At 41.6% G+C, this 72089-nt stretch overlaps 2 protein-coding genes across 3 annotated transcripts in view; one reads left to right on the top strand and one right to left on the bottom strand.

Moving 5' to 3' along the window:
* LOC119247033 (killer cell lectin-like receptor subfamily B member 1) overlaps nucleotides 1-7923 on the bottom strand; it is a 9686-nt gene extending 1763 nt beyond the window's left edge. Inside the window, exons 1-5 of one of the 2 annotated variants that reach the window (XM_054696822.1) lie at nucleotides 7825-7923; nucleotides 3045-3143; nucleotides 2252-2338; nucleotides 526-683; nucleotides 47-162 (exon numbers count right to left, since the gene is read on the bottom strand). In XM_054696822.1, coding sequence (XP_054552797.1) covers nucleotides 47-162; nucleotides 526-683; nucleotides 2252-2338; nucleotides 3045-3143; nucleotides 7825-7909 — 545 coding nt within the window. In that variant the 5' untranslated portion in view covers nucleotides 7910-7923. The remainder of the gene's footprint in view (nucleotides 1-46; nucleotides 163-525; nucleotides 684-2251; nucleotides 2339-3044; nucleotides 3144-7824) is intronic. The other variant, XM_037513258.2, reaches the window with a different exon arrangement.
* A 19417-nt stretch (nucleotides 7924-27340) lies between these two features.
* Nucleotides 27341-60583, top strand: LOC119247726 (C-type lectin domain family 2 member D-like). Its single transcript, XM_037514370.2, has 6 exons — nucleotides 27341-27864; nucleotides 49895-50006; nucleotides 53819-53908; nucleotides 56118-56287; nucleotides 56903-57009; nucleotides 57894-60583. Exons 1-6 carry the CDS (start codon nucleotides 27835-27837, stop codon nucleotides 58024-58026), a joined length of 642 nt encoding a protein of 213 aa, XP_037370267.1. The 5' UTR covers nucleotides 27341-27834; the 3' UTR covers nucleotides 58027-60583.
* Nucleotides 60584-72089: the final 11506 nt, after the last annotated feature.

Raw genomic sequence — 72089 nt, 5'->3', positions numbered from 1 at the left:
AAACCTGACGTAACGTGAATATTCAAATAGCCTGTCTCATACTCACATATTAGAATTTAAAAATGAGCCATTTACCCACTTCCATTTCTTCTCTGATAATGTAAAATTCAATCCAATCCAAAAATTAAGTCCTTTATCAGGTAGCTGGTGTTGTATGAGTGTCTATAAATGGAACAGAAGAGATGATTGAATATTGAATGTTTTTCTGTTCGTGGCTTGCACTCCCCTTCAGTTCACCCGCTAAAGCCCAGTTCATGTATCACTTCCTCTGTGAAACCTCTCCCTGCCTCCCCCTTAGACTTAATTATCCCTTTGTGATTTTTCTCTCTGGCTATTTAGATTTGTATTGTATTCATCCAATTGCCCTCTATTTTTTGCTTGTCTGCTTAGTCTCTCAGATGGTGAGCTTCTTAAAGTAAAAGTTAGTACTTCCATTATCCTGGAATCTTTAAGCTAAAGCTCCAAGACCTTGCTGTGGCAGAAGAAACTGCTAAGTTCTACTCAATGTTTTATGTAATTATTTACCAATTCTTCCTGATCTTGAATAAGCACCAAACTGGCTTCTTTTGTTAAGCAGTCAGCTAAACTGTGAGTCCAATGTTGGGGAGAACTAGAAATAAAAACCAAGCATTTCTCTCTGAGCAGAATCCAATCTTTGGGGCACTTCAACAGACTTGGCCTTTCTACAATAAGAAAAAGAAAAAATAGAAGTGTTATATTTCTAACCAGCCTCCATCCCACCACAACTTATCACACATGCACAGGTATCGTGAATGTGATAGGGGGAAAGGAAGTCCTAAAGCTAATCCCACAGAGGCTTTGTGGACTCCACCCCCATTCCAGACCAAAGCCATCAGGACATTGGGAAAGACAAATCCCATCACCACCAAAGGGAAAGTTGCTGGAACCTGAGGGTGGGGTTAAGCAGCCAGGTTTGGTATAAAACCAGACAGGTGGGCTTTGAGGGGTTCCTTTTTTTGGCTCTCCGCCAGCTCGTGGCTCTTGGCCAGCTCTCAGCGTGCCATTGGGTTTCCAGGCCGGCAGATCGGGTAGGACGTATTTAAGACTTTATTTCCCTGTTTTCTCCCTGAGTTGTACATTTCCTCATTTCTCTTTCCCCTGTAAATAAACCTTTTATTAACCTTTTGTGTGTGCCTGTAGTGGAGTATTAATAAGTGCCTTTTAAGCACGCGGGTGGGGACCCACAGCCAGGCAACCCGTTTTATATCAGGGCTGCCCTGTAACAAATGTACTGAAGTTTTTGTAAGTAATACTCATGATTTCATTATATTCGCGAGGAAATTGAAACTGCTGTCTATTCTGGTATCACGAATAAGGAACTAGTGAGCAGTTACACTGGGCATGAATTGAATTAAGAAATATTAGAACAGGAAAAGGCTTTCAGAGTAACTTAAGCAGCCACATCTTACATTCTAAGTTTCTGACACACAGAACAATCGTTCAAATCCACATAATCCAATGATGGTAGAGTCAAAATGTTTCAGAGTTTGCTTAAATTTGCTGCCAGTCCATACATGGACAACATATGCAAATGACCCAAAAATATTTACTTTAACAGCTTGCATAAAGCAAAGCAAACAATAATTCCTTTCCTAAATTAGAGTCAAACATCACGGAGAAAAAGTCTTAAGAAACATTCTAATTGCCAAGTTACATATTTTCTAATTAATGTGACCTATGGCATAACAATTTGCAGAGTATTTTTCAGATATCCTACAATTTCTGTTCTGTTATAATATGTACAATAAATTTCACATTCTGGTACATTCAACAATAGACTATCAAAACACACTACTTATTGGAACATAATATCTTCATGATTAATACAATAAATATTTAATATTCACTTTATGTTTGAGTGTGATTAACATCAGTCTAATGTATTCATTAAATTAAAATATCCCACTTACATGCATATTTTACTTTTCCCCTTAGAACCTGGTTACTGATTATTGACTATCTGAGCATCAGTTCCTCATGTGGGATTTGCTCTGATGATTAGGATCATCACAGACTTTGAGGAGAGACTCCTAAAGTACTATCTGGTCACCAGGGACTAGTCGTATGACCCCATGTGAGCTGTTCATCTTTTCATGCCTTAGTTTGTCAAACGTAGAATAAGTGATTATAGCATATTAATATATGCACTGTTATGAGCCTTAAGGAAGGTAATCCATGGTATCTATCAAATACCAGCGGTTACTCTTAGACATTTAAACCACAAGATCACCTGTAGTTTCATTTCTGTTCTTTTGAACATCTTGAACATCCCCAGTACAATTGTTTGTTGATGATGATGTCAGTTTCAAGGATATCACTAGTAAAAAAGCATTAAGGAAGTTAAAATAATCAAATGGACAATAAAATGAAAATATTTATCTCTTCAGGGAACTAAATGATCTCAACAAGCTTGAATACGAACAGAAAATAAAAGAACAGAGGTGCAGTAACAAAGTGTTTAGTTTGGCAACTACAATGACTACATAATAAGCAAATAAGAATATCCACAAAACAAGGGAACTCACTTGGACATTGAGTTGCCTGTTTTCTACTAGGTAAGTCAATATAAAGGTGCTAAATTCTTAAAGTGCTTACACTTCTCTCTGAAACTTTTCCTCTTCAGATTGAGTATAATTATATTTACCCCATGAGAGAGATTGTTATTGCATTCTGGAATTTTTTTGATACTTAAGAAACTGTAAATGAGTAGCAACTTAAAATTTCTTCATTGTTGCATATTTTTCTCATAATTGTAATCTTCTTTTAAGTTTTTGTAAACTCCTTTTAAGTTCATACATGTGAAATCCCTATGGAGACTTAGCAGAAAATTCAGAAAGAAAAAATAAAATGCTGTAATTGCAAAGTGGATATGGGCTGAGCATTATTAAAAGTATTGTTTTGTTATTGTTTTTATTTCACTGGTCTTTTACTATATCTGGGTGGTCAAATTATGTTAAGATACTCTAATATTTATGAGAGCAGTTGAGTAAATGTTCTGAAGCAAATGGTCTTGAATCACTTACCTGAAACACTCAACCCAATCACAGCCAAGGAGAGAAGAATAAGCCCAGCACAGCCAACTTTCAGAGCAAGTTGATGCCAGGATGGACACTGACAGACACCTGAGAAGGTAAGAAAATACATGCATTTAATTCCCTTGAGTTCACTGGTACAATAAGCACAGGTAGTTTTTTTTTTAATATTTATTTTTATTTATTTATGCAAATAAGAACTGGGGCACAGGCCAGTGGTGCAGGGGGTAAGAGGATTCACCAGAGACCATGTGGAGCAGAACAGGAAGATACACTGAAATACACTGCTGAGGGGAGCAGCAGGTGAGATAGAAAATGTCTACTGTGCCATGTGGGTCATTTTCCTGGCTGGGAACCCAACTTATAGTCACAGTGGCTGGCAATAGGATGACAGTGATGAGACTTTATCCCCTGTGCCATAGGGAGACTAGCACATGCAATTTTGATCACATTTGGATAACTGGGGACAGAAAAGAACATTTATCAGACTTCTTAATGTAGAATCCCGCAAAATTAATTCTCTATCACATTTACCTGGAAGTTAACTCAGTGATAAAAGCTGAAATATTTATGCTGTCTTATGTACAAAAGATTGGTTTACAAATTATCAAGTGAGATAGACATAAGATATTTTGAAAATTGCCAAGTGTTATAAGAAAATAAAACATCTGTCCTATTCCAGAGAGTATGTCAAATTATTTTGTCAAAAAAGGATCACCTTCACTCATTGAAGATATATTTTGTGAGGTTCTATTTGTGACAAACACCATTTTAGTCACTATGATATATAAAATTCTGTTTGTGGACATGGATTTCTCTGCTTTTTGTTGTCCAGAAAAATCATCTCCAATTAAGACCAAGTGCATTGCAATCAAGGAAGAGTATTTTGTCAGTCTGCTAATTATGTTAGTGAGCATAATGTCACATGAACTGATGCCTACATTGCATAGTTTAAACAAATATCAAATATCTTTGCTTTTCTCCAACATATCGAGTACAATAAACTGTCTCATGTTTATCAGAAGTTTTGGTTAATTAGCTAATTAATGAAAGTGAATGATAAATTAATCATAACTTTACCAATGTATTTTGTTACTGGACATCTTTAAAATGGATTTCATAGGGAAAATTTTAAAAAAAGAATTTATTAAATTTTGGGAGATCATATAATCTAACATTATATAATGCCATAACATTGATTAGATGTAGAATTAGATTAGAATTAGATGTAGAATAAGCATTTTGACATTTTCTCATTGATTCATTTTGTTTAATATAACATTATGTAACAGTATATAGCAATATAATATAATGTTGTAGTGCAATGTTACTTAAATAAAAAAAAAATCTTGGGAAACACTGGGCTATAACTCCAAACATTAAATTAGCTGTAACTTTATTGTGCTAATTCACACTAAACTATCTTTATACAATATAACTCTCATATCTCTTATTTAAGGATAAGAAATATTTGCTCCCGGGCCTCCCCGGTGGCGCAGCGGTTGAGCGCTGGGTTGCGAAGCTGCGCGCGGCCTCTGGAGGAGGGTCCCACATGGCGCGCGGACCTCTCCTGCCGCCCGCTGCTCCCCTCAGCAGTGTGCTTCGGTCCTTCTGCCTGCTCTGCTCCCCGCTCTGGCTCTGGTGAATTCTCTCGCCCTCCCGCGCTTCTGACTGTACCCAGTGCATGTATAGACAAAACAAACAAACAAACCAGCAAACAAATAAATAAAGCATGCCTCTATAAAAAAAAAAATAAAAAAAAAAAAAAAGAAATATTTGCTCCCATTTGTTTTGTAGAATACTAGATATATTACAATTACAAATTCTGTTTATTTTATTTTATATTTTTTAAAGATTTATTTATTTATGCATACAAGAGCTGGGGTACAGGCCAGAGGTGTGGGCAGTGAGAGGATTCACCAGAGACAGAGTGAGGAGCAGAACAGGCAGAGCCCCTGAATACAACATTGAGGGGAGCAGCCGGCAAGACAGGAGAGGTCTGCTGCGCCATGTGGGTTGCTCCCTGGCCGGCCAGCGGAACAAACTCATGCTGCAGAGGCTGCGGATAGCTTCATAGGTTGCGTCTTAACCCCTTGCGCCAACAGGGAGGCCCTGCAAATTCTTTTTTAAATCATATTAGAATCAAGGGTCTTCACAAGTAAAAGTTTTCTAATTTATCTACAGTTATTGATTTATTCATGTTATTTATACTTTTTTATATTTTTCTATTATTTCTCAATATAAATGATTACCTGCCTTGAGTTACTTATTAAAAACTTGAATCAGACATGCTAAAATGTTGCCTTTTACTCTCAATATATGTTCCAAAGTGACTTTCAAGTCCAGCTAAACTTTGTTTCTCTACATGCTCCTAACAATTGACCTATGCTCATCACATTATAGACAACTGCAGTGGTCTCATCTGTTGTTGTGCTGACAATCACATAGGAGCTTGTTCTTATGAATGTCCTTAGGGAAATGGAATTAGGGTAACTAAATGTGATAAGGAAGGAAGTAGATTAGATTCAAGGTAGTGACATGTGGACTACCAACAGGAGGTGGCAGGTGTGAGTTGATCCCAGAGGACACTCCAAGCCTCTGGGCATCCATCTGAATAGGAGAAAACTAAATGAGATATTGATAGACTATCAATGAGCGCCAGCATGACACAAGTGGCTACATTCAGCCCATGAACCTAAGACAAACCCTAGGTTCTCACTCCTGGCTCTTCTGAATCACTTTTCTGCTGCTCTAAGAGGTTGGAATGAATGGATTTACAGAAGCAAATGGGAAAGAAAGGTAAATCTAACTCTGTGGGTTAACCCATTCACTGCATGTACACAGTCTATGAAGTCATCTCACTCTGTTGTTCTGTACCATTTAATGGTTTTCTATCAAGAAACATAAACATCTATAAACATAATCTCTATAAAGGGATTTACACATCCCTATTCATCCTGGTGTCCCGCTGCATCTCTAACTTCATCTCCTGTGTGCTGCCTTTCACTCTAACTCACATCTCCTCCTACAGCAAGACAGGCAAGACCTCCTCTCAGAACTTTGCAACTGCGGGACCTTTTTCCAAAAGAACATGTCTCTGTCCTGCATTTCTTCCAGGTCTTGATTTAAATGTCAAACCATCATGGAGGCCTTCTACGATGTTCTGTGCCCTCCCACAAACCTAAATTCCAGTTCCCTTTGTTATTTTGGTCAAGTGCATTCATTATCAACTGCTCCTTTCATAAATACTTAGCTATTGGCTTATTTGCATGTCTCCATAAAACAAAGAAGAAGGTTTTCCCCTCTGTTTTACTTGTGACTGTAGACTCTGCCTGAGGTGCAAAGGAGGCACGTAGTAAGTGCCGACTTTTGAATAAATTCTAAAGGTTCATTGCCAATACCTGTTCTAGAAGACTGAGCCTAGCCCACAGCTAAATAGGTCATATATCTCTCCAGTTGTACTGACAGCCCATGATACAATCACTATCGTACATGTTACCACAACCTGACCATTTGGTCAGAGACTCAACAGTGGTTTCCTGATGCTGTGATACTAGAGCAGTAACTATAATCTCATGTTTTGTTTTAAATTTATTCTATTACCTCCCCCCTGAGATTTACCTTCAAGATTATATTTTCTGGACAATGAATGTATCAGAGTAGGTAAATTTTCTGAACCCATTTATATGGGGTCATAGAGAGTAGCTTCTGAAGAAAAACATCTCACTATCTTTCTGACAGCCCTTATTACAATTCCATCCACCCTCCCCTCCATTGGTATAGCACCTGAATAAGGAAAAAGAAAATCTTGTTCGTACAATCAAGAAATAACAGCCTTGACGAAACCCTAATGCTGTTATCAGAATTCTGTTTCCCTTAATTCCCATATGAAGAGTATATTAAAACATATTCGATTATCCTGACTTTGCCCCACAACATGAACATTGATTAATAGCTTCAAATCTATATGCAACCATTGAGGAAGGGGACATCCAAATGTTTAGCATAATCAGGTTAAATAAAAATTTCAATATTATTGATGTTAGTAAATTTGGCTAGGTTTCAGATGGCCCTGATATTCATGCTCAGTTTCATCTAGTTTCTGGGATTTGTTTCATGAACTCCAGGTCATATGTCAGTCACCTTTTACCTGGGGTTAGAGCTCCATTTCTTTCTGCAGAATACTCCTCCTTTGGCAACGAGAAATGTGTGGCTTTTAACAGACATTCAAATTGGTTCCCTAGCGATACTTTTTCAAGTTTCAGAGTAAGAAGTTATCAGATTGTAATTATATTCAAGTCTTTGCTCCTGAATATGACTTTCTTCCAGAAAGATTTCCTCTTCTCTTCTGAGAGTGAAGAATGTCCATCAGTAAGGCTACACTTTGTATTCTGAAAGGCATGGTATGGATGCAAATACATTGGGCTTGATCTTAGTATTTTGTAGAGCATTTGAATGAGGTGGGGTACTACTGCATAAAGGTAGCAATATTTCCCTAAAAATCCTTTGTTTATACATGTAAAATACTTCTTCAGGGTCTTTTAACCAAGGTACAGTAATAGATATGATTTTCATTTTTACCACACATACTTTAATAAAAATAAATCTGTAGGATGTGCTTTTCCTCACAATTGGGATTACCTATAATCAGGCTTAATATTAATCTGGGACTGCTACTCATTCAAAGCAATGATTTAATACCACATATTTATCAAGAAAAACTAACTATGGAATATAAACAAATGCCAAAAGGAAAATCAAAGTCACTTACCCTGAGGAACAGATGGGGGTGATGAACTTTTAAGGCCCGATTTCCTGGATACATTTAATTCAGCGTACATCACTTGTCCATCCATAGCAAAGAGGAGACAGTGGCACTAACTTTGCGTGAGGGAAAACTCTAGGTCCTCTGATGCAAGATCAGCAAAAGGAAGTGCCTAGTCTGAAATGCTTTGTTATCTCCCTTGCACCCACACCTCTAGCTGTGGGTTTCTCCATAAATTAGTGACACTGGCCATTTACTGAGTCCACTGTATTTGAATATTCAATAATGGATTTAGTGAACTAACTGTTTTTTTGTTTGACAAATTGTGGGAAGGCTTGTTTGTAGTTGCACCTCTGACCTTCAGAGGGAAATGAGGTATTCATCTAATGTATAACTTAAAGAGACCCTTAAATAAATACAAAAACCAAAAAAATCAACAACAACAACAACAAAAAAAAACCCAACCCAGTCATCTTGATAAGTAAGACTTACCACAATGTTGTTAAATACTAAGCACTCATGCAAAATAAAGCCCCGTACAATGCCTTCCCCAAACTCTAAATTCTCCCTGAAATATTTGTGCTCCAAAGAAAGCTACAAAATGCAGAAAATGGAGCTGTAGATGTGGAAAAGGCCCTTGACATTTGACAGAAGAAAGAGACCACCAGAAGGAGAGGGGGTGTGGGAGCGGGTGGGCTAGAGCCCCATGGCACTTTGGTGGTGGGCATGGTGTGATAGCACACATTGTGGAGGTGTAGAGGTGTGAACTTATAAGCCTAAAATACATACAGTGGGTAAATTGTTACCTCATAGACATAATTTAAAAATTAGCAAAATGGTGCTTTTAGTGCACTGAAGTTTAATATCAAATTATGAATCATAACTGAGAATACCAGGGACCCACAATTGTCATTAAAATTAATTTATTCAAGGTAAGTGTGCCTACTTCAAATAGAAGTCTGCAAAAAATTTATAAACATCTGGAAATATAAGCTGATAACAGTCTTTATCCACATGGATATTCATGGATGGCTCATTTCATTTTGCTTGTTGTAGTTTTGCTTGTTATGGCAATTATCTGCTCTCATGAAGATCCATAGTACCATTGTATACATATAAAATAAAATGCTCACAGGAATTCAAACCTGGCGATTTTTCTAATTTGTTAATATATTAATTTGAGCATTCAATCACATAGATGACACTTTCACAAGAAAAGTCTATCAGAATTCAGATATCGAAAAAAAAGAATTCAGGTATAGGCTGTCACTGTTATCTCTACCTAGAGAGATTTTACACATACACACATATATATAATATTAAATCTAGAAATTTTAGGGGGTAAAAGATTATAAGTAATTATGAGGTTTGGCATGTAGCAATATTACTAATAATACTATTAATAAGGCAGTATACTGAGTAGTTCAAGGAATAATAGATGTTTAACTACATGACTTATTTTGACATTTAACTTTGCTGGCTCAGTAGTAGATGTTGGGTTAGACAGGAAAATAAATAGGAACAAAATTACCTTATAATATGAAGAAGCATAATTGAAACAAAAAAATTGGTTCCAACATGTGGAGATATGAGAATCATTCTCAAAAAGGTAAAAATAAAAGAGGTAATCTTTTGAAAAAAAACAAGTGGTAATCTTCAGAGAAGGGAAGCCACGCTAGGATGCTAGGTCTAACAGAGTAAAGAAAATAGCAGACTAGGGAACTCCAAGCCCTCCATCGTCCACAGAGACACAGAATTAACAACACTCTAAGGACCATATTACTTCTATAAGAGTCCCTGAGAAGGTTGACAAGCTATAGCACCCAGGTCATTGTAAAACAAAGAAGAGATTGCAATAAAGGAGTAAAAATAATTCCAGCATTTGGTAACTGGTTGATGCCTCTCTTGTTACAGAGCATGGTGAAGCTGCATTAGGAGGAAGCTCATACACTATCCTCCTTGGAAATGGGAAGATGAGTTGGATTGTACCTCCTACATCCTGCATTGACTAGGTGCTATTTGAGGGACTGGATTCTGTCTTGGCTGACTGGGAGACTTTACAGGATCAGGTAAGTTTGGAAACCACTATAAATTGTGGTGAGCCACAGACAATCCTGAAGTTCTTCAAGCAGACATAGGGGTCACAAGAGATAAGGAAATGTAGAGAAATACTAGCATCTCCAGCTTTGCAAGATAAAATCATTACACAGAACTCAATTGCATTTTTATGCACTAATGATGAACAATTTAGAAAGGAAATGAAGAGAAATATTCCATTCACAAATCATCAAAAAGATTAAATGTTCCACCATAAATATGATTGAGGAGGTGAAAGACATTAAAACAATAAAACTGTACTGAAAAAATATAAAGCTGTAAGTAAATGAAAATACATCCATGGATTAGAATATATGGATTAGAAAAAGTAATATTGTTAAGCTGTGTATACTACCTAACGTGTACTATAGATGAGTCAATTTGATGAACCAATTCAACCCATATCCAGATTACAAAAGTATATTTTTTCAGAAACTGAAAAACCAGCCTAACATTCCCTAATCAAAACAGTGTCTTATAAACACAGCAAAATGGCCAGAATAAGCATCATGTATATGGCCATATGATCTTTAACAGTGAGACCAAGGGTGTTCAATGGGGAAAAAAATGTCTTCAACTAACGATGTGGGAAAATAATATATATTCACACGCAGAAAAATGATGATGGGCCATTTTTTTACACTCTATATAAAATTAATGGCAAGTGGATTAAAAATCTAGTATAAGACTTAAAACTATAAAACTCTAGAAGTAAACATAAGAAAAGCTTCAAGACATTGGACTTGGCAAATGATTTCTTTCATGTGATATCAAAATCATAGGCAACAAAAGGAACAATAAGCAAATTTTAAAATTTTTTTGTGCCAAAGGACACAATCAGTAGAGTAAAAGGTCAATTTATAGAATAGGAGAACATATATGTAAATCGTATATTTGATAAGGAGATAATATCCTGTACATATATAGTACTTCTATGGCCCATTGTCAATGGCAACAAAATGAGAGAACCTGGTTAAAAAGTGAGCAAAGGTCTTGAGTAGACATTTCTCCAGAGATGGTATACAAATGGTCAAAAGTATAGGGAAAGATGCTCAACATCACTAATCATCAGGAAAATACAAATCAAAACCACAATGAGATATTGCCTAAGAACAGTTAGAATGACTAACACATACACAACAAAATCAGAAAATGACAAATATGAGAAAGAATATAAAAACCACATTGCCTTAGGGTAAATGGTGCAACCACTATGAAAAATAACAAAGAGTTCAGTCAACACTACAAAAGAAAAACTACCCTATGAACCAGGACTCCTATGTCTGCATATATATTCAAAAGAATTTTTCTTAGTGATATTTAAATCACTTTTTTTATAGCAGCACTGTTCAGTATTCACAATAGTTTAAACAACCCAAATGTCCACTCCCAGATGACTGGAGAGTGAAAATGTGGTGTGGAACACCGTTCCTTTTCAAGAAGAAGGAAACTAAGTCATACTCCATTGTGGATGAGTCTTTAGGTTTTATAAGCATGAGTCCAATGAACAAATATTATTTCACTTGTATAAAGTATGAAAGCAGCAAAATTCACAAGAACAAGAAGTAGGTGACTCACTAGGGTGTGGGGAGGAAAGAAGTTACTAAGTATGTATAGAATTTCAGATTTGTAAGATGAGCAATTCTGGAGATCTGCTTTACAACAATATAAATAAAGTTAACACTTTGGAGATGTAGTGTTAAAATTTGGTAAGAAGGTAAACTCTGTCTTATGTCTTTTTACCGTAATAGATAATAGAAAAATAATACAGAAGAAAATTTGTGCAACTGGGGGAAAACTAATGTTCAGTAGTAACAAATAAGGAAGGGAGAGAATGTACTCTAAAATATCAAAGATGTAGGACAGTGGTCTTGATGGAATGACTCTGTCTCCTCCACCCAGAGATGAGGGAAATGGTCAGTTGGAGGAAAGCAGTGAGACAATGGGTATGGGAGAACAGTAAGAGCCTCCAAGGACTCAATGGGGGTGCAACAGCCTCACCCCACTTGTGTTCCACTTCATTTACTTGTCTCAGGAATCTGTGAGCTCTGCTGACTTGCTTATTCAATATGGAATTAGAAAGAAAATTATTCCTAAGTGTAAATATTGAAATTTGTAAATTTCACTGAAGACCTCTCATCTGACTGTAGCTTGTTAGACCTTTGCTTGGTCTTCTCACTCATCAGGGTCCAGCTTTATTTGTTAGGTCCCCATTTCTTTGCACATGTCTCAGTATTTCAGTGTTTTATAAAAATAGATACATTTTTACCTTTCCTCTTGTTCTTGGAGATTGTTCATGCAGGATATATTTACACATTATTTTTATTTTTTTGTTTTATTTTTTTAAAGATTTATTTATTTATTTATACAAGCATTGGGTACAGTCAGAAGCATGGGAGGGTGAGAGAATTCACCAGAGCTAGAGCGGGGAACAGAACAGGCAGACTGATGAAATACACTGCTGAGGGGAGCAGCGGGCATGGCAGTGGAGGTCTGCGTGCCATGTGGGACCCTCGCTGGCCGCTGGGAATTGAACTGGCACTGCAGAGGCTGCAGGCAGTTTTGCAGCCCAGAGCTCAACTGCTGCGCCACTGAGGAGGCCCTATACATTATTTTTAAAGCGTTAATATCAATTATGTCTGTTTCACAATTAGACATGAATTTTCTGGTAACATGCATGTTAAGAGCCTGTATCTCTGAATTATATACAATGTTGTAAACCAATGTTATTGCAATTTAAAAAAATGGAAAATTTCCCCTGAACCACAGCTATACTTGCATTGTCAGGGAAAAATTCCATGGAAATAGCTGAAGAAATGAATCCCTGTCTCAGGTACTTGTGCTGTCCTGTGCTCCATGTTGGCGCTGGAGAGTAGGTGTGCAGCTCCTCCTGGTTGGGTTTGCTGGAGCTGCCATAACAAAGTGCCCTAGTCTGGGTTCTCTTTCTCATATAGTTCTAAGGGGTTAAAAGCCTGAGATCAAGATGTTGAAGCAGGTTAATTTTGGGAATTGTAAATATCTTCTCTCCATAGCTTCACAGGATCTTCTCCATGGATGTACCTTAAACTTCTCTGCATATAAGGACAGTCATATTGAATCAGGACTCACCCTAATGGCCTGGTTTTAACTTAATTTCTTTGTTTAAAGACCCTATCTCCTATTATAGTCACAATCTGGGCTGTGGGTTAGGATTTGCACATAAGACTATTTTGCATGGAGCAGGAGAAAGCACAATTTACTCATATTATCTCTTAATGTCTTTTCCATATTTAAGACAGATAGTGGTTTTATTTGCTTACAAAAGAAGATTTTATGGGCCTTCCCAGTGGCACAGTGGCTTGAGCTCAGCGCTGTGAGGCTGTCCTCTGTGGCCTCTGTAGAGTGGGTTCGATTCTCAGCTGGCCAAGGAGAAACCCCATATGGAGAGGCAGACCTTTCCTGTCTTGCCCGCTGCTCCCCTCAGCAGTGTTTTCAGTCTGTCTGCCTGTTCTGCTCCCTGCTCTGTCTCTGGTGAATCCTCTCACCCTCCTGCATCTCTGGCCTGTGCCCCGGCTCCTGTATAAATAAATAAATCTTGAAAAAAAAAGAAGAAAAAAAGAGAAGATTTTGTATGTGTGTGTGTGTGTGTGTGTGTGTGTGTGAGAGAGAGAGAGAGAGAGAGAGAGAGAGAGAGAAAGATTTGGTATTATAACTTAACATAAGCATTTTATAATGCAAAAATTAAAGATGTCTACACACCAACTGAACCTACTGATTTCTACAAAACTAAATGCAAATTCTACCAAGCAGTCAATGTATTGTCCATAGTTTGTTCCATATGAATGATACAGAGATTCACAAGATTTGTAGCAAAATCAAGAGAAAAAGATACTGCCCAGAAATTTTGGGCAGGGAATGGTTTATAATTTCTACTGCTAAAGAATTAGGTCAGTCACTTTTACATACAGGAAGTAACACAAAGAACTCCCTAAAGCACTTTGCTATTTATAGCTATGGTCAGCCATGTGGCAGTGAGCAATGGCCTTCTGAGTATTTGCCTGAGTCAGGCATCCATCTTGCTAAGTCTCACTTCTATACCCTAAGAGTTGTGTTTCTTTTTAGAATAGCACAGTTCTCCTATCATTTTGGTGTCACCAAATACACAGCATGTAGATGGGAGAAAAGGCAGCTGCTGGAAATCAAATTCTCAAAGCCCTTCCTTTATAGTGATATGGTCTACTTATGAGGTTGAGGCAGTACTTAGAAAACATCTACTCTGGGGCCTCCCCGGTGGCGCAGCGGTTGAGCGCTGGGTTGCAAAGCTGCCCGCGGCCTCTGCGACGCTGGTTCGATCCCCGGCTGCTCCCCGGCCACCGGAGGAGGGTCCCACATGGCGCGCAGACCTCTCCTGCCGCCCGCTGCTCCCCTCAGCAGTGTACTTCGGTCCTTCTGCCTGCTCTGCTCCCCGCTCTGGCTCTGGTGAATTCTCTCACCCTCCCGCGCTTCTGACTGTACCCAGTGCATGTATAAACAAAAAAACAAAGAAAGAAAAACATGCCTCTATATATAAAAAAAAAAAAAAGGAAGAAAACATCTACTCTGTTATACTTCATATATTTGTCAGGAGGATTATGTAAGTGTAAGCTAAATATAAATTGCAAAATACACTATTTGCACAGCAACAAAAAATGTGATGTCTAAACCAGGTCTTCAGAGGAAACAAAAGGACAGGGTAAATCCGTGGCTGGATGGTGAGTGGTGGTTGCGGTGAGCCTGGTGGTAAAGGAAAGAACATTTATTTGAAACAAAACCAAAGCAGCTTTGCAACAAAAGGTCAAGGGACGTGATTTTTCAACAACATCAAAAGTAGAAAGTTGCATCAAGCATTTATCTTTTTTTTTTAAAGATTTATTTATTTATTTATACAAGCACTGGGTACAGTCAGAAGCGCGGGAGGGTAAGAGAATTCACCAGAGCCAGAGCTGGGAGCAGAGCAGCAGAAGGACAGAAGTACACTGCTGAGGGGAGCAGCGGGCGGCAGGAGAGGTCTGCGCGCCATGTGGGACCCTCCTCCAGTGGCCAGGGAGCAACCGGGGATTGAATCAGTGCTGCAGAAGCTCTGGGCAGCATTGCAACCCAGCGCTCAACCATTGTGCCACTATCAGTGTTATTTATGCATAAAAATTTTTATCAATTGCATAAAAATTATGCATACAAATTATCTGCAGCAACCACAGATCTGATGTTAACTTTGGAAGGGAGAAAGGGAGAAAATAATTTTAGTTGTATCTGTACATTTTATTTGTTCATTTTAAAAATTGGTATGCTTCTGCACAGCAAAAGACACCATAGCAAAAACAAAGAGAAACCCCACCAACTGGGAGAACATTTTGGCACACAACACTAATGATAAAGGACTGATCACAAAAATCTTCGAAGAGCTGATGAGACTCAACAAAAACAAAGAAAATAATCCAGTCAAAAAATGGGCAGAAGAGCTAAAAAGAAACTTCTCTGAAGAGGAAATGCAAATGGCCAACAGGCATATGAAAAAATGTTCAACATCACTTGTAATCAGGGAAATGCAAATCAAAACTACCATGAGATACCATCTTACACCAGTGAGAATGGCACATATTAAAAAAACTAGCAACAACAAATGTTGGCGAGGGTGTGGAGAAAAAGGAACTCTCCTGCACTGTTGGTGGGAGTGCAAACTGGTCCAACCACTATGGAGAGCTGTGTGGAGATTTCTGGACCTACTTAACATAGAGCTTCCATATGATCCAGCAGTTCCACTCCTAGGTATTTACCCAAAGGACACAGAAACATCAATTCCAAAGGGCACCTGCACCCCTATGTTTATAGCAGCACTGTTTACAATAGCTAAGCTTTGGAAACAACCCAAATGCCCAAAAATAGATGACTGGATCAAGAAGATGTGGTACATATACACCATGGAATATTACTCAGCATTCAAAAAGGATAAACACGTGCAATTTGCAGCAACATGGATGGTGCTGGAAGGGATCATGCTCAGCGAAATAAGCCAGAAAGAAAAAGAAAAATACCAGATGGTCTCTCATAGCAGGAATCTAGAAAACTTAAATAAGGGACCAAGAAAAAGAATAACTATAAGAAAGTAAAAATCAAAATCAACAAAAACTATGAACCAGAGACTCTCTATGGGGGGTGGGGCGCAGGGAGGGGAGGGACTGTGGTCTAAATAAGGGGGTTGCAATTGTATGGGGAATATAAAAATAAAATTTATTATAAAAAATAAAAAAAATAAAAATTGGTATGAAGGAAAGATAGCAAGTGCTACTACATGTGATATATGTGAGTCATCTTATTTTGAATCTCTTAATCTGAATTCTTTTTTTTTCTATCAATGCAAAATATATACTTGTTCAAAATTTTCTTTCCAATATCTTTTGTCATTTTGCCTGCTTGCATTTCATATTTAGCAAATTTATTTTAAACAAACATACTTCATTAATATGTGGTTTTATCCTCTTTAGTTTTGTTGACATAGTAGGTTACCCATACGTTTATCTCCTTACTTTGTATGTGTGTGAGCCTGTGTGTGTGTGTGTGTGTGTGTGTACATATTATATCTGTCTTCTTGTTATGTGGTCTATGTCTTCTTTGTGTAGTTGGTAGTTGCACATTCTTCTTTTGGGAATTTGGAAGTTTCCTAATCTTATGAATGTCATAAATGACTATATTTGGATGAGAATTTGCATTGTTTTTACTCTGAGTGAGGCTGAGTCTAAATTCAATCTTTCAGCATCATTTGTAGATCCTTTTGGTAAATTTTCTGTTTCTGTCATTTGATTATATTTTTTTAAATGGCTATTCCTAGTGCTAGTAATTACTTTTGAAAAGTACCACGGGGTAAAGAACAGTCAGGCCAAGTTTCCTCAGGGGAAGGGAAAGTTTATTGCTCCTGGGTGGACCTCATTGACCCAACGTGGGGGTCAGTAAAGCCGCGCACGTTGTCTGGGGGAGGCAGGCTTTTATAGAGTGAGGAGAGGTCAGGTGGGAAACTGGGTTCCTATGGCGGGAAAAAGTTTGTAGGGTGAGAAAAGATTTGTGCAGCAGGTGGAGGTTCTTTGTCTGAGGAAAGATTTGTAGGGGGAGGCTCATTGTCTGAATCCTCTAGGCAAGCTTTGGCATTCCTGTCCCCAGGCGGGCTTTCTGGTGGGCTTTTGCATTCTGGCCTCCTGCATGGACCTTTCATACCAGCGTTTTGTTGATAAGAAAAATGGCGACAGTTCTTTGTTTGGCTACTTCCTGTTGAAAGGGGGCCAAGACCAAGGGGGTGGCTCAGGCCTGGTTATGAGGGTCTTCTGCAGGGATGCAAGAATATGGGTGGAGAAGGAGTTTGTTAAAGGTGGTACGAGACATTTCCCGAATGCGAGCCTGTATGAATTTTAGGAGGCAAGGAGGAAAAAGAACAAATAAGGTTAGGGCCTCCCCAGTGGCGCAGCAGTTGAGCGCTGGGTTGCGAAGCTGCCTGCGGCCTCTGCGGCACCAGTTCGATCCCTGGCTGCTCCCCGGCCACCGGAGGAGGGTCCCACATGGCGCGCAGACCTCTCCTGCCACCCGCTGCTCCCCTCAGCAGTGTACTTCAGTCCTTCTTCCTGCTCTGCTCCCCACTCTGGCTCTGGTGAATTTTCTCACCCTCCAGCGCTTCTGACTGTACCCAGTGCATGTATAAACAAACAAACAAACAAACAAATAAATAAATAAAACATGCCTCTATTAAAAAAAAAAGAAAAAAATAAAGTTTTCATTAGTATTGGCCCCAAGAGTGGGAGGAGCCATGACACTATAGGATTTTGAAACCATGTCAATTGGAATCCCCGGTTTCCCATTCTATGTCTTTGCGTAGTTTCATTAAGGCTTCCACATTTTGTTCTACAATCCCCGATTCATTGATATAGTAACAACATTCTTCCCTGAGAAACAGGCAGATACCCCCCTTATTAGCTGTAAACAAGGCCAGAGCCCGCCGGTTTTGGAGAGTGACCTGTGCCAGGGAGGGGAGCTATCTTTGTAATGATGCTAAAGACATCATTACAGTTTTTCTAAGGAGGTATCTATTCGTTCATAAAATTCCTGGGCAGAAATCAGGCTGTGTCCCAGGGCCCCCACCTGCCATACTTGCAGCTGCTATCGATGATGCCAGGCTGGTTCCCACCATGATTGGAAGAAAGGCCGCCCGCTTAGTCCGATGTGGTGAGAGCAGCCAACCTAGCTCAGACCATCCGTACAGAGCTAACTGTGGTACCAGGAGGACTTGGATACATGGGCCTGGAGTCGCAGAATTAATACACCGAGAGAGAGAGCCATTGCACCAGAAAAAAATTTCCCTTTGTTGTTGTTTGGAGCACAGAAGTAAACAAAATGTTAGAAGTACAGGAATGAAAGCTGACAAGGGCATCAGTTTGATCGCAAGGGTAGTTGTGATTGGAGTCCCATAGGGGGACTGAGAGCTGGGGAGTCTGGCAAGCAGCATCCGTTATTTTGGTGGTAGTGGTATTGAGATTGATTGGAACTGCCGCCAGTAGAGACCTCTGAAGGGAAGCGCAGAGGAAACAAGAGGAGGTATTAGTCCTGAGAGAGTCATTTAGGAAGGTTATAGAATTTTGGATTATATGAATCCAGATTGAGGGTGTCTCAGTATTTTCTAATGATGTTAGCTGGCTTTGCAAGACTTGTTCTGAGTGAAGGATATCTTGGGAGACCTGGACGGAAGCATTTTGTGTTGGGACATAGGCTCTGTCTATTTTGAGGGTCACACGGGTAGGAGCTGTACCCTGTAGCATGTAATTTAGCTACCACTCCGGCTACCCATCCGGTGTCCGAGGGGTATCGGATTTTAAGCATAAACTGGTTTCCTTCCAGGAGAAAAGAGGAGCTCCGTGGCTGGTAAGGCGAATGTATCTTGCAGCTCCAATATGGGCAGCCTCCGTATTCCTCCCCATAAGTGGACCCCTTTTTGCAGTAGTCCCGTGTTTGATCATAGGCAAAACAGAGGAAAGGTTGGTACATCGTGCTTACCGAGCTAAGTTTAAGAATTATTGAGATTTCTGCAGAACAGCCAGATAGGGGGCAGTCCGCTGTGCCCACCAAATGGGTGGTCTCGGTAGACCCTGAGACATAGGTCTCCCTAACTTTGAATTTCCATACATAAGACAATGAGCTAGGGGAGATTTTGACAAGAAATGCGCATCCTAGTAGGACCCAGATTATGACATACATACTGTTTGTCTTTGGGGGCACGCTTGACCCTTAATAGTTGGTACTGAGACACAGGGCAAGCTAGGGTTATTAGGCAGTTTTAGGGACAGTGCAGGAGGGGACCTCTGAAGAATTTAGGGAGGCTTCAGAGATAAGGACAACCAAGGGATGTAACCAATTCCACTGGGAAAAACAAACATCCCAAGACCATTGTTAACAAAATGGGAAAAACAAACATTCCAGGACCACGGACAATATCCAGGATGGTCCTGGTTTTCTTCAGGTGATAAAGATAAAGTGTGGAGATGCTCTCCCGGAAGACTAGGCCATGAAGATAAAGATGTAACAAATGGGGAAAGACAAACCTGTTAGATAAGGAATGTGAAGATCCCCCACTCAGTAGCAAATTAAGTGAGACAGCTGAGAACTGACCAATCACAAAGAGACTGGTGGAGCTTTAGAATAATCAGGGAAAGAAAGTATATATTCCCTGAGACACAACTCCACTTTGGCTTCCTTGCCCCTCCCAGGCCTGGTTCCCTGGCCTGGGAGTCCCACTTTATTTCTGTTCTTTTTCTCCTCAATAAACTTTTCTTTCTCTAAACAAACCTGCCTCTTCTCGCTTGCTTGCCTGAGCGTCTGCGAAGTTCCTGATGCGGCTTCGTGAGACACCAACCCGTGGGGGTCTAGTGACTGGGACTCAGCGCTGCCCCTGCAGCCTGGGATCCGTTCCTGGCTGGAAGACTAGGCCTGATAATTCCGGTATCAGTACCAGGAGGGGTCTCCCAGAAGTTTTACAGCTGTAGGTGTGGTGAGAATAACCGTGTGTGGGCCTGTCTACCGAGGCTGAAGTAGTTTTGGTTGAAGCAATTTGAGCAGGACTTGCTCTCCTGGATGCAGTGGTGGGGAAGGTCGGTTGAGGAGGTTGAGGCCCGAGGCAGGACTGAGTAAATACCGGTCTGCGTGTTCCCGGAGCAGTTGCCTGAGTAGGGAAAGGTATGGAAGATAACCACCAAGTGGGGTGGGTTGAATGGCTAGGTCATGGTTAAGGAGAAAGGGGCGGCCGTACATCAGTTCAAAGGGGCTTATGAAAAGGGATCCTCTCGGAGTTGCCCATATCCTAATGAGGGCCAGTAGGAGAAGTTCCACCCAAGACTTACGGAGCTCTAATGAGAGTTTAGTCAGGTGATCCTTGATTAGCCCATTGGCGCACTCCACTTTCCCTGAGGATTGTGGGTGGTAGGGAATATGAAGATTCCAGGTGATACCCAGAGCCATGGAGACCTGCTGAGTAATTTTTGAGATAAAAGCTGGACCGTTATCAAATTGGAGAGAGGTGGGGAGGCCAAAGCATGGGATAATGTGGTTAAGAAGGGCCTCAGTTACCACTTGAGCCGTTTCTCTAGCTGCAGGGAAGGCCTCCACCCAACCTGTAATGGTATCAACCATTGTTAGTAGATATTTAACCTTTTTGTGAGTAGGGCAATGAGTAAAATCGACCTGCCAATCCTGTCCAGGTAAGTGTCCACGCAGTTGGTGAGCTGAAAAAGGAGGTGGGCGAACTCCCCCTTGAGGTGACATATGAGCACAGGTTTGACAATGGGAACATATCTGCCAGACTTTTGCACTCAGGAAGGGGTGAAAGAAGAGCGGACTCAGGAATTGGGTAAGTGGGCGTGGCCTAATGTGGAGGGTATTGTGGACTTGTTGAATGACCAAGTCTGCCTGTGGGGACACAGACTTCCCGGGTTTCGGCACCAAGATGAAAAGTACAATGCGGTAAAGAACAGCCAGGCCAAGTTTCCTCAGGGGAAGGGAAAGTTTATTGCTCCTGGGCGGACCTCACGGACCCAAGGTGGGGGTCAGTAAAGCCGCGCACGTTGTCTGGGGAAGGCAGGCTTTTATAGAGTGAGGAGAGGTCAGGTGGGAAACTGGGTTCCTATGGCGGGAAAAAGTTTGTAGGGCACGAAAAGATTCGTGGGGCAGGTGGAGGTTCTTTGTCTGAGGAAAGATTTGTAGGGGGTGGGGGGAGGCTCATTGTCTGAATCCTCTAGGCAAGCTTCTGCATTCCTGACCCCAGGAGGGCTTGCTGGTGCTTTTGCATTCTGGCCTCCTGCATGGACCTTTCAACTTTTTTGTAAGATTTATTTTTATTTATGCATACAAGAGCTGAGGTACAGGCCAAGAAATGGGGGGCGGGTTGTGAGAGGATTCATCAGAGACAGAGTGGGAAACAGAACAGGCAGACTGATTGAAATACACTGCTGAGGGGAGCAGTAGGCGAGACCGGAGAGGTCTGCTGTGCCATGTGGGTTGCTCCCTGGCCGGCTGGGGATTGACTCGTGCTGCAGAGGCTGCAGACAGCTTCACAGTGCTGTGCTTGGCCCTTTGCGCCACCAGGGAGGCCCTATGTGCATATCTTGACTACTAAAAATAATGCTGCAATAAGTGCAGATATTTTGTCTTTCCCAACCCAGTTATACTGAAATATAATTGATATAAAACATTGTATTAGTCTAAAATGTAATACATAATGATTTCATGTATTTGTATATTTAAAATGATACCACTATGAGTTTAATGAACATATATCATGACCTCATAGTTATAATTTTTTCTTGTGATGCAAACTTATGAGATCTACTCATTTATGAACTACCAAACACACAATATAGTATTGTTAACTGTATTCATCTTGCTGTATGTTAGATGCCTAAAACATATTATTGACATTTTCATTCATGCGATCATTTCTCTCAACCACACCTCCCCACTTCTGACAACACCGATCTGTTCTGGTTTTTCATGACTTCAGTTTTCTTTTAGATTACTAGAGAAGTCAGATCACACAGTATTTGTCTTTCTCTGCCTCAATTCCATAGCGCAATGCCCTCAAGATTCTTCCATATTGTTGCAAATGACAGGATTTCTGTCCTTTTTATAGGCAAAGAAATATTCCATTACCTATCCAGTCATACATCTATCTATCCATCTACCTACCTACCTACCTACCTACTTGCCTGCTTACTTACCTTTTATCTCTTATTATATTTACTCATCATTGGATGCTTAATCTGTTTCTAGGGCTTGGCTCGTGCAGATAGTGATTTCTTTCCTATTGCATTCTCTATTTTATTCACTGAATTCTTCAGCTCCTGATTTTCTGTTTGATTCTTTTCTATGATTTCTCTCTATGTTAAATTTCTCATTTTGTTCATATGCTGTTTATTCTGATTTCCCTAAATTATCTTTCTGTGTTTTCTCATCATTTGTGTTTACACAAAGCAGCTGTTTTGAATTCTTCATCAGGGAAATTCCAGATCTCTGTGCCTTTGTGTTTGGTTATTGGAGGATTCTTTTGCCCTTTGGCTGATGTCATGTCCTGGATTCCTCATGTGCCAGGACTGTTGCATTCCTGTTTCCACATGTGAACTAGCAGTCACTTCCTGCAATCTTCACTGCTGTCTTCAAGTGAGAGAGACAGTCTGCTGCCACTTGCTCTGGCCTTGTACCCCTGCCCCTTGCTTCTTGCTCCCTCTTTTGGGAGAAAATCTTAAGGTTGTTTATCTCCCCACACTGTGGTTTGGTTTCTCCCTCTGAGTTATTTTCGCATGTACTTACTGTCTAGTTTTTTGTTGTTCTTTGTGCTGCTAATCTCAGTGACACAAAGTACCAGCCAGAGTAGGAAGTGGAGTTTGGGTGGAGGTATTAGGATGCCTGTGGGCACAAAGAGTGGGTGTGGATGGGTGGGAAAGGAGGGAATTTCTGGGTGAGATCTTCCCATCAGCTCCTGGGTGTGCCTTCTGCTGGAATCCAGCACACAGTCAGGGAGTCTGTGTCCCTAAAACCTCTGATATTTGCATCTGTTTGTTTCCCAAGCTCCACCCTTCCCCTAGGCAAGAAACTTCCCTTCATTACTGGGGTGCTGAGGGGGAGAATGGCTTCTACAGTGGCTTTCTGCACTCCACACTCACTGGCTCTCCCTTGCTCCCTTAGGCGGGACTTGAGTTTTCTTTAATATTGGGGGAGAAATGATTCAAGTTTCTCTTACTACTGTGGATCTGCTACTCCTAAGCAGCCTGTTTGGCCACCATTTTGTTACCTACAGTTCTAAATCCTAAGCAAGATCAAAATGACCCCTTCTGTTTAGTAGAGGAGCCCAGCCCTGCAAGATGCCTTTCAAATCAAACAAGAGCACAAAACTGGATCATGCTGGGAAGGCTATGCATCACGGGATATGACAGGAATGCCCGGGGGAGGGGGTACTGAGGACAGATGCATAACCCGTACTCCAGACTTATATATACATCACAAGGTAGGACCGGGAAGGCCCAGGGGGCCGATGTATAACAAGGACCCCAGAAGCTGATCAGTAGAACTCCTTGTTGATAAGATTAAAACCGTGGCTGGGGAGCTAGGGCATGATCTCAATGACAATACCAGTCATCAAGCAGATAAGAAGTGCCTGGAGGGCAGACTCAAAATCCCTAATCTTCTACATTCTTCCTCTTTTCTTTAATCTCCTTCCCCTTTCTTTAATCTCCATCCTCCTTAATCTCCTTCCCTTTTCCTTTTGCTCCTCCCCCTTACAACCAATGCTGTATAATCAATAAAAAGGCCAGGATCTTGCTCTTCAGCAACATCCTGCATTATATAGCCTGCTCCCTGACTCCCATTTTTTTATCAGTGTGGTGTTGCCTGATGCAACATACCACCAGTCAATACTCATATGTAGATAGTGATATAGATGTAGATATGGATAGATATAGATATGGATATAAATAATTGAATTGCACAGATGGTAGTGAAACACTGTTATTTCTTTGAAACCTGTACGTCTGTGAATGTTCTCTTGCCTGTGGGTGTCATCTACCCGTATCAGCATTTTCCCAGTGCCAGGACAGGCTCCTGCCATTTCCATCACCTGTTGGGGTGTCCTGCCTTTTATGGTCTGGTGCACAGCTGAGCAAGTCTCCCCTAGAGCCCTTGGGGTGGGTGTGATGCTAGGGACCCATCTCCCACAGAGGCACCTTTGTTCTTGGTCAGGTGCTGAATTTTACATGTTAAAAAGGGGATCAAAGCCAAAGCTGTCTTATGCTACCACATTGACATCACTTGGTCAATTTTATAATTTAATGTTCTTGAATTTGTATTTGTTAGCAGATTAAAAGTCTATCAAACACACTTATACCTTTGTCACAGAAAGAACCAAGCTATGTTACCTTACCCACATTAGCATCCTTTTTAAAATAATAACAATTAAGACTTGCTTTTATTTTCCAGCATATGAACTACTTAGTTTAATCTTCAATATTAAAGACAAGTTCTTTCTTCCATCTTGGAGTCTTTGGAGGCCTGCTGGGAACAGGGCTTCTAAAAGGATGGTGGAAGGCGGGGCCTGAGATCATTTTTTGCTGGCTATAATCGGGGTCTCTGGAACCAGAGGGCGCCTATAGTTCTTCCTAAAAAAGAAGGTGTTTATGATCAGAATGAAACTGAACTCTATCTAGGCAAGAAATGTGCTGGGCCTCCCCAGTGGCACAGCGGGTTGAGTGCAGTGCTGTGAAGCTGTCTGCAGCCTCTGCAGCATGGGTTCGATTCCTGGTTGGCTAGGGAGACACACATGGTGCGGCAGACCTCTCCTGACTTGCTCCCTACTCCCCTCAGCAGTGTATTTCAGTAGATCTCCCTGTTCTACTCCCCGCTCTCTCTGGTGAATTCTCTCACCCTCCCATGCCTCTGGCCTGTACCTCAGTTCTTGTATAAATAAAATAAATCTTTAAAAAAAAAAAGAAATGTGCTAATGAGTACAAAGCAAGAATAACACAGTGACTCTTGGTGGCAAAGCAAATGAAACTGGAGTCATGGGGAGAGGTTACTTGTTAGTCATGCCCATGAGACAGAGGCGAGTTTCTCTTTTAAAAAAATAATAATAATAATCACAATCATTAGTCCTAGTGGAGAATCTACAGTCCCAATCATCTCACACATGGACTTCACCTTTCCTGAGCTGCTTATTTTCAACTCTCCAGTGTTTGGCTGGATTTCCATGGCAGGTTATTTATATGCTTTGTATTCATTTATGAGTATGTTTTGATTTTACACTGACATGAGAACTGGATGGGTATAAATATGTGGTTTACTCATTGTTTTCCTCAGCTTGTACAGGCATTGTTCTTTTGTTCTCAACTCTTGAGGTGGCTGTGGCAAAGTGTGAGGCTGATAGTCCCCATTGTAAGCAACATTCTTTTTCTTAATAGTGAAAAACAAATAACTTCACCTAGATGAAATGGGCAGAGTCCTAGAAATGTATTTTGTTTATCCATTCATCTGCTTATGTACATTTGAGTTGTTTCCACCTTTTGGCTAGTAGGAAAATGCTGCTATGACTATTGGTGTAGAAATAAATATCACGGCTTTCAATTCTTTGGGAAATAAACTTAGAAGTGGGAGTGGTGGTTTAAATGATGAAAACAAAACAGTTAACTGGAGTTTCTAGTTTCAGTTTCTAGTTTCAGCTCCTCCAGGAGCCAGGTGCAGAAGAAAGGTGGCATCAGGAATGCTGCTATTATAACAGGTGTGAAAGGTGTGTGGGGGAATTGCACACACTTGGGAAAATTGGTTTTTAGCTTCTGGCAAAACACACATGGTTTGTTTTTCAAAGACTGGACAAGTCATAGGACCATGCCTGAGTTCAAGAAAGCAGAGAATTACATCCTATCATGCTCCTGGAAGAAGGAAATCCCGAGGATGTGTGTGTAAACAGCACTAAGACTGCTAACACTATCCTAGAACAGTCCAGAATCCAGAACAATAGACTCCTTAATACTTTAGAGTGTATGCTGCATGATACCATTATTTTTAACCATACAAATAATTGAATCTATGTGGTATCTGTGAAACAAATAAGGAGGAATGAATCTTTGTCCACATCGTTTATCCTTGCATTTAAGGTTTAAAAAAATTTAAGATCCAGACATCTTGCCAATAGCTTTCCAGAAAAGCAGTATCAATTTTAATGTCACGATACTAACATATGTCAATTCTCGCCTGTCCTTAACAATCCTAAATACTTTTTTTTATATCTCTAGTATTTGCTAATTTGAATTTGCTAACTTAAACAATATTTAAAGAGTCTTCTATTTCATTCTGTCATTTAGTCATTGTTTTTGTCCCACGGCAAATTCATACGTATTGTTGACTTCCCTGCACTAAAGGCCAGCCCAGTACAAAGGAGAGGGCCCATCTTCAGTTCAGAACCTCGGAACTGTGATCTAATCCTAGCTTTTCCTTAGTAGGTGTCAGTTTGTATCATCTTTGCAATCAGACTGCACCCTGGAAATAAGGTGCTTTGTAGAGACTGAGTCAACATGGGCAATAGAGGTCAGAGAGCACCTGGCTGTGCTAGGCCCCCTCCACGGCACTCCCAGTGTCTGTGGTCTGCCCGACTTCAGAGAGTCACTATAAAAGTAAAACACAAAATACATATATGAAGTATATATGCATAGGAAGTTTTTAAAATAATGAGTTTCAAAAAACTCATTGAAAAAGTGTCATTCATTTTTAGTTACTTTGTCTAGTGGGGAAATAAGTCATTATTCTAGAAGTCCAATTTTTTAAAAAAGATTTATTTATTAATGCATACAAGAGCTGAGGGGTACAGGTCAGAGGTGCAGGGGGGTGAGAGGATTCACCAGAAACAGAGTGGGGAGCAGAACAAGCAGACTGACTGGAATGCACTGCTGAGGGGAGCAGCAGCCGAGTCAGGAGAGGTCCGTTGTGGCATGTGGGTTGCTCCCTGGCTGGCCAGGGATAGAACTCATGCTGCAGAGGCTGCGGGTTGCTTCATAGTGCTCTGCTCCACCCCTTGAACCACCAGGGAGGCCCTCAATGTCCAATTTTTAATTAGACATCTAGCGTTTTTATGTTCTGTATTGCACAGGAAGTGATAAAGGCTAAGGAAGGGGAGGAGACTGGGTAAGACACTAAGCTGGTATACTAGGAAATCTGCACACACATATTGCTTATGGCCTGTCTGCTCTGAGCTGATTTTCCTGAAGGACACATCTGGAGGAGTGCAGGGAGCAGTGCTATGTGCAGACCAGCCTTAGCACAGTGGGAGGAACCTGAGGCCCGGAGGGCGATAAGGAGCTCAGGGACATCACCAGTTCCTGGCAGTGGGGAAGGCCTGCTCACTGCTGAACTCTCTTTGTTCAACTCACTGTAAAAAGGCTGCTGGAAGTGAAATGTTAAGGCGGTTTCTTTAGAGTGTTAAGCCCCCGTCTTCCAGATTGCCGGCTCTCTGAGTAAAGCGCACTTTATAAAGATTCAATTCCTGTCTCGACTTTATTGTCATTTGGTGGTGACAGGTAGCTTGAACTCTGGTCTTCCAGCTACAAAAGCACTAAACTTTATCACAGGTGTAAAGTCTGATCTTTACTGTCAACCATTTGTTTTTGATGTCTGCATGACCTTCATGTAGGTCGCCAAGGAAACATTCTCGATCACGCCCACTCCTCCCTTCTCCTGCTCCCTTGGAGACATCACCCCATAGTTGAAGATTAATTGAGACATTTATCTTGTTTAGAGTTTATAGTAACATAAATCAATTTGAATTTTGCACCAGATACAAGGGAGCCTCAAGGAGCTGTACATAATGGAAGACTTTTATAGGCTGAAGAGAGCAGGAAAATGGAAGTTCTGGAAGATGAAGAAAACCAGGTTGGTTCTTGCTGGGTTACTCTCCCAGGGGGCTGGCAGGGTGGATCAAGCAGGTGCTCCAACTAGTGCTGAGCAGCACTGATTGTCTGAGACTCCATTTTGGGGAAAGCAAAGCTTTACTAAATTTCAGTTTTGTGGTGTGGGGGTAACACACAGTGTTCTCTTTGTTTTCTTTTAACAACAGGAACACTAGTCTATAACTCCCCCACTCACTCCACCTACTTTCAGTAGGAATGTCCCTTTCTTCACTTCCCAATATAGCAGAGGCAGGAGGGCAGTACCTGGACCACTTAGCCATTTCTCCTAACCTAACTCACATTCCTAACGACCTTTTTTTTCCAAGTCAGAAAGTCACTGTTGAAGTGGTTAGTCACCTTCCAAGCCACTCAGTTGCTTCCTGGCCTTTCCACTTAAACTCAGAAGAAGTCAAGTTTTAGGAAGAATAACTCCTTGGAATTTGAACAAGTCTGAGTAGAGGTCCATAAGTCTGTCTGTAGGGTCAGTGAATTCATTAGGCTTTTTCTGCTACTAGCCTCTGTGGCTATTACCTTTGGCCTTGGTCGTGTTCATGCAGGAGGCACTTGGGTGGGGGGCACGTGTGCCTGATTGTGGACACTTGGCATGTGGGTGTGTGCACATGTGCAGGTATGCCTAGAGGGAGGGTATAAAAGGGCAGAGTCACCCTGGGGAAGAGGGGCAAGGTTGGGGTCTCCCTGGCTGGCTTGTTTCCCCTGCTTACCATTATAACCTGTGAAAAGGATGGCAAGGTCTCCAAAATTCTCCTTCAAATTGCTAGAGCCCATGGTCAACCTACCCAGCCTGGGAGGTTGCAAAACACTGTCCAGGTGTTTCCCCCTTAATGCTGTGGTGCCCCCTTCCTTACACAAAGCAAATTTCCCTTGATGAGACTGGCTCCCACCGCCATCCCTGGGGCAGGACTGTCCCAAGGAGATGGGGACGTACTTGCACTTTTTACTAACTAGTCGCTGAGCGTGGGAAGGTTGAACCCCAGAAAAATGTGCTTTGTCTGGGAGATGTTGGAGATGTCTGGCCTCTGCTGACACCCAGGCCCAGTGAATTCCAGCGTGCATTTTAACAAGATCCCATGTGACTTGTCCTAATCAGGACATTTATCCTGTTTTTAATCTGCATTCTTTAAGCAATAGTGATAGAAACTTCTCAGGCTCACAGGGCCTCAGTGGACCTGTAGCTTCTCATATCAAGGTGATATGGTCAGAAGTGGCCACTGTGGATATCTTGAGAAAAGCCTGTCTGACCCTACTCGGGAGATGGATCTCACACCAGCCTCAGTTTGCCTAAGGTTGTCCATGTACTAAAATGACAGCTCTCTTCCTGTTTAAATATTCTGGCTAAATTTGAGTGGATTCAAACAATACCTATTGTGTTATTTTGCCAGGAATCTTTTAAGTGCTTGCAACACAAATGTAATTCTCATTGTTTAGACTTTGTGAATGAATGGCAGCCCTCTCCCAGATGTTCAGAGGCTTTTTCCAAGACATGTCACTTTGTCATGTGGAACTAAGGTCAAAGGTCTTTGAACTTCAAAAGAAACAGTTACCATTACCTTAAGTACCTAAAAGAAATAGGATTACTCAGTTTAAGGTCATCTCAGAAATAACCACTTTATAGAGAAATCTATGTGGTTAACACCTAGTTACAGAGCATCTGGTTTTGCCCTAGAAGTCACCCTCTTCCCATCATATAGGGTGCTACTCTATCTTTGAAACCCCAGGCTCTTATCCCATTCAGTTTAAGGATAAAAACTCTCTTTTTCTATGTGCTTTACTCTAGAATTTACAGCTAAGTACATAACTAAATTTGGTCTTTTTCTCCTGCTACCTGTTCTTTTGATTACTTGACCAGTCCAAGAAGAAACTAATGGAGCAGGGGAGATTTTCCCTTAAATAAAATATTGTTAGATCTTCTACTAGAAATCTAGAGGATCAATGAATATCAAGGTATCTCTGAATAAGCTTTATATACGCATAAGATTGCCCTCTGCTTGTATAATCTTAGATGGGATTTTTCCTGATCATAGTCTTCTGTTCTCCCATTTCTTAAAGCATTTACTTTTTGTTAAATATTTGTTTGTTTGTTTATTTATTTGTTTGTTTATTTATTTATACAAGCACTGGGTACAGTCAGAAGCGCGGGAGGGTAAGAGAATTCACCAGAGCCAGAGTGGGAACAGAATAGGCAGATTGATGAAATACACTGCTGAGGGGAGCAGTGGGCGCTGCAGGAGAGGTCTGTCGTGCCATGTGGGACCCTCACCGGTGGCCGGGGATCCAACCGGCGTTGTAGAGGCTGTGGGCAGCTGCACAGCCCAGCACTCAACCGCTATGCCACCAGGGTAGGCCCTTAAAGCATTTACTTTAGAAAATTTATAATTATAAATTCTTTCTCTCTGCCCCTTTGAGATATAAATCACCTAGGCTCTTGCCAGCTTTGCAACCTATGGATGTCTCCCAAGGATCTGGGAACCAAGTCTAATTTCAATAAATATTTATCAGCCATCACTGTTTTACTGTGTTAAAATATATCAACTGTATATGCACTTAAATAGATCTAGCTATCTAATGATATACACACACACGCACACACACACACACGCATACATATATTTTTTAGAAGCTTTCTTAATCGAAGCAAACTTTTGAAACTCTGCTGGTCACATGATCATTTTCTATTTTTGTTTCTCTTGCAAGAACACAAGAACAGCAGGGTGAGCTGATAACCATGGGACCAAAATGCTCCCATCCATTTTAAGTCCATAATCTTTCATAAATTGCTAAGTTATGTTTCAGAGCACAGGCCCAGAATAGTAGTCACTATCCTTGAGATGACAGCTCATTTTCTGGATCAAAAATAGCCATAGAAAATGGAATTAAAATGCCTGACTCATGGTTAGATGGACAACTTCAGTTGGAAAGGGTGCTCAGTCTGTTGCAGTTCAGGATCCATTTGAGTGACATCATGATTTAGCTTAAAGCAGCTCATCAGAAGCTACCATCATATATTTTCTTTTCTTTTTTAATTTTTGTGTAGTAGAACTGGAGTGTAGGCCAGAGGAACAGGGAATGAGAGGATTCACCAGAGACAGAGTGGGGAACAGAACAGGCAGGCTGACTGAAATACACTGCTGAGGGGAGCAGTGGGCTAGACAGGAGAATTCTGCTGAACCATGTAGGTTAGCTCTCTGGGTAGGGAGGGAACTCAGGCTGCAGTGGTCACAGTGCTGAGACTTAACCCTTAAGCTACCAGAGAGGACCCCCAAAATACATTTTCTATATTTGTTCTTCAACCCCCCAAATACTGCCTCGAGCCCTATCCTCAGGGAGACTGATTTGAGAGTCCTGTGTCCAATCTCCTGCCAGGTGACCTGGTGTTCAACAGCTTTTCTCAAAAGTTGGCGGCATGGTTTTTGGTTTCTGTGCTGTCAGGTACAGGCCCGCATTCAGCAACTTTCATTTGAAAGCTTTCCTTTCTGTCTCTGAACAATAGTCCATTATTTGGATGCCTCATACTGCTTATCCACTGACAGCCATCTTGGTTGCTTCCAAGTGAAGGTCACCCCAAGATTCTTCCAATACAGATCACCCCAAGATTCTTAGAATTCATTTTGTGACGACGCCTCATGCTGGCATGTGGATTATTTTGAGTTAAGAGCAATGAAAGCCCTAGAGTCTAAGAAATTCTTGTCCTTGCCCCAGTCTTCCCTCATCCCCTGTGCGACTGCCCTTTCTCCAAAGAGCCAATCACTGCTCTACTTTTTTTTTTTTTATGACCCAGAAGAATGTAGTTTGGGGAGAACCATCCAAGGACAGGTTTACCTGCAAACATGTCCTTTCTGCCTGAGAACTTCATCTTTATTCTCAGAGCAACGATGAGGTTGTTAGGGGGAAAGGATGTCCTGAGATAATCTCATACAGGCTTTGTGGACTCCACCCCCACTCCAGACTAAAGCCATCAGGACATTGGGAAAGACAAATCCCATCACCACCAAGGGGAGGGTGGCTGGGACCTGAGGGTGGAGTTGGGCAGCCAGGTTGGATATAAAAACCAAACACGTGGGCCTTGCTCGCTCTCTGGCTCGCGATCGCTCGCCTCCTGGCTTCACCGCTCCTGGCTGGCGGCCAGCTCTCAGAGCGCCATTTTGGGATTCCTGATCGGCGGATCGGGTAGGACGCATTTAAAACTTTGTCTCCCACTTTTCTCCCAGAGCTGTACATTTCCTCATTTCCCTTTCCCTTGTAAATAAACCTTTTATTAACCTTTCACGTGTGCCTGCAGTAGAGCATTGATAAGTCCTTTTAAGCGCGCGGGTGAGGACCCACAGTCAGGCACCCCGTTTTGTATCGGGGTTGCTCTATAACAGTTTGGCGCCCAGCGTGGTTTCCAAGTTACACCCGCGGTTGACCAGCCCAAAGTAACATTCCTTGCGTTGGTCACCATAAGCGCACTAGTTCCGCAGGACTAGCAGTATAATATTTGTCTCTAGTCCTGAAAAGTCTGTTTTTTTCCCTGTGCGTACAGCCCTTGTGGGTGTGTTTTGACTCAAATATGGCCTCAACCATGAGCCTATACAGTTTCATCCCTAGCCTGAGTTCTTTCAGTTTCCTTCCGGCCTTGAATTTGAGCAGCCTTCTTCCATTAAATATCACCACCAGTTTCATTAATATAAATAATTTGATGAAGCCTGGTGTATGGCATGTGATTTTACTATTGTATACATACATGGGTGGTTTACAAGCCATCCCTTTACAGACTGTGCTTCTGGGTGGTTTTTTGGTAATATGTGTAAGCGCAGTTTGCTACATTCTTGTTTCTGTGAGAGGTAGAAGTTCTACTTCACATACTGAGAATGTGCAACAACAAATTCAGGCTTTTAACGTGGCCATACAACAACTAAATCAGGTTTTTGATTTAACTATTAAGAGTATAAGGGATGAAAATCGTAATGTTTTTGAGTCAGCTTATCAAAGCATGCTGTATCAAGTGCAACAACAAAATCGGACTTTTGAGTCAGCTTTTAAAGGTATGCAGGACCAGATGCAGGCCGCCCTCCATAAATTAGATATGGCGGAGGCGAAGGCTAGGCTAATGGTGCAGAGAAAGGATAGACCTTCCCCTTTCCATGAGGACAGCCAGCGAGCAGAGTTAGAAGAGGAGGAGCATCATATTTTAAATACTTTAAATACACGAGGACAAAATCCTCTTCCACGTGACAAAGCCCCTCCCGTGCAGACCCCTGAGGCTGCACAGCCTCCACTGCCCTCTGGGGAGGACACTAAAATGGCGTCCCCTCCCCACACTAGACTCGGCACCCATTTTGGCAGGAAGGATCAACCTGAGGCAGGGCAGTTTCCCCTTCGCCAGATGCCAATGGGTGGCTTAAATGAACATGGGAGACCTGCTGGGTACTTTTGGTCGCACCATCCGTTCAGTACTGCGGACCTCCTAAATTGGAGGAGCTCTGTTCCCTCGTACCGGCAGGCTCCTCAGAGGATGGCGAACTTGTTTGCCTCTATCTTTGTCTCCCACCGCCCTAACTGGGCAGATATACAGTCCATGCTGCATACTTTATTAACGCTGGATGAGCAGAGGATGGTATTCAGGAAAGCCAGGGAGGAGGCTGACCGTCTCCACCAACAGGATAGGCAGTCCCCAGAGCCGGAGGTTGTTGTCCCAGAGAGAGATCCTGGATGGGACCCTAACAATGGAGGAACGGCGATGTTGGATCTCTATAAAAAATGCTTATTGGTAGGACTGAAGCAGGGGATCCCCAAACAAAAAAACTTTAACAAAATATTGGAACTCGAGCAAGGAGCTAATGAGGATCCGTCAGAGTTCCTTGAGAGGATTATTCAAACTTACACTAACCACACGGACATAAACCCAGATGCCCCAGAAAATGCTCGTCTGATCACTACGGCTTTCATTACCCATAGTGCCCCAGACATAAAGAAAAAGTTAGCTAAGGTGGACGGCGTCACTGAGATGAGTCCGTCCCAGGTAGTAGACCTGGCATTCAGGGTTTATAATAATAGAGAGCACAGGAGACCGAAACCTGCGACTGTTTTTTTACAAAGAGAACACAGAACAGGGTTTCAAGGAAACAATAATGGACAGAGACGTGAACCCCTAGGAAGAAATCAGTGTGCTTTCTGTAGGGAAGAGGGACATTGGAAGTACAGTTGTCCCAGGTTACAGGGAAGCGGCAGACGCAATAATTATAGAAGGCAGGATAGAAGACAGAGAACCCCAAGACATGATGATTCACGTAGGGGTTACAGGAGGGAATATAGAAGGAGCACACAGAACCAGGAACCAAGGAGAGAGGAAAGAAGACAAATGTTAGCACAGAGTGGAGGCTCAGATGATGACAGGGAATACAGACAGAGAAGGAATCGAGAGCCCAGTACAGAGGACAGGAGACAAATGACAGCACAGGGTAGAGCCTCAGGTGAAGATAGGAGGGAATACAGACAGAGTAGAAGGAATCTAGAACCAAGTGCAGAGGAGAGGAGACAGATGATAGTTCATGGAGAAAGTTCAGATGCAGAATAGGGGTGCCCGGGGGCTCCACTAGATCTAGAGAAGCCCATTAGAATAACCCCCTCAGAGCCCCGGGTAACCCTCGCTGTGGGGGATCGTCTGATTGATTTCTTGGTGGACACTGGAGCAACATACTCAGTTTTGAATTCGAAATTAACTAAAATGAGCAAAAGACTGCAGCAGTCATTGGGGTTACAGGGAAGTCACAACAGACACCCTTCCTGCAACCTTTGGAGTACCGGCTAGGCACCACACAGCTCCAGCACAGCTTCCTATACATGGAAGAGTGTCCAATCCCTCTCCTTGGTCGTGACCTTTTAAGTAAGCTCAACGCACGAATTATATTCTCACCAAAACATCAGAGGCTTCACCTACAGGTGCCTCCAGAGCATGCTCTGCGGTTCCAGATGTTACTTACTCAAGATGTTCCACCGAAAGGTGAAATTTTACCTCCAGAAATTGTTGAAAGAGTAAGTAAATGGGTATGGGCTGATGGAACCCCAGGACGTGCGAAAAATGCGGAGCCTGTAAAAATAGAAGTGATAGAGGGGAGCAGAACCCCGAGGAGGAAGCAATACCCCTTAAAAGAGGAGGCCTTGAGGGGAATTGAGCCAGTATTGAAAAGGTTCCTTCAATCTGGACTCATTCGGCCCTGTCGCTCACCGTATAACACTCCGATTCTGCCAGTGAAGAAACCCCATACAGGCGAGTACCGTTTTGTCCAAGATTTAAGGGCCATTAATGACATTGTTCGGGATTTACATCCCACTGTGCCTAATCCCTACACCTTATTAACTGCCATACCTGGTGACTTTGGGTGGTTTTCGGTATTAGACCTGAAGGATGCCTTTTTCTGTATCCCAATAGATGTCCAGGATCAACCGCTTTTTGCCTTCGAGTGGCAAGACCCTAAGTCCAAGAGCACTCTCCAGTATTGCTGGACTGTGCTTCCACAGGGGTTTAAGAACTCCCCAACTATTTTTGGGGAAATACTGGCCAGGGATCTCAGGAAGGTTCAATTAAACCAGGGCGTCTTGTTGCAATACGTAGATGATTTATTGATTGCAAGTCCAGACTACAAATCTTGTCTGGAAAATACCATAGTGGTACTGAACCACCTGGCAGAATGTGGCTATAAGGTGTCACCCCAAAAGGCACAGATCTGTAAACAAACGGTGACGTATTTGGGGTTTGAAATTAGGAAAGGCAGACGGAGCTTGATGACAGAAAGGAAACAAGTAATTTCAGCCCTTAAAGTCCCCAGCAACCGGCGACAGTTGCGTGAATTTTTGGGTATGGCTGGGTTTTGCAGGATTTGGATTCCTAACTTTGGATTAATAGCAAAACCCTTGTACGATGCTCTCAAAGGCCTGGACTCTGAACCTTTGTCTTGGACCTCAGAATGTCAAAAGGCCTTTGAAGAAATAAAAGTAAAGTTGATTTCAGCACCAGCATTAGGGCTTCCAGATCTTAGGAAGCCATTCAAACTTTATGTACATGAGAGACAGGGTGTTGGCCTTGGAGTACTAATCCAATTGTTGGGACCAGAAATGCAGCCCGTTGCATATCTGTCCAAACAATTGGACCACACCACTAAGGGATGGCCTCCATGTTTGCGTGCTGTGGCTGCCACTTGTGACCTCCTACATGAGGCAGAGAAGTTTACATTGGGTCAGCCCATCACTGTGTGTGTGCCACATCAGGTCTTGACATTGCTGGAGCAGAAGGGTGGACTTTGGTTGACTGCCGGGCGAATGGGAAAATATCAAGCAGCTCTGTTAGACAATCCTAATGTGAAGCTGCAGGTTTCTAACTCCCTGAATCCCGCCACACTGCTTCCAAGCAATGCAGATGGACCTGATGATGACACTTTAATCCACAATTGTTTAGAAACCATAGACACAGTGTATGCTAGCCGACCAGATCTAACTGACCAGCCTCTGCCAGACCCAGAGTGGGAGCTATTTACAGATGGCAGCAGCTTCATGGACCAGGGCCGTCGATGTGCTGGATATGCAGTGGTGACGCTCCAGAACACCGTGGAGGCCAAGGCTCTTCCGGCAGGTACATCAGCGCAAAAAGCTGAATTAATAGCCCTGACCCGTGCATTGGAACTCTCGAAAGGTAAAAGAGTCAATATATTTACCGACTCCAAGTACTCTTTTATGATTCTCCACATGCATGGGGCCATTTGGAAGGAGCGGGGACTTCTTACTGCCAGTAACAAGGACGTCAAACATCCATTAGAAATCCTGGCCCTGTTAAAGGCAGTAGCTTTACCATCAGCTGTTGCCGTGATGCATTGTCCTGGCCACCAAAAGGGTGGGTCTGACATGGCAAAGGGCAACAGGGCAGCCGATCGGGTGGCTAAGGTCGCTGCCCGTTCTGCCCATTCTGCCCTCCAGGGTGCACTCATCCCTCTTGTGGACCTGACTCAGTATGCTCCTGAATACACCGAGCGGGATGAGGAGAGAGCTCGTGCATGGGGATTTACTGAGTTTGATCCCAGCTCTACTTGGAGAGTAAACTCTCATGGGATGATCCTCCTCCCGGAGGCCCTGGTGTACCCGGTGCTAAAACATCTTCACGAGGGATCTCACTATGGGAGAGATGCCTTATTAGAAACAGTGCGCCCATATTTGAAGGGCCCGTATTTACACAAAATAGCACAACGGATCACCAGAGGTTGTGAATTATGTGCCAGGAATAACCCCAAGACTGACTCCCACCCTAAAGCCATTGGGGTTCAATATCGGGGCAAGTGTCCTTTTGAGGACTGGCAGGTGGACTTCACACAAATGCCTAGAACAACAGGCAATTTCAAATATCTCTTGGTTTTTGTCGACACGTTTTCGGGATGGGTGGAAGCATTTCCCACAAAGACGGAAAAAGCTTCCGAGGTTGCCAAACAGCTACTGAAAGAGATAATCCCTCGCTTTGGGTTGCCGGACTCTATCCAGAGTGATAATGGGCCGGCATTTGTCTCTGACGTCACCCATGCAGTGAGCAGTGCGTTACAGATAAACTGGAAATTGCATGCTGCATGGAGACCGCAGTCTTCCGGGCAAACAGAAAAGATGAACCACACCTTGAAGAAAACCTTGGCAAAACTGTGCCAAGAAACACAACTTCGTTGGGACCAGGTACTATCCCTTGCCCTCCTCCGCATAAGAGTGGCACCTAGAAGTGGGCTACAATTAAGCCCCTTTGAGATTGTGTTTGGAAGACCTTTTCAGGCCTCAGTTCTGAAAGCCAGTCCGGAAATAACACAAGATTGCCGGATCACGCAATATGTGAAACACATCCAGGAGGTTCTGGCAGTGATTCATAACTTTGCAACCTCAAGGATCTCTATGCCTCCTGATCAACCATTGCATCCCTTCAAACCTGGAGATCAGGTCTTACTGAAGACTTGGCAGAGCGGGGATGCTCAAAACCAGCTGTCAGAAAAATGGACTGGTCCCTATGATGTCTTGTTGAGCACACATACTTCTCTGAAACTTGCAGGCATAAAACCCTGGGTACATCATTCCAGAGTTAAGAAAGCCCCAGGAGGAACTGACCCAGAGACAAAGTCCCATTGGTCTTGTGAACCCATTGAGGACTTGAGATATTTGTTTAAGAAACAGACAAAAACTTGAATGTTACTGACTTCTTTTCCAGTTATTGTTGCAGGATACCCAAGGACTCATTTTTTTTTCCTGAAGAAACCCTGAGAAAACTAACATGCTCTAACCAATCTTCTTCTTTTCAAAGTTTAGGAGACGTGAAATAACATCTAGGATCATGCATATGGTGCCACTATTTTTTTTTTACACAGAAAGGTTTTCAATCTTGATTTTGATTTTGTTATTTTTTTTAACTTTCTGTTTTTTTTTACCTTTGAGATTTTTTTCTCTGCTTTCTTTTTGTTACTTTGGCCAATGAGTGAAACTGCAGTTGCATGAGATATCCCACGCGTGATAAATGGTAACTAATGAGCTCTTTGTGTCTATATGTTGTATGTCTGTATGTCCTTTCCTTGTGTCCTTGTCTTGACCTCAAGTGATTGACAAATTGGTATACATGGTGCCCATAGACGTTGAAAAAAAAAAAAGAGTCTCCAGTTATGAGAAAAACTAAAGGTTATGGTTTGATTGTCAACATTGTGCTACTGAACTAAGCCGGTGCCTTCATAGAGATTGAACATTGTTGTTTCTGTTATTTTTCTGATATTTATGGCAAAGCTTCCCAGAAATCTAAATTCAAGTACAAATTTGGTAGCCTGTCATTTGGCTGATGCAAGGAAATTTTGTGGAACCTCAGTAGAGCTCCTGAGACACTCCACAAAGTTTCTCCCTTTCCTCCTGGGAAAGGCATTAGATGAATTTGTTCTATTTGGATTTTACCTAATGAAGTAAAACTGGAAGGGAAGCATTGTCACTTGGGAAAATGGTAAAACTTTGGTATGTACAAAATGTTAACAGTAGTATCTGGTATGTATGTAAATTGTCAATGGTGATTGTCACCTTGTAATATTATAATTCAATTGTTTCACATCTACAGAAATTGTTTCTGAAAATATAGGGAGAAAAGGTCTCAACAGATTCCTATTGATGGAACTGTTGAGAGTAAAACTTTTCTACTAAGGACTGAATAGACTTGGAAATACACCTCATATTTACTAAGTTTTCCTTGACATAATAATACTGATGATTTTTTTGCATTTTGCTCTAAATCCACAAAGTTTTCTTGTTTTGGTGACCAGGATCTGCAGCAAGGTTGTAATTTTTTTTCCAACAAAGCTAACTTGTGTTTGCATTTTCTCTCCCCTTGATACCAACACGGCATAAAAATAGTGGTAGTAATCTTTTACTACTTATCTCAGAGTCTGTTTTTGCATAACTTCCATAGGGATTTTGTTTAAACTGAAAAAAATTGGACATAAGTTTCATTGTGTGGCTTTGTGTGTGGAGCTCTTCCAGAAAGTTGAAACAGAGCTGAACCAAGAAGAGGAGAACCTGTTTGCCTTGTTTGTAGGGTTCCAGAGACCTCCAAAGAAGGTGAGGAAGCTTGCCTCCATTGGCAGGACTGGACAACCCGGCCAACGAAAAGTCCCTGGTACCCTCGAGAAGAGGAAAGCCCAGGTGGAGTCTGATGAGACCAACTTCTTCCAAAAGCCTACACGGACCGGATGTCAACAGTTCGCTCTGAATCCTATATGGAGTATTCCAACGGAGCCAGCTAAAAATTGCTGCTTAGTTATTCTGCCCTGTGATTTTATGCAAAAATAGGCAATATGGTTTAAAAGTAGATTTGGTTTGCAAACTTTTGCTATGCTGTTTTAAAAAATTGGGATCAAGGTTGAGAGAATTTGTCTTTACATAAGTTGAACCATTTTAAGATTTTTTTTTCCTGTGATTTTTGACATATCTGCTGTCTTGTTCTGGCTAATGCCTCCAGATGTTTTCTTTCGGCTGGGACTGATGAACTGTTTTTCCAGGAATGGAGGACTTTTGCTTTCCACAATGGACACTACCTGGAGGGATTCGTTTTCTTTCAGACTGGAACCCTGGAAAATTTTCATCTGAGACTGTATCCCAGAATCCATATGTTTGATCTTCATCACCATGGAAATGGTGGCAAAAAGTGAAAGGGGGGAATTGTTAGGGGGAAAGGATGTCCTGAGATAATCTCATACAGGCTTTGTGGACTCCACCCCCACTCCAGACTAAAGCCATCAGGACATTGGGAAAGACAAATCCCATCACCACCAAGGGGAGGGTGGCTGGGACCTGAGGGTGGAGTTGGGCAGCCAGGTTGGATATAAAAACCAAACACGTGGGCCTTGCTCGCTCTCTGGCTCGCGATCGCTCGCCTCCTGGCTTCACCGCTCCTGGCTGGCGGCCAGCTCTCAGAGCGCCATTTTGGGATTCCTGATCGGCGGATCGGGTAGGACGCATTTAAAACTTTGTCTCCCACTTTTCTCCCAGAGCTGTACATTTCCTCATTTCCCTTTCCCTTGTAAATAAACCTTTTATTAACCTTTCACGTGTGCCTGCAGTAGAGCATTGATAAGTCCTTTTAAGCGCGCGGGTGAGGACCCACAGTCAGGCACCCCGTTTTGTATCGGGGTTGCTCTATAACAAGGTCATCTCCTCTTCATGGGACGCCTCCCTCTCCTCTCTCCTTAGCCCTTTGGATCCCTCAATACTCCATCCTCCCGAAATGTTGGCAGGATCTGCAGAATTGTTTTTGCCCTCTCCCCCGTTAAATTGATTATTCCTCCAGCTGGAGAAGAACCCAGAAAGAGGAGGGATTTTATGGTGATATCAGTTTTCAAAGCATTTGTATAAATGCCAAGGGAGGAGATTACCAGATCTTATCAGTATGTTCAGTTTCTTCTTAAATGAACAAACTGTCTTCCAAAGAGTCATCTGCTTTTTATTATCACTGTCTACTGAAGTTTTTAAGTGATTTCAGAGATTACAATAGTTCAGCAGAAAACAAATTCCTTTTTTTTTTTTAAAGATTTATTTATTTATTTATTTATACAAACACTGGGTACAGTCAGTAGCGCAGGAGGGTGAGAGAATTCACCAGAGCCAGAGCGGGGAGCAGAGCAGGCAGAAGGACCGAAGTACACTGCTGAGGGGAGCAGCGGGAGGCAGGAGAGGTCTGCACGCCTTGTGGGACCCTCGCTGGTGGCCAGGGATTGAACCGGCACTGCAGAGGCTGCAGGCAGCTCCCCAACCCAGCGCTCAACCGCTGCGCCACCAGGAGAGGCCCAGAAAACAAATTCCTTGATAAAACCAGTTTCTGCCGTTGCTATCTTGTTTTCACAGTATATAAGTAAACATTCCTCTCACTGGACAAATCTCACTGAGGACAGCTCCTCAGCTTGAAATCTGATCACCTTAGGAAAAGCCAGGAAACAGTGATGAAAATGGACAACTTCCAAAAAGCAGAGCCCTGTGCCCACTTTTGGTTGACCAGGGTGACGCCCTGCCCTGCTGTCCTCTTCTGATTTCCCCTGCCCTGGCAGGAAAGCACCCACCACGCCCTGACTAACTGCCAGATGTCTCAACAGCTCGTCATGTTGCCGGATGACACATTGTTCTTCATGCGTAAGCTCTAGAGTCTCACACTTCTGGCAAATTGTTACCGAACGCCGGCCTCAGTTTCCCTCAACCAATAAAAGGAAACTGAGTTTGAGGAAAAGGAAAGCAGTTTTATTTGTCGACAAATGAGGAGGGCGGCAGACTCATGTCCGAAAGACCACCGTCCTGCTCCTTGGCAGTGGGCAGGGGTATTTATACAAGGGGGAGATGGGTAGGGGTCCGCCAAGGGGAGGGGTGGGGTCCGCATGGAGACAAGTGGGCGCCAGCTCAACACGGAGGTGGATGTGTTGTAGGGCAGCCCCTATACAAAAAGGGGTGCCTGACCGTGGGTCCTCACCCGCGCTTAAAAGGACTTATCAATGCTCTACTGCAGGCACACACGAAAGGTTAATAAAAGGTTTATTTACAAGGGAAGGGGAAATGAGGAAATGTACAGCTCAGGGAGAAAAGTGGGAGACAAAGTTTTAAATGCTTCCTAACCGATCTGCCGATCTGGAATCCCAAATGGCGCTCTGAGAGCTGGCTGCGAGCCAGGAGCCGTGAAGCCAGGAGGCGAGCCACAGAGCGAGAGCCCCAAGGCCCACGTGTTTGGTTTTTATACCCAACCTGGCTGCTTAACTCCACCCTCAGGTCCCAGCCACCTTCCCTTTGGTGGTGATGGGATTTGTCATTTCCAGTGTCTTGATGGCTTTGGTCTGGAGTGGGGGTGGAGTCCACAAAGCCTGTATGGGATTAGCTCAGGACATCCTTTCCCCCTAACAGATGGACACCAGCTGGTTTTCATTAAAGGGAGGGGGAAAGTGTCAGCACAGCGACAGGTAAGGGGAAGGGTCTTCACAGAGGCCAATGGGTGTCAGCTCATTCATCTTAAGGGAAGGGGAAGGTGTCAGGAGAGAAGGGTGATCACCAGATTGTTTTCATTAGTGGGAGGGAAAAGGGTCTGCATGGACACCGGTGGGCGCCAGCTTGTTTTTCTTCCCAAGGCGAGGGAGAAGCTGCAACACAAGGGAAAGACAAGCTATTAATCCTGTTAATGCTAGATAAGGGGGAATTGCAAGAAATGGGGAAAATACAAACTTGTTAACTGTATCGTAATAGTTCACTAGGTCTCCAAACAGGAAGGCCCTGCCAGGGGTGATTACATGTTAGCATGACTGATACTCAGTCTTCATTTCTCTTGTAGCCAATCTTTCTGGGAAAGTGAAACAAGCAATATTGAAAATGAAAGTACAAGTGGGAAAGAAATTGTTGGCAAAGACTGGGGGCTCTGAAGTCAACTGGCTTCCCCAGGACTGAGGAAAAGATTGAGGTCTGTAACCAGTGGAGACAGGGGGGCAATAGAAAGGGGACAGGGGTCCAGAGCAATGGAGAGGTGCCGCGAGCCGGCCGCTGCAGCCTGGGTCTCAGGGGTTCCTGAAGGATGGGACGCAAACACTTCATCAGGGTGCAGACATCATTCTGCTGAGGGTCTCAGCTGTTTATACATTTCAAGCCAACCATAAGAGTGCATAAGCATAGCATTAAGGCAGGAAGATAACAATCTTCACATCTTTTTCAAGAACATCCAAGGGTCTATTTGCCCTCCTGCAGAGGTCCTGAATTTATTATTCTTTGTTTCAAAGAAGGCACAGTCGCTAAACAAAGTGTTCTTAGAATAGCCATTTACCTTAAACAAACTTATGTGACTGAAACTAACATTTCCATGGTGAACGATTAACAAAGGGCTCCGGGAAACAAAGGGCAGGAAGTTACCTGGGGGAAGGGAGACAAAGGGATTTTTTCTAACTAACCTATAAAGTTTAGACTAACATATAACCATATGATTAAAACAAAAAATAGAAGACTTTTATATAGAAATCATCATCTAATAGTATATTGTTTTTATAAGATATTTATTCAATGTTAGGGAACCAAGGGCCCGGAGGGCGTCAATGCCAGGCAAGCTGCACTGACTCTTCCCTAGCCCCAAGCTCTCAATTAAGGGAGGAATGTTCCTAATCTAACAGAAGAGTTTTTCTACCTATTACTCCTATACTTATCTCATCAGCCTACTCTCCGTATCTAACTTTAAGATCAAGGGAAAATTACCTTTTCTGTAAGATTGCTGGTTGTTGTTTTAAAGAACTACAAATATTTTATCGGAGGCAGGGCTGGAGATGGTTATAGCTTTTGGTTCCCAGAATGGTTAATACGTGACTTACCAGTAGTTGTAACATTGACTATTTCCAAGTGCATTATTTGTGCTGCCATGGTTATTAGCTCAACCAGTCACCAAATTGTTGTTGACTTATTCTTGAATGCATACTCTAACAGCTACCATACCGATTGTCACCTCCAGGGGAATCAGCCCTAAACAAACAGGAACTTATCAGGAATTTTCTTACACTTGGAGGTTGGCTCACAGCTGCCACCCAACTGCTATCTTTAACTTCAAGGCAAAAGAATTTCCTTCTCCAATTAGCCCTTGCCTCAAAAGACCACATCTCCATGTTAAAGACTTGGCCAAGGGGATGTTTACAGCCTCTTGTTCCCAGAAGTTTTTTCACTTGTTAATGTAAGGCCAAATGTTGAATTACTGCCTTTTGGCAGAGAATTACTAATTTTATAAAAAATGTAATATTTGTATCACACAGTGCCATTTGCCATCAAATTGGTTATTCAGTAATTGATCAAAAGGCATTTGCAGTTTTACTTTTGTTTATTTATTTTAAAAGATGTATTTATTTATTTATACAAGCACTGGGTACAGTCAGAAATGCGGGAGGGTGAGAGAATTCACCAGAGCCAAAGCGGAGAGCAGAGCAGGCCGACTGACAAAGTACGCTGCTGAGGGGAGTAGTGGGAGGCAGGAGAGGTCTGTGCGCCATATGGGACCTTCGCCCGGCGACCGGGGATCGAACCGGCGCTGCAGAGGCTGCGGGCAGCTTCGCAACCCAGCGCTCAACCGTTGCGCCACCGGGGAGGCCCTGCAGTTTTACTTTTAAATGTGTATTTTAACAATGGTAGAAACTAGCCATAAACAAATAAGAAGAATCTACAGGAGTCAGCTAATGAGATTCCTGACTTTTCAGGAATCTGCCCCATGCCAGAACCTTTGTCAGACAACATGAGTAGCATGACTTCCATCAGAGAGGGAATGGGGTGTGGGGGGGGCGGTGTTCAGGGCAATGGAGAGGCATTTGGGTCAATGGAGTGCTAGTGGGGGTATCCGGGGCAATGGAGAGGGGTGGGGATGGAGTGGGGGGGCAATGCAGAAGCATATGGCTGGGGTTGGGGCCTGTGGAAAGGGGGTGGGAGTGCAGGTGGAGAACCTAGAGTCTGCTGGAGCGCACAGGCCTGAACAGTAAGAGCACGTGTAGCCAGAAAAGCCGGGTCTCACTGTCTGTCGCTGTCAAATCCAATGAGCAGAAACAGAATTGAATCTATATGGCACACTTTATTGTCAGAAAGCCAGGATTTAAGAAACGGCAGGTATGTTGCCCCTGAAAGTGTTAGGGGGAAAGGATGTCCTGAGCTAATCCCATACAGGCTTTGTGGACTCCACCCCCCGCCCTCCAAATCCCATCACCACCAAAAGGAAGGTGGCTGGGACCTGAGGGTGGGGTTTAAGCACCTTGGGTCCGTGAGGTCCGCCCGGGGCACAATAAATTTTTCCTTCCTTTGAGAAATTTAGCCTGGCTCTCCTTTTCTTTACCGCGCTGAACCTTTCAGCCCCCCAAAACCGTTCTGATATCTCTTTTTGAGCTGGACTTTTTCTAGCGAGTTAAACAAAGACAGTTCATCATGAGTTAAAAGCCTGTCTCAGCAGCCCATCACCATCGGTGCCCCTAGTGTTATCATCTTCAGTCTCCCAGAGTTTGTTGTCACATCTTGGTCATTTGAAACTGGTTTACTAGGCCTGGTTAGTTTCCTTCATTCCTTCCTTCCTCCCTCCCTTACTTCCTTCTTATTTATTTGTGCATACAAGAGCTGGGTTACAGGCCAGATATGCAGCGGGGCGGGGGTGGGGGTGGTGGTGGGAGGGGGGGGGGGTGGTGGTGAGAGGATTCACCAGGGACAGAATGGGGAACATAACAGGCAGACCAACTGAAATGCACTGCTGAGGGGAGCAGCGGGCCAGTCAGGAGAAGTCTGCTGCGTCATGTGGGCCGCCCCCGGCTGGCCGGAAATCGAACTCAGGCTGCAGAAGCTGCGGATTTCTTCATCATGCGATGCTTCACCCCTTGAGCTACCAGGGAGGCCCAGGACTGGTTAGTTTCTGATGGCATCAATGTCCCAACACTTCCTCAGGCATCACTAAGGCAGGAATCTCCACCAAATTTCAAAGAAAACAGATCATTAGTCATATGGTGTTTGTGAGCTGCCTCTGCGTATCTGTACCTGCAGACTCCTACACGAGGTATTGTGCCCGCTCCTTTCTCCCTAGCCCTAGCACAGGAAATTGGCAGCCCTGGGAGTCCTCCAGAGCACCTCATTAGTTCATCACTGGAAGAACCAAGAACCAAGAAAGAAAAAAAAAAATGCCTTTTCCAGCTTCACCTAGAGTGATATCTCCTCTGCTTGGCCTTCGTGCAGTTTTTCCAAAAATTCTGACCAAATTTCTTCCCATAGTTCCCAGGCCTTGACTTGCCGTTGTTATCAGATTTTCCAGACTCGGGACTTTCCATGGTTTAAAGCCTTTTGGAAAGGCTTCTAGAGTGAAACTGTTATAGAGCAACCCCGATATTAAACGGGTTCCTGGCTGTGAGTCCTCACCCGCGCGCTTTAAAGGGACTTATGAATACTCTACTACAGACACACGCAAAAGGGTTAATAAAAGGTTTATTTACAAGAGAAAAAGAAATAAGGAAAATATACAACTCAGGGAGAAAATAGGGAAATAAAGTCTTTAATGCGTCCTACCCGATCCGACGACCTGGAAACCCAAAGTCACTCCCAGAGCTGGCCGGACGCTGCGAGCTGGCGGAAAGCCAAAAATGGCGCCCCCCAAAGCCCACGTGTCTGCCTTTTGTATCCACCTGGCTGCTTAACCCCACCCTCAGGTCCCAGCCACCTTCCCTTTGGTGGTGATGGGATTTGGAGTTCCCAGTGTCTTTGGCTTTGACCTGGGGTGGGGGTGGAGTCCACAAAGCCTATATGGAATTTGCTTTGGGACATCCTTTTCCCCCTAACAAAACCAGGCCAGACAGTCCTGGTTTTCAGGTTCAGGGACTTTTCCCTTTCTGATTTCAATCTCTCCTACCCTCTACCCTCTCCCTGTTTTGCCTGGGATGGAAAATTGTGAAAGCTTTGGTGTTTTAATTGGAAGTAGGTTTTTGGTAGGTTTTTGTTTTTTTTTTTGGAACTGGCCTGAGTCCTCTTTTCTCCATTGTGAAAATAGACAAAATAAATATGAACAAAATGTGGACATGAAGAAGCAGAGGCAAAGTCAGAAGATTAAAGGCCCACTGTGACCAGCCGGCTCTGAGCCCTGCCCTTAGCATCTTCAAGCACAACCGCCTGATGCCGGAAGCCTCTGCCCAGAGAGCCCTGACAGGAGGTGAAAGGCCGTTTTCCTTAGGCTAAAATCCTTCATTCTCTAAATTCCTGTCTTTCTCATACTGATGACATCACCAGACATCACGAGTTAAGTTACTGCCTGTCTGGGAATTGAATTTTGTTTTGCCCTGTCTGGTGATTAACATGTGCCTGAGAATATTATTCCAGTGAAAGCAAGTGTTTGTTTCTGCTCTGTGGTCTTTGCTAAAAAGACCCTCCCCCCTCCCCCCATCTCCACAGCCTATATAATCCAAGCCCTATCTGGGAAGAGTTAAAGAAGCAGCTGGAACCCCTTTCCATTCAGTCTCTTCGTCCAGATTAATCCTCATTTTGACCTCTAGAAGAATAAGTAATTTTCCCCTCTATACAGTGCTGCGTACTAGTAAGTTAATACCAGGGACTCTGGCTTCTTGAGGAGACTCGTCTTTAACCTTAAGTTCTCTGTGGCAGAGTAGGGCTGTGTCAAAATAGATATATTTCTCCCTCCCAAGTTTCCTACAGCCTAGGTGTGCCACTGTTTTCATAAGATACTGTCCTTACTCTGTTACAGTTTTCTTGGTACCATATAAGCCTCCTTTTAAAGCCAATCTCTTGCCTAAACACCAGAGGAAGCTCCTGCCTCACCTGGGTCATCCTGGAGCATCTGTTCAGCTCTCTCTTGCAGGAGTCCCAGACACCTGCTCCATCCTCTTTTAAAATCAGAGCTTGCAAAACTTTTGTTTCTCAGCACCTACCATAATAATAAACATCTAAATTCTGCTGATTGTACAGTAGTTGACTTAGGGGTACAAAGATCAGGTTAAAAATGACTGCAATGTAGCACTATTTCCAATGTAGCACTATTTCCAATGTAGCACTATTTCCAATACCTATTGGAAAAAGTAGATGACTGCCCAAAAGTAGATGACTGGATCAAGAAGATGTGGTACATATACACAATGGAATATTACTCAGCAATCTAAAAAGATAAACTCATGCTATTCACAGCAGCGAGGATGGAGCTAGAAGGGAATGTCTCTTCCTCTCTGATGCTCTGTCCTAGGGTTCTTGTGTCTGAGCTTTTCAGAGGCAATTCACGGAATCCACTGGCACTTGCCTGGGTTTCCCCTTCTTAAGGGGATACGATACTGGGTATCGTATCACTTAGTTGATTCAGACAGTAGCATAAATCCCAGTGTCTACGATACTGGGTAAAGCTGGGGCAATTGCAGGCCTCATAATCTTTTCAGAGTGTAACAGGCATCTCCATGAAAAGAAGTTTCTGTGTTTCCTGTCCCTGGGAAGGATGTTTTGAGCAGCTGGATGGAGCTGTAGAGCACGGAAGGCAGGAGGCAGAGGAGGGGGACACATGGAGAAGAAGAGCCCCCTTGCTTCTTGGCTTTGGACATGCACCAGGGGCTTGGGAGGTATGGAGGAGACAACTGGGTGAGAGACACATGAGGAGGCTGACACTGGCAGCCATTATTTCATTTGTGCTTTGATTTTGCTCTTTGTGTCCCAAAGACTTGCCTGCTGCCCTTCACCCTCCAGAAGGTGCCTTAGACTTTCAAGCCTCAGCAGCTCCACCTTGAGCCACCCTGTTTGCTGGGCATTTACTTATGAGAGGATGGGTAACTTTGGGTATTTTATTGGGGAACTGTATCCTTTCTCTTCCTTCTTTTTACACAATTGTTCTATTAAAGATCTTTCACACTATGGCCTCCCTAGTGGCACAAGAGGTTAAGTTGCAGGACAATGAAGTAATCCGCAGCCACTGCAGTTTTATCATTGCAGTTTGATCCCCAGGCAGGGAGGTGATGCACATGGCACAGCACCCTCTCCTGTCTTGCCCACTGCTGCTGCTCCCTGCTCTGTCTCTGGTGAATCCTCTCACTCCTGCGTCCCCACCCCTTCACCTCCGGCCTATACCCCAGCTCTTGTATGCACAAATAAATAAATCTTTAAAAAAATAAAATAAAATATTTTTTTAAAATAAAGATCTTTCATATGCTGTGTCTTTATGTGGCACATGGCAGATTCCCTTTAGAATGTACAGGTATGGGGGTGCCAGAGTTCCCACAGGTGGCCCACTAACAAGATGGCTACTGCCTTTCCTTGTGTGATGCTCAGGGTTTTTTCATCTATAGTTTCTTTTCTTTTTTCCTTTTTAGTTGATTCAGACAATAACATAAATCCCAGTCGCTGTTAATCCATTTTGACAGGGGATATAAGTCTGGAGTTGATATTACTAAGGTAAAAAAGCACTTTGCTTTTTAAAATTCTGGAACACTTCATAGCTTCACTTATTTTGTTTACAGTCTAATTAACTTTATACCCTAGTCCTTCTCTTATTCTGGAGTGTGATTCTCTCAAGACCAGATCCTTGTCTTTTGTAAATGGTTGAGGTTCAGGAAATATTAATGGTCTGATGTCTTTCTGCAATCCACTTATTATTTGAGAAAGGATTTTTCAAGAAAATATTTCAAAAATTTTCACAAAATTTATTATATGTGAAAGGATTTTACTCTAGTGGGAAGTGCAGATATGAAATGCAGGATCTCATGCCTGCATCCTGAGGTTAACAAAACTTAAGGACTGATTCCTATAAATGCTTTCATTTTGCAGTAGTTCAGTTTCATTTTTACTTTGGCTCCTCCTCACTTATATAGGCTCTTCCCCCACATACCACACCCATTTTCAGTTGCAGTGAACACAGTCTGCTTCAGCGCACCTCAGGTCCGCAAAGTCATCTCAGCAAAGCCATCCTCTCATCTTGAAAAAGCCAGCTGTGCTCTAGGAGGCATTCAGAGTTCGTCCACACTTTTGTCTTCCAGTGCCTGCTTCACAGCGCTCCTGCAAACAGAATGCCCAAGTCTTTGCATTCTCTGCTGAAAGTGACAAAGAAAGATGCTGCCTCCAGAGATGACAAGGAAGCAGGAGGATCGGGTAACATATGGGTCATAAAATTTGCAACAAAAAAGAAAGAAAGAAAGAAAGGAAAAACAGCAAAAAGAGGGAAGGGGAATGTTTCTTTCTGATGGGACTCCTTAGGGAAGCCACATTTCAGGAGTCTTAGCACGTCATTGTCATTTTCCTTCTCCATAATTTGTCGTGAGGGAATATTGATGCATGAGAGAATTGGGGTGTATTTTACACCAATTATTATATTGCTGTGTATGTACTTACTCATTTCTGGGGCAGGATTTATAAATAGTAAATGGATTACAAGAGGATAAGGGGGATAATGTTCTTTGTGTTTATATTGTTAATCCTCCTGTTTCCCCCACATTCCTGGCAATTTGTACCTTAGCAAGTCACATTATGATGTTAAATCACAGGTCGTTTACAGCCCAGAAGGTTGGCAAACTTGAACTCCAACAATCTTGTTTTAACATACATATACACACATATATGTATGTATGTGTATAATGCATGTATGTAATGTAAATATGTATGCATGTGCATATGTCTATATACACACATACACACATATATACCAACAAAAGTTGCCTGAAACAACTGGGATTTCTGGTATATATATCCTTTGTAATTTGTAAACAGATGTAGGGGTATGAGGATGGGTGGCTGTGGAAGACTGCTCTCAACAGCAAATTCTTTAGCATTTTCAGTTTACAGAAAATTTGATGAGAAAAGAGGAAGAACATAAAGTGTGTTTGTACCTCAGTCTAGCAGAAAAGATACCTTTTACTGAACCTTTATCTTTTGCTTTTTTATATTTATATATATATGTGTGTATATATATAAACACACACACATATATATGTTCTTCTTTCCTATTCCCCTTCCCTGAATTTGATTGTTTTCCCTGAAAAAACAAGGCTCATAAAACTCTGAATCTCATGACTCCCATGATTGTTGGATTGCTAAAGGGTGACATGAACATCTTGCCTTATGTCTCCCCAATAAATGTGACCCTCTTCTTCATCTACTAAAAGCCCCTTCTTTGCTCCTGTATTTCCCTATATCTCTCATGCTCCTTTGTATCAAGCTCCATTTCCTCTTTCTCTTCCCCTTTCTAATGCTGTGTCCCTGCTAGTTCCCTCCACATTTGTTGTTTTTTTTTGTTGTTTCATTTTTACTTTGGCTCCTCCTCACTTATATAGGCTCTTCCCCCACATACCGCACCCATTTTCAGTTGCAGTGAACACAGTCTGCTTCAGCGCACAACAAAAAAAACAACAACAAAAAAAAACAATGTTAATTTTGCAATTATGTTGTAAGTCCAGAGCTTCCGCACCTAAACTATTTGGCCAATCAGAACAGGTACACATTGCAAAAGCTGTTTTGAAATTCTAACAACAAACTAGCTCAACTTTTTGACTCTGTAAATATAAAAATTAAAATCCGGCCTGCAATATGGTTCATTTCCTTGTTCTTCTGGGAGATAATTCCTAATGCTGATTTTTCCAACTAGAAATTTGAAGATTATTGTATTCAGAGCTTATTGTGCTGAATTGTGAGAGGCACAGAAATGTGGAGGGAACTAGCAGGGACACAGCATTAGAAAGGGGAAGAGAAAGAGGAAATGGAGCTTGATACAAAGGAGCATGAGAGATATAGGGAAATACAGGAGCAAAGAAGGGGCTTTTAGTAGATGAAGAAGAGGGTCACATTTATTGGGGAGACATAAGGCAAGATGTTCATGTCACCCTTTAGCAATCCAACAATCATGGGAGTCATGAGATTCAGAGTTTTAAGACACCTTTGCTGCAGTGTAGAACCAGAGAGAACAAAAGGTTGAGCCAAATCCAGATGTCATGGTCTACTGCCTAACCTATTTCAACCCTACATTTCTGCTTCCCTGACTACAATTTAACTAACTCACTCTCCCTGTTACTGTGAGAGATAGTCATGAAGTGAAGAAAATTTGTAATGGTTGAAAGAGTCCACAGGAGCTTGTTTTCTGTGACAAATTTCTCTGATTTTATTTTTGTGTTGAAGTAATGCTGACTTACAACACTGTGTGATTTAGAAATACAGGTTCACACCTATATTTCTAAATACAGGTATGATTCAAAAACAGAACTTGGTCTTCGTTTGAATCAACCTGGAAACTGCTGGGACAGGGCTCCTGAGTGGGGACTTGTGCTGTTCTTTGCACATCATATGAATGAAGTCAGCTGTGCCCGACTGCACTCCATTGCTGCTTGCAAAGCTTTGGACAAGTCAGAGTTTTGGAATTTTGGGGGTAAAGGAGAAGACCAACTAAAATTTGGCAAGCCAAGTAGAATGAGAAATGAGCAAATGTGAACATATGGTCAGGCTTTTTCCTTTTCGTAGTGCTGAAAGATATTCAGTAGTTGAAAGATACTCAAATTATTACCAGTTTTGGGTTACTGAATAAAGCTGCTATAAAAATTCATGTCCAGAGTCTCCCCAGTGGTGCAGTGGTTAAAGACATCGCTGTCAAGTTATCTTCAGCCACTACCACTGCAGCACCAGTTTGATCCCTAGCCAGGGGGCTAACCCACATGGCAAAGCAGACGTTTCCTATCACGCCCCCTGCTCTCCTCAGCAGTGTATTTCAGTCAGTCCACCTGTTCTATTCCCCACTGTGTCTCTGGTGAATCCTCTTACCCCCCACACCTCTGGCCTGTACCCCAGTTCTTGTATGCATAAATAAATAAATCTTTAAAAAAATCATGTCCAGGCTTTTGTATAAACAGAGGTTTTCATTCCCTTGCATAAATAAGATTGGGATAGGGACAGGTTAACTCGGGCATGTGGTACCTTTATGTTCACCTTGCCAAATTACTAACTTGATATAGTTTCCAAAGTGACTATATCATTCTACATTTCCAACAGTGTAGGAGAATTCCTTCCACATCATTTCTTCACCTCCACTTAGCTTGTTATTTTATTTGCCACGCCCATGGCTATAGAGCAGTAGCTCATTATATTTTAATTTGTTTTCCTTTAATGACGTGCTAAGCATGTTTTTAGGTGTGTATTTACCATCCATCTAAAATCAAATCTTTGGTCAGTTTTTAAATTGGGTTGTTTTCTTAATGTTGAATTTTGAGAGTTTTTAGTAAGTTTTAGATACATATTTTCTCCATAGAAGGCTTGTGAATATTTTCACCCATTCTGCCTGTTCTCTTTGTATTTTGATAATTGTTTCTTCTACTTTGCAGATATTTTCCAGTAATCTACTTGCTTTTATTGCTTATTCTTTTGGTGTCATATCTGTGGAGGAAATCATTTGCTCTTCACTACCAGCTGTGCCTTTTCTGTTGATGACTTTTATCAGGAGTAGGAAAGTCTTTCTGTTCCTAGTTTTTGGGAATTGTTATGGAAGAATGTTAAATTTTCACAGGCTTTTTCTACAATTACTGAGATGATCATGCACTCTCTTTAATTCTGTTAATATGATGAATGCCACTGATTTATTTTCAAAGCTTCACTTAGTACTTCTAACCAGATCTCTTCATTCTGGAGGTACATCTGGATTAATTGTATGTTTCTTTTTTACCTTCATTTCTACTCATTTTGTTTCCTGCTCTTTCTTAAATACTTCTTCCAATCACTGGAAGAAGTTTGTAGGGGGAAATAATTCAGTTGCTTGCATCTCTGCCCTCTTGAGACCATGGCCAACATTTATGAAGCAGGAACCTTTTTGAAAGGAGTTGGCAATAAGAAAATTGAGGCACTGATTTTAGAGGATGCTTCTCTGGTAAATTTAAGTTTTCTTTGTAAGGCCTTCATGAGATTAAAATTATGACATTTGTATTCTGTAGGTGAAAGATTTTGCCAAAGCAAGCATCTAACCTCTGCCATCTGTGTTGTACTTCTAACTGCAGTGATTGTACTTTCTGTTCTTTTGGCAGGTAAGTTACTTGTTCCCCAAACCTTATGATGTTATCTATACATTTATATTATCAATAAATATTTTTGAACTCTATTATGTGCCACAGACTGTTTGAAGTGCTTGAGGTATATCAATGAACAAAACACAAAGATCCCTGCTCCCAGGGAACTTACATTCTAGAAGGAAGCTGCAAATACAATAAACAAAGGTAGGGATGGAGAAGGCCATCCTAAATAGAGGGGTGGCAAATAAATCACCTTAAGAGGCTCTTTCAGGAAACTTTTGAAAGAGAGAAAGTCATCATAGACTACCTGGGGAAAGCACTCCAGGCAGAGAGAACAGGTTGACAAAAATCCCTAAGGAGGAGTATCTCTGGGTTTGAAGAATAGCAAAGAGGCCTCAGTTCAATGTGAGAACAAGGAAGAGCCATCAGGGGGGAACCACTGGATTTTAAGAGTTTTGTAAAACACTTAAAGGCTTGAGCATCTACTCGGAGTTCAAGGGGGAAGATGAGGAAGAGGGAAATCATGATGAGACTTTCATTGCAGAATACTCATTCTGACTGCTGTATTGAGAAGAGGTTGTTAGAAGACAGGGTGGAATCAGCAAGACCTTTCAGGGCAATCTTTTTGAAATCTAGGTAAGAGATGATGATAGCTTGGACCTGAGGTTGACAATGGAGTTGGACCAGGGTGGTCAGATCTGGATATTTCGAAAGGTGAGACAACAGTATTCCATATTAGATTCGGTATGAAGTTTTAAGAGGAGAAAATGTTAAAGATAACTCTAAGGATTTTCTCCTGACCCATGGGAAGAATGTAGATACCAGCCCTGATGAAAGAAAGGCTGTGAGTTAAGGTTTTTCATCTATGAAGCTATTTCCTGACATGTCCCATTCAGGTTTGCATTTTATTATTTCACTCAGGTCAAATCCGTGAGTTTTTGACAGGTGCTTATGCAGAATGACAGTGCAAAGAAGTGTCAGAGAACTATATGCTTAACAAATTCCAATGTATATAGAGGCAATAAATGCTTAGCATTTCTTGAAACACTTATTCAGGAAGAAATGATTTATCACTATTACTAAGTCACTGATACATGTATTCTGATTTCATTAGTGATCTTCTAAAACTTTTTATTCCTACAACTCTAGAATATAACCTAAACATTTTAGAAAACTAAATATCCCCTGACCAAGTTTTGTGTTATCATCTAACATCTTTCCTTAGAGGTTTAAATAACTGCAAATGATGTAATATCCAACACATTGTAGATACTGACATTTAAAAATTAACCTGTTATTTTGGAGTCAAAATTATGCTGTGATATGTTACACACCATTATACATTTAAAAACATACATGAGCAAAACCATCCTTATCTTGGAAAATTTTACTTTGTTTTCTTCAAACGGTTGTTTATGTATTATATTTCTACTATAGAATTTTATCACAGTATAATATGTAAGTAATGCTTACCTTTAAATATAAAGGGGAAATAAAAGTTTACTGTGGTGTTCAATATTTCAAATGAAATATCTTTTTACTTACTATACCTTCCAAGGAGCAATGTATGGTTTTTTTTTAAGATGTTAGAGGAGAAGGAGAAGTTATGAAACAAAAATGTCCATTCTTCCTGTAGCCAACACTGTGGCTGGTTTCAGAATGTATAGGGAGGACCAAGATATTTTCATTCATATTTAACAGAAATACATATAAAACAGAAAACTACAGGAAGTCCTACATTGTATTTTTGGTGCCAAAATTATATTTTAAATTTTGTTGTGTTTTGTCTACAGGGACATTTTGTAGCCCCTAAGAAATGTGGCATAGTAACATCTATAACAGATAAGACTTGTCCAGAGGTTGAAGGGCTAATATTAAGGAAGATGTAGAAAAGCAGAATTTGCAAGATGTAGGAACCGTGTACTAGTGTTTACCTTTTGGAGAAATTAGGTTAGAATCATTCATAAAAAGCATTGCTGTAGAATTTGATTTGCTTGAAACAAGTAGTGCCCATGTACCCCTCAGGAAGTGAGGGGCACAGGCTCCCACTTGCAGACTACTGGACTGATAACTATTGTCCTTAGGGTAAGGCACTTACTGATGAGCTGGGAAAATGACAATTGAAGGTACATACTCAGAAGTGACCTGAGGATGCTACATGGAAGCATAGATAAAAAGGATGAGAACATCCATTAACAATTTATTGTTACCTTCCAACTTTTAGCAAGAAAGGAAATGGAGCACTGTGGGTGTGCACCCTGCCCAGAAGGATGGATTGGATTTGGAAGCAAGTGTTTTTATTTTTCGGATGACATAGAAAATTGGACATTCAGCCAGCAATTCTGTATGTCACAAAAAGCCAATCTTGTGCAGATTGAAACCCTGAAGGAAATGGTGAGGATTGTTGGATCCCTAGCTCCTTGGACAGGAAGGCTGCATGGGGTGAAGGCTAAAGGAGAAGGAAGACTCTAGGATTTGGAGTCAAATTTCTGCTGTGATATGTTACACACCATTATACATTTAAAAACATACATGAGCAAAACCATCCTTATTTTGGAAAATTTTACTTTGTTTTCTTCAAACGATTGTTTGAAGTATTTTGTGTGCCTAGCTTGGCACCCTGTGAGATGTTTCAGACCCATTGTTTCATGGAATCCTCAATATAACCCACAAGATTGGATATATACAGAGAAGTATGGTTATCATAGAATTTGTCATCCAAATAGGGTGTTATGGGGACTATGGGTGAGATTCATACTCCACTAGAACAACAATTATTACCTGGGTCTTTGCCAGCCCAGCAGGGGTGGATGGTGACTTTAAGATAATTTTGGATTAGAGACAAGAGAATAAGTTTGGGGGCTGAGAACTAGGGACTATTCTAACCCTAAAGTCTTAACTTCTCCCTGATGCCATGCTGCCATCTAAAAAGAAAAGGCTGTGGGGTCGAGAGTCCAAAGAGTAATAGGAGAGCAACATGTTTTTCACTTTCTATGTTTTTCATAATAGAATTTCCTGAAAAGATACAAAGGCCCTATTGACCACTGGATAGGCCTTAGTAGAGAGTCGCCAAATCACAGCTGGAAGTGGGCAGGCAACGCTGGATACAATATCACGTATGTTTGGGGACTTGACTTTCTACTGTGTGTATGTGTGGGTATGTGTGAGAATTGTCTTTGTGAGAAAGCAAACTTAAGATCATGGAAAACTCACTGCACTAGGAGGGTAAGAGATGCACACCATTTTCATGCCCTTCCATTTATTTGCTGTGGCTTTGAAAAACTTTAGTAATTGTCATTTTCATTGAAATCTTTAATATGAGGATGACTTTGAACATGGTTCTTATACCTTGAGGCAATGATTTAAATGTCTCTGCTGGAATCTTTAAATGTAGAAAGGCTAGATGAGGCATAGCAGGGATTCTAAATTCCTAGAGCCACAAAGAATAGTTGCCATCAATTTCCTAAGCTCACCTTCATTCCCACTGCTGCATCTATCACAAAAAGAAAGTCTTCAGGGAATCTATGGGAATGTTTCCTGAAGTTTTATCAGTGAAAAGAACTAGGGAACAGGTCCTTGAATTGTGACCATTTCAGTGGAGCAGATAAAACATAGGGGCCAAACCACTACCATCAATCACAGCTATGCCATCTGAAGAACTGACTAGTAAAACTAGCAAGCTGACCACAGATCTGAGCCCTGCAGCAGGGGCGGGGGAGGAATGAGGGTCAAAACAAGAAGACTGAAAATAATATTCACTAAAGGCTACTGTGGTAACAGTTCATTTGCTGCAACAGCAAGTCCTCGTTAATTACTTTATCAGCAACTTACCCGGACTTGGTACAGATGCATGATAGATGTGATAGTAACAGACCTTGGCAATGTAAAGGGAACTAAACACAGAAATGGTGCTTTAATAAACTAGAGTTGGAGTTATAATGGAGGAATGAATGTAGATGTTCAACATAAGGATATTTAATGATGCTGTTTTGGGTTTTAGGTTTGTCATCAGAGGAGATGGAGAGTGTGCCTACCTGAATGACAACGGAGTCAGCAGTGGGAGGATCTACACAGATAGGAAATGGATTTGTAGTAAGCCAAATAATCAAACTGACAAGCGTCACATTAGTTGAAACTCTTTGTGAGCCTCTAGTGGGCTCTGAGACCTGGGACGCTGGTCGCGAAGGACCGACCAGACGGGGGACTGCTGTCAGCTACAAGCAGTGATCCCCTATTTTTCTCAGCATGGTTATATGGGAATTGTGAACAAGATTGCAAAACAATCTTGGCTCACACGTCATGTACGTGAGCTCATAAGCACCACCTAGGTGAGCCCTTGGGCTTATCGGACATGCCTGTCTTTGTGGGCCTCTGCTGCTAAGTTACGACCGAGGAGACTTCCAAGGAAGAAGCAAATTCAGGGCGTCCCTCCCAGGCGGTTTTCCGCCCTGGCACAAGCGAGTTTTCTCAGTGTTCCTTCAGCTGTAGATCATCACCTCTCGATCATCCGGAATTTCCCAACTATTTATAAGAAACTGCAGGGCCTCCCTGGTGGCACAGCGGTTGAGCGCTGGGCTGCGAAGCTGCCTGCAGCCGGCCAGCCTGCGAGGGTCCCACATGGCGCGCAGACCTCTCCTGCCGCCCGCTGCTCCCCTCAGCAGTGTATTTCATCAGTCTGCCTGTTCTGTTCCCTGCTCTGACTCTGGTGAATTCTCTCACCCTCCCGTACTTCTGACTGTACCAGTGCTTGTATAAATAAATAAATCTTAAAAAAAAAAAAAAAGAAAGAAACTGCATAGTACTTTGTTATATCACAGTTGCTGAGAAACTGTTTTGTTACTTGCATTGTACTTCATTATTTGGCCTATCAAAACTATTGCCAATAAGCATTAATAAATCTCACTGACAGGCATTGTAATTTGCTGTATATAGTTGCTGAGCCATAGCTTATTTTACCAAAAATATTAACACTATTCATCATACTATGAGTTAGCAACCAATATGCAAACTACCATAAGGTGGTATAATACAGGGATTTGATAGCACCTGAATATAACTTAAGTAGGTATTTTAGTATGAATTGATACTGATATTTTGAAACCAGAATATAATTAATATCTATGAATTCTATCTTTTATGGCCAGATGTAACCCCCCCTATATAAACAGTCTGACATGGTGACCCATAAAAATGACCATGCTAACTGAAGCCATGCAAAATCATTTTAATATTTAATGAGAAAAATTATAGTTGACCTGTGACCTTTGAATACATTCCAAATTCTCTTACTGTCACAAATATGTAGTGAAATTTAAGAGTGCTATTTATATTTTACTGTGTTTTAAAACACCAGAAACAGTTTAATTCTGTGTTTATGTTTTAAATTACAATGTGCTAAATAACTATGATACCTACAAATAACATTATTTTATCCTTTATTAGATTTAAAATTCTTTTATCCAAGTTTAATGGATATTTACTTGAGCACTTTTTTTTTTAAAGATTTATTTATACAAGCACTGGGTACAGTCAGAAGCGCGGGAGGGTGACAGAATTCACCAGAGTCAGAGTGGGGAACAGAACAGGAAGAATGATGAAACACAATGCTGAGAGGAGCAGCGGGCATGGCAGGAGAGATCTGCCTGCCATGTAGGACCCTCGCAGACCAGCGCTCAAACCCTGTGCCACCGAGGAGGCCCTACTTGAGTACTTTTAACATTCAAAATTCAGTCAGCACTGTGTGCACATGCTATTGAGAAACAAAAGGTCTTAAATTTCTATAGCTTCAGCTACACTGTACTGATGAGTCCCAAAAAGGACGAAACAGCACTTTACAATGCGGTTTTTCTTGTCTGCATTTTCATTTCTCATACTTTTTTGGCATATTACTCCATCTTCCTGTAATTATTTGAAATTTTATTATATATGTTTTTAAGGATTTATTGCATTTATTTTATACACATTTTGTTAATTGTATATATTTTATTGTATATAACCAACATATGATATGTTTTTAAAATTTCAGAAATAAATCTTGGTGAGTAGTAAGTAAACTTTTTAATACTCGTAATGCCCTTTGCTTTATAATCCATTTTATCTTGGACTTTGTAAGCGACAGGGACTATGCCAAGTTCACTTCTGCTTCCTGGGAGACCAGCACAGTGTCTCAAAGACTATCTTCAAAACATGCCTGAGGATGTGCCTCCATCACTGTGAGATTCTGCTCTGTTTGCTTAGTTTCTGCTCATTTTCTCACAAAAGAAGCTGCATTTCACAGAAATACAAATAAAAACAAGATTCTCTGTGTGACTTAACTCACAAATAAAATTTAAGTCAACTGTGACACTTATGACCTAGTATTCTTTAATGAAGTTTCCAAATCATCTATCAAAAACATGGATTCCATTTCTTACCAGCTATGACCTTGATAATGTAAACTAAAATCAACAGTTAAAAGGGTTCCCCTCTTCCTGGTCTCAACTAAGGGGTGCAGGTGGGAGCTGTACTGGTCTTGTGAAGAAGCTGCTGCATCAGGGGCAACAAGAATTTGTCTCTGGGCAAATCAGTTAATTTCAAAGAAAGATAGTTTTCAAGGTGTATAGCATTGTTAAAAAGTCCCAGTTTCCAGAAAAGTAGGTTCTAAATGGATGGGGTAAATTTTAACAAACCTCCTTTTTTATTTTCTGTCTTTTTTTTTTGTGGGACCCTCGCCGGCAGCCGGGGAGCAAATCCGCGTGCAGAAGCTGCGGGCAGCCTCGCAGCCTAGCGATCAGGCGCTGTGCCACCAGGGGAGGCCCCTCCTTTTTTTCTTTAATGCAATGATAAATACACTTTCTCTGTAAAAATTCTTGAAAATGTAAATTATCTTACTTATAGACTGTATAAAATTCCAATTGTGAGACTCAGAATTTGGGCAGTTTTCCCAGTTCTATCTGGAAACTGTTCCCAGCTTCCAGGCCTCAGTCTTGATTCTTTAATCAGTTCATCTAATTTTTGTCTGGCTCAATTATATAAGTCAACAATAAAGTATATACCCTTTCAAGCACAGTTTCTTCATATGAAAAATGAGTATAATAATATTAGTTTCACTGACTAGTCCTAAGATTCCAATGAGATCACACATGAAAATCTCTTGTCTGTAGACCTGATTCATAGTAAATGTTTCCCAAACTATTGTTTTTGTATTATTGCTCTCTGGTAAAAAGTTAAAGTTCAGCAATAGTTCTGCTACCTGTGTGGACTGTCCACTTTATATATTTATTCATTCACTCTCCTTTATTTATTTTTTAAAGATTTTACTTATTTTTGCATAGAAGAATTGGAGTATAGGCCAGAGGTGCAGGGGGTGGTGAGAGGATTCACCAGAGACAGAGTGGGGAACAGAACAGGCAGATTGACTGAAATACACTGCTGAGGGGAGCAGCGGGCAAGACAGGAGAGGTCTACTGTACCATATATGGGTAAGTTCCCTGGCCAGGGATAGAACTCAGGCTGAGGTGGTGATAGCACTGAGACTTAAACTGTAGGCCACCAGGGAATCCAGTTAATGCTGACTAAATGAATTAATCTGTTCGAATATAGTTTTCTGTTTTGTATTTCTAGAAAGTGGCATTTATTCTTAATAGTGTGTGGCCAGTTTGCTTAAAAACATGTGTAGTCCATCTGTATTGTGAATAGATTTAATAGTCTTCTCAGTTTACTTTGAGTCCAGCAAAGTTTAACACAAACATAAACACTCCCCCAAAAACCTGAAAATATTTAAGATAAAAAGTTTCTACTCAGTAACCAACAATGAGATACAAGCACATGTGGAGCCCTCATTTACTTTACTATTGTTCTCATTATGAAATAAACTGGAAATAGACTTTGATGTTTGTTTAGTTGAAATCAATGTATAATGTTCATTATTTTTTAATGTAATGTGTGAAATGGGTAGACTTTTGGTACTTTTCAATGGGAATCACATGCAGGATATTTCATTTTCAAATTGAGTATTTTTACTATTCCAGTCGAAAAGAAAATGAAATTTTCATATGTCTCAGAATACAAGGTAAGAGAGCACTGAGACATTTTGAGCAGAGATAAGAGCAAGACAGAGAAAGACACAAATTAATATAATGGAATAGGAAAGAAATGAAGACCAAAAAAAGAATTTAGATTAGATTTATTGCAGCAGGAATTCAGATGGAAAATGTGGGTGTGATCACAAGTGTGCAATTTGCAGTTATGACAAACTAGGGCAGCCAGATCTGTTACTGACCTTTATCTAGAAATACCAGAAGAATTTTAAGAATTTTAAGATGCTGGAGAATTTTAAGATGTTAAGATGGCTGGAGGGGAGTGTGGGGTGAGAATGGGAGGGAAGGGAAGGAGAGTAGATACTAAGGGACTCCAGGACTGAAGCTGCAACACTGCGGAAGGGTATCTCACATCTGCTCCCTACCACACCTAAAAGAAGGCTCCACTGGCATTTACCGACCACAATCTGAAATAAAAGGCAGCCCACTAGAGTATTTCCTTTCCCTGATTAATGGCTTCTCACCAACAATACCAGGTGAGTCCTACAGCACCAGCTTTGGAATCTGTTGGGATCCTTAACTATTAGCAGCCAAGGAAAGCACTGCCTCTGCCCAACGTGAGATGCCTTCTAGACCTGACAGCTGGCCAGGAGCACAAGCTGGGCTGAGAGCCCAGAATTAGTGTGCCTTCCCAGAATCCAGGAAGCTGCCTTTATCTCTGTGGCTGAAGAGTCCCTACCTCCACCCACAGGCTGAGCAGTCTGGGGCAGCTGTTTCGGCCCCAAAACAGCACCACAGAAACTAGGGGAGTTCCAGTGGCATCAGATAAACCAATAGTTAGGTCAAAGTAATTTTCAGTTTCTAAAAATTAGAGCTTTGTTGGAAACATAGCTCACCAAAGTAGGATGAAAACACATTCTAGGTCTAAATAGGACAACTCCCTCCTGAAATAGTCTAATAAAATATCAAAACTAAAGAAATCACCTATCATATCAAGAATCAGGGAAACAACTTGATAAAAAACACTTTCAGGTAATTTAGAATGGTGGAAAGTAGCCCAACTCAATAAAAAGACCTACAAAAAGCATACACAGTTAACCTCAGATTTAATGGTAAAAGATTAAATGATTTATCGGCAATCATTTAGGAAACAGTAATTATATCCTCTAATGTCATAGTGGAAGTCCTAGGCAGTGCATTAAGACAAAAAACAAGTTGGACTATGGATTAGAAAGGAAATAAAAGTTATTTTATTTCCCCTATTTTCAGACTGTCTATGTAGAAGATCCCAAAAATACAAACAAAACCTTCTAGAGCTAATAAGTGAGTTCAGGAAGATCACAAGATATATACTTTTAACACATAAAATATAATCACATTTCTCCATACCAATACTTAACATATAGAAAGAGAAATACTCATGTATAAAATTTAAACATTCAGTATATAGATGCTGAAATTTTAAAATGCTGGTAAAATAATGAAGTTAAATTTTGATAAATGAAGATACTGTGTACATGGATTTGAGGACTGAACATTATAAAAATATCAGTTCTACACGTAAATGATTTTTTCCGAATGTGATTTAATGACTAAATACAGTTTTTATCAAAATCCAACTAGGACTTTTGTAAGCATAGGCTACAAACTTATTCAGAATTAAAGAGGGAAGGTACAGGCCCTAGAGTAGCAAAAATAATCTTAAAAAAGTAAAATTAAGTGGGAGGAATCACTCTATATGATTTAAAACTCATTATATTGCTAAAATCATTAAAACAATATTGACAGGGCCTCCCTGGTGGCGCAGCGGTTGAGCGCTGGGTTGCTAAGCTGCCCGCAGCCTTTGCAGCACCGGTTTGATCCCCGGCTGCTCCCCGGCCACTTGAGGAGGGTCCTGCATGGCGTGCAGACCTCTCCTGCCTCCTGCTGCTCCCCTCAACAGTGTACTTCCGTCCTTCTGCCTGCTCTGCTCCCCGCTCTGGCTCTGGCTCTGTTGAATTCTCTCACCCTCCCGCGCTTCTGACTGTACCCAGTGCATGTATAAACAAACAAACAAAACAAAACAAATAAATAAATAAATAAATAAAAACATGCCTCTAAAAAATATATATATAAAAAAAATACAATATTGACAGAATGTTGGCTACATACATTAACATAAATAGACCCACTCAAATATGACAGACTGAATATTCACAAAGGTATAAAATCAATTCAATAAATGTAACTGAGGCACTTGGATTTTCAATGGTTAAAAAAAAAAATGAACCTTGAGCTAAATCTTCCATCTTAAATAACACAAAACGGATCATAGGCTTAAAGCTAAAACATAAAATTAGAAAAGCATGTCTGACAAAGAACAAGTATCTAGAATATAAAAAGAACTCTCCAAATCCAACAATAAAACGTCCAATTAGAAAATGGGATCAAACACTTTTAAAAATACTTTTTTTTTTTTTTTAAAGATTTATTTATTTATTTATACAAGCACTGGGTACAGTCAGAAGTGCAGGAGGGTGAGAGAATTCACCAGAGCCAGAACAAGGAACAGAACAGGCAGAATGACGAAGTACACTGGTGAGAAGAGCAGCGGGAGGCAGGAGAGGTCTGCACGCCATGTGGACCCTCGCCCATGGCAGGGGATCGAACCGACGCTGCAGAGGCTGAGGGCAGCTTCGCAACCCAGCGCTCAACTGCTGCACCACCAGGGAGGCCCAAAAATACTTCTTTTTAAGAGAAGTTCTAGGTTGACAAAATGAGAGGAAGATACAAGAATATTCCATATTCCATCCCTCAACCCCATGCAAACATAGCTTCCCCCATTATCAACAGCACTCAGATTTGTACATTTTTCATCAAGGGTGAGCAAATATTGACCCACAATAAACAGCCAAAGTCCATAGTTTACCTGAGGTGCATTCTTTTGGTGGTGTGCATTCTATGGTTGCACAAGGATATAATGACATGTATCCATAATTATAATGTCATATAGAGTATTTTAACTGTTCTAAAAATGCTCTTTGCTCTGCCAATTTCACTCTGGCCCCTTGGTCTTTTTATTATTTGATCTTTTAATTTGTTTATTGTCTCCATAATTCTGCTTTTTCCAGAATGTCATTTAATTGGAATCATCTTTTTATTGTCTCCATTATTTTGCATTTTCCAAAATCTCGTGTAGTTGATAATCATACAGCCTTTCTATATTATATTGATTTCTTTTAGCCACCACATTTAAAAAACTGTTTTATTTAGTTATTTTCTTACATCTTTGTTACTTTTTGGATAATGCTGGAATTTTCCCTCTGGTGTATCCCACCACCACAGCACCCGTGCTCCATCACCACAGTTTCTTGCAGCAACCACTATTATCTCCTTCACTTCTTTGAACCTGGCTGCTTTAAATAATTTCATATAAGTGGAATCATGCAAAATCTGTTTTTCTGTGATTTACTTCAATTCACATAATGCCCTCAACATTCACTATGCTGTCACACATAGCAGGATTTCTCTTTTTCACAGCTAAATAATATTCTATTATATGTATATACAACACTCTAAACCTATGCTCATACAAACTTCTCTGTTTTTAGTAGCTCCCAGGAGTTTAGAGTTTGATAGTCCTCATCAGGATTTGGATATGGTTCAACACATCAGTTCTCTGAGACAGGTAAGTTAGACATCAGACCCTTTGGTAGCAACCAGAAAGTGATGTAATCTAACTCCTACTAATGAGAAGTTGGGAAAGGGCTTTCTTTCCTTTTCACTGTACACTGAGTTGGAGGGAGGAACTGTGAAAAGTATCTTCTTGCTCATTTAAAAGTGCTGCTTTGCTCTTGATAGTCCCCAGGGGGACTGTACTCAACAGATGAGTACAGGGTTAGTCCCATCTGTTCTTCAAGAGAGTCAAATTAGAAGCCAGTCCCTCAGGTAGCACCTGGAAAAGTTGTGAAGCTCAATGTTTCACATTTAGAATCTTAGGTCCTCAGGGAGAATCTGGGATCTCGGTATCTCCTCCTGATTACATGGCACGGTGCAGGGGATGGAGTGTATGGTGAAAGAGTGTAGGCAGCTTTTCCTACCAGTTTTGATGTTGTAGTTTCACAGTCAACAGGAGCCTGTCAAAGGGAAATTAATTCACTTGTTGAATTGGTGCATCTGAGAAGGAGGAATTCACCACCTTCAATTCTGCCATCACGTTGTGAGTCTGATGGTTTTTCTTAAAACAAAACATGAAGTTTTATTTGTAATAACCCAGACTTGTATAGAACCAGATGTCCTGCAATAGGTGAATGATTTAGAAACTGTTATGACCACACAATAGAATATTACTCAAGAATGAAAAAGAATGGACTGATAACAACATGCAACAATTTTGTTGAATCTCAAGAAAATTTTGTTAAGTTAAAAAAAAAAATCACAAAAGGTTACATACTTTATGATTTCATTTATATATCAGTCTTGAAATCACAAAATTATAGATATGGAGAACACTCACAAGGGAAAGGGGAGTGTGTTGTGTGGTAATGGAACGGTTCTGTATCCTAAATATGTGAGTCTCACTGTCTTAGTATGATGTCATATTGTAGTTTTTCAGGTGATACCAGGGGAAATTAAGTGCACATAGGATGTTTATATAATCTCTTATAACTGCATATGAATCTATAATGACCTGAAATAAGGTTTAATTTTTAAAAATAAAAGCTGTAACAGATGAAGCAGAAGCAATCCTATCCCTTTCATCATCAGAGCATCAGTACCTGCTATATAATTTGCAGGCTCAGGTGCAAAATAAAAATGTGGAGTGTTTTGTTTAAAATTATTAATAATTTTAAGACAATGATGGTAGGGTATTCAACCAAGTCCAGTGCCCTTTGGAGTGTGAAGAACTGAGCTATTGAACAGATGCCCTGGCCTACAGATGGCCTGGCCTGCAGCTGGTCTTGCAACTAGAATGATTTGTTCACCCAGTCACAAGTCATAAGCATGGTATGCTTATGCTTAGTGTCTGTTTCCAAAGATAGTATTCTCTGCTGATGTCAGGGCATGGGAGAAAAATCCCTTACCACTCTCGGTTCTTTTTAAATTAGAGAAGCAAACAAACTAACATTAGACAGATGAGTAGGAGAAAAAGTCCACATATCATAACATATGCACGAAGAATTTACATTGAGCAAGTGGGACAAACTGGGGGTTTACATTCTAGTATCAGGAATAAGAACTGGGGCACTGAGGAGAGAGGAGAAGGTCTCACATGAAAATAAAGTGATTTCCCAAGGAAAAAAACTTGCCTCGAGATATTTCCCCTGCTTTAAGGTAGGTTTCTCTGATTAATCTCTGTTCTTCAAGATAATGGCAATAGTTTCTCCCCAGGCCCATGTTCCACATGCCAAGATGGCACATGATGTCCAGCCTGATCTGGACATCTCGGGAAAAGCTTGTCTGAACATTTTGTGGAGGGTTGGGGGTCAAATCCTACGGAACCATTCAACAATAGTTACTTTGTTTTTAAGGATTTACTCACTTCCTTTAGATCCTTATGAAAATGCCCTAGGATGAAACACACCCTTTCTCCTACTTTTGAAAAAACTCTGATGTTTAGAAGCATGAAACCCCACACTGCTCTACACTGGGGGAACATGACTTTTCTAGAGATAAAGCTTTATCAGGAAGATTTCAGATACTAACGCTCACAGTATTTCCTTAAGAGGTTCGAGTTATTAGGGACTGAATATTAAGTATATTGGCAGCTGAAATGTTTTTTCACAGCTTCATCAAAATCAAAGATTTCATACTTGACAAGAAATGTATAATAGTTCTTTTATTCAAATAAATCTCCAATGTGAGAGAGCTTAACTATCATGTGATCATTTGTGCAATACTAAATTACCACAAATTGGTAGTTAAAAACAATTTTGGGGGCTTCTCTGGTGGTGCAGGCAGTTGAGTGCAACACTGTGAAGCTGTCCACAGGCTCTGCAGTGCAGGTTCAAATCTGGCCAGCCACAAAGATACCCACATGGCGTGGCACACCTCTGCTGTCTCACCCGCTGCTCCCCTCAGCAGTATCTCAGTCAGTCTGCCTGTTCTGTTCCCTGCTCTGTCTCCAGTGAATCCTCTCACCCCAGCACCTCTGGCTTGTACTGTAGCTCTTGTATGCATAAATAAATAAATCTTAAAAAAAAACTACTTTGGTCTCCTAGTTTCACAGGTGATAATTGAGGTCTTATTGAGTAACCTGTGACACTGCTGTTTTCCACTGACAAGAAACGATAAGAACTGGGTTCACCCAGATAATCCAAGATAATGTCTTAAGGCCCTTTCCCATCCCACTCCACTGCCATGTAAGGTCACATGTTTACAAACTTGGGGGATCAGGCCATGGCATCAGTTTGGGGTTGGAACATTATTCTTTGATTATTATTCCAGAATAATGTCTGCTGTAAGTCAACCAGCCATCAGGCTACAGGAATTGTATTTGGTTGGGACTTACTTTGCTCTAAAACCATGTTCTTTCAAGTTGATAGTGTACACTGTCTTCTAAATTCCTCTTGCACTGAAGACACCAGCAACCTGTCAAAAGTAGAAAAAGTCAAGGGAAGTAGGACACAGGTGAACTAGTAGTTTCTCTGTTTCTTGTAACTTTTTATCAGCTGTTCAGTATAATTTCCGATATCATTTTTTATGTAAGTCAGTTGAGATAGTTACTTCTATTGAGCAGTAACAAGTACCTTGAATGAATCTTTTCTTTTACCTTTACATCCAGTAGATTAGTCACAAATTTCTGTCTCCTAAATATAGGTCTAAATTAAAAAAAAAAATTTGGAAAGAAAAAAATTATTTCCTAGTGAAATCAGAATAAGCCTCAACCTATGTACTCTTGACTCTCACACCTGACATTATAGAGACCACGGAAATTCATGTCACCACATCTTACATGTCCTATCAGTTCTTAGAAATCAGGTTGTGTAAGTAAGTAAACAGGATGGTAAAGCTTAGAAATTAGGAAATTCAAATAGTTTAATAAGGCGATCTGGGCCTCTCTGGTGGCACAGGGGTTAAAAACAGTGCTATCAAGCTATCGCTAGTGAAGGGTTTGACGGTAAAGAAAAGAAGAGCCAGACCAAATTTCTGACAGGCAAAAAGTTTATTGCGCTCCCAGGGGAGGTTCACCAACCCCCACGGAGGGCAAAGAAGTTCTGTCCTTGGGGGGATGAGGGTAAGCTTTTATCAGGCAGGGTCTGGCCTTGGCAGGAAGTGGAGAACGTGGAGTCCAAGTTGCTTTTCAAAGAAGTCATTTTTCTCTTGGAACTGGTTGTTCTTTCATTACTGCGTATCAGGCCCTGCTCTAGCCAGTCTCCAGGATGCAGGTGGCAGCAGTTTCAAGTTCCCCTCTTCTGCCCCAACCTGGCCCCAGGCTTGGCCTTACAGCTAGCCACCGCAGTGCGAACAAGTTATATCCGGTGGAACAGGGAGCAACCAACATGGCACAGCAGACCTTCGCTGTGGCGCCCGCTGCTCCCCTCTGCAGCATATTTCAGTAGATCTGCCTGTTCTGATCCCCACTCTCCACTCTCTCTGGTGAATCCTCTCACCTCTTGCACCTCTGGTCTACAAGCCAGTTTTTGTATGCATAAATAAATAAATCTTAAAAAAATAAGTAGATCTTATGTTCACTGGAAAGTTATTTTCTCACATTTCTCCTTTCTTATGTTGTGCTAAAGACACCTAAAAGTTCAACTGATTTTCTAACTATTCAATATATTCTCTTCTCTCTGAGTATCTGAATGAATTCCCTTCAACTAGAAAACTTTCCCCTCCATCTCCAATGCCTGCATGGAGTAACTCCTACTCAATTCTTGTGGTTGTCAATTTAGTTCATATTTCCTTAGGAAGACTTTCCCAAGGATAGGTATCCTCACTAGGTGCTTTCATAATATCTGATGATACTATTGTTCACAGTCTGACAATGAAACATATACACCCACTTATTTTCCTATCAAGTTTCCCAAGAGAAGTGATTGTGTCTTGCTCATCATTGCACCTCAGTGCCCACCTGTGGTGTTGTTTCGAAAATACATATTAAGTGGTAAATGAATGATTCACATCTTTGTGGCTTCTTGTACTTATTTCAGTTGTATTTCTCATAGAGAGTAGCTATTAATGTCATGTGGAAACCTAGAGATTTTTATAAGACTAACCTACCAGTGCTTTGTGAGTCATCATTTGACATTTTTATATGTAGATGAGTAATTACGCATAGCCTGTATTACTAACTAAAAATATAGAGAAATTACTTAGTCCCTTACCCAAGGAATTCTTCTTAAAATGAAACTATCAGCCTCATGAGCTAGTTGCACTAATTAAATGAGAATACATATTACAATCTTTAAGCAATGTTTCCCAGTACCTCTGTGTTTTCAGGGGCCTTTTCTCCATCATCTGATCATAAATTTGTGGCCTTAGGTCCTTTTCTGTACCAGCACTTGTGCAATGTGCAACCCACATGGGAAGAAGAAAGAAATGGGGGTGAGTAAAAGCAAAGCATGTGCCCTGCTCCCTTGCAGCCATTGCTGTACTCAATAGAGAGGAGAGGTCCTCCTGCAGGGTTTTGGCTATTGTGTGTTTGCAGAGTTGCCACTGCCATTGTGAAATTGCCCAAAACTTGGGGCACATCAGAATGAATAGGGATGGGAAAAAACTGTTTTTCCCCCCCTACATTCTGCTTCTCTGTGCTAAGCATTCCCATTCCTGCTCTTTAGAACAGAGCTGGAGAGCTTCCCTGGAGCTGTCCAGATCTGCGACCTGATGGATGCTCAGCTCCAGGTTTCTGGATTCAACACACTAATAATGGAGAGGAATAAAAGGTACATTCAATGGTGGTTTGCTAGTACCTTGAATTTGGGTGTTGCGTCAAGCAGCACCACACTGATAAAAAATTGGGAGTCGTGGGGCAGGCTACATAATGCAGGGTGTTCTGAAGAGCAAGATTCTGGCCTTTTTATTGATATACAGCATAAGGGAGAGGAGAAAAAGGAAAGGGGAAGGAGATTAAAGAGAGGGAAAAAATGTAGAAAATCAGGGTTTGTGAGTCTGCCCTCCAGGCACTTCCTATCTGCTTTATGACTGGTGTTGTTATTGAGATCAAGCCCTAGTTCCCCAGCCTTGGTTTTAATCTTATTACCTAGGCATTCCATTGATCAGCTTCTGGGGTCCTTTGATCCTTTGACCATTTCCATTGCTCAGCTGGGGTCCTTTGTTATATATTGTTCCTCAGCCCCTGTCAAACCTCTTGATTTGTAAATCAGGAGTAGTGTTATGCATAGGTCATCAGCCCCTCAGGAGTTCCTGGTCAAACTGAACAGGTCATTTTGACCTTGCTTAGGATTTAGAGCTGTAGATAACAAAATGGTGGCCAAACAGGCTGCATAGGAGTAGCAGACCCACAGGGTGTTCTTTATAGAAGCACTGATACTGAATGGTTCTCAGAGACCCCAAGTCACTGCTGTATGCATTCTGTCTAGGACTATAGTTGCCTGGTATGTAACTCCACCACATGGAAACAGAACCACCTTTTATTGGGTGTTCATTGAACATTTTCTAATTCATAGGCACTGACCTAGATACAAGTATTAGATCTAATCTTAACTAATATATCAAACACATCAAGACTTAAGTAAGCAAGGAGTTTGTCCGTCACAGGTTTTTTTTTTTTTAATCATCTTTCCTTTTTGCCCTAGTCTGTTTTGCCATTGGGTCTTGCTTTTTCAATTCAACTTCCATGACTCATTTTGAGGTCTCTTGCTGGTATCAGATAACACAGCTTAGACCAAGATCCCCACACCTTAGACCAAGATCTCCCAAAATGCCTTCATTTTATTTTTTATTAAAGATTTATTTTATTTATTTATGCATATAAGAAGAGCTGGGGTGCAGGCCAGAGGTGTGCAGGCCAGAGGTGAGGCAGGGTTGGTGTGTGTGAGAGGATTCACCAGAGACAGAGTGGGGAGCAGAACAGGCAGATTGACTGAAATACACTGCTGAGGGGAGCAACGGGCTGAGGGAGATGAAAAAGGTCTGCTGTGCCATGTGGGTTAGCCCACTGTCTGGGAATCGAACTGGTGCTGCAGTGGCTGTGGATGGCTTCATAGTGCTGAGACTTAATTCCTTGAGCCATCAGG

This window comes from Talpa occidentalis, unplaced genomic scaffold, assembly GCF_014898055.3.
Source record: "Talpa occidentalis isolate TD23 unplaced genomic scaffold, MPIMG_talOcc4v2.1 talOcc4.16, whole genome shotgun sequence".
Lineage (NCBI taxonomy): Eukaryota > Metazoa > Chordata > Mammalia > Eulipotyphla > Talpidae > Talpa > Talpa occidentalis.
This window is presented reverse-complemented; position numbering and strand designations above follow the sequence as displayed.

Bases quoted from the DNA above. Each gene is read 5' to 3' on its own strand.
- LOC119247726 (XM_037514370.2), top strand. From the start codon at position 27,835: ATGGAAGTTCTGGAAGATGAAGAAAACCAG. The intron at 27,865-49,894 runs GTTGGTTCTTGC...TTTGTCTTCCAG, and splicing joins TGGAAGATGAAGAAAACCAG to TGCCTGCTTCACAGCGCTCC. The intron at 57,010-57,893 runs GTATGTTTGGGG...TTTGGGTTTTAG, and splicing joins AACGCTGGATACAATATCAC to GTTTGTCATCAGAGGAGATG.